This window comes from Vigna umbellata, chromosome 6 (assembly GCF_029865625.1).
Source record: "Vigna umbellata cultivar VRB3 chromosome 6, Vumbellata_1.0, whole genome shotgun sequence".
Lineage (NCBI taxonomy): Eukaryota > Viridiplantae > Streptophyta > Magnoliopsida > Fabales > Fabaceae > Vigna > Vigna umbellata.
Window position 1 is genome coordinate 10,604,014 of NC_142170.1, and position 71,870 is coordinate 10,675,883.

The 71,870-nt window shown below is 32.9% G+C and overlaps 7 protein-coding genes and 1 non-coding gene across 9 annotated transcripts; 4 read left to right on the plus strand and 4 right to left on the minus strand.

Annotated features, from left to right (window-relative positions):
* Positions 1–3,930: 3,930 nt before the first annotated feature.
* Positions 3,931–6,992, minus strand: LOC124831007 (Ribosomal protein L24e family protein). The gene is made up of 5 exons (XM_047304890.2): positions 6,843–6,992; positions 4,841–4,948; positions 4,583–4,696; positions 4,369–4,505; positions 3,931–4,278 (listed from the first exon to the last, which is right to left on the minus strand). The coding sequence occupies exons 2-5, from the start codon at positions 4,919–4,921 to the stop codon at positions 4,110–4,112; spliced, it is 501 nt and encodes a 166-aa protein (XP_047160846.1). The 5' UTR covers positions 4,922–4,948; positions 6,843–6,992; the 3' UTR covers positions 3,931–4,109.
* A 3,120-nt stretch (positions 6,993–10,112) lies between these two features.
* On the plus strand, positions 10,113–11,716 carry LOC124831016 (uncharacterized). Of its 2 annotated transcripts, none has more exons than XM_088093722.1 (5): positions 10,113–10,298; positions 10,536–10,630; positions 10,724–10,768; positions 11,134–11,266; positions 11,336–11,716. In XM_088093722.1, exons 1-5 carry the CDS (start codon positions 10,172–10,174, stop codon positions 11,515–11,517), a joined length of 582 nt encoding a protein of 193 aa, XP_087949848.1. In that variant the 5' UTR covers positions 10,113–10,171; the 3' UTR covers positions 11,518–11,716. The 2 variants fall into 2 exon arrangements, with proteins under 2 accessions (XP_087949848.1, XP_047160856.1); XM_047304900.2 differs by having other exon boundaries at positions 11,134–11,157; positions 11,362–11,716.
* Positions 11,717–12,792: 1,076 nt separating this feature from the next.
* Positions 12,793–14,565, plus strand: LOC124831014 (RNase P Rpr2/Rpp21 subunit domain protein). The gene is made up of 2 exons (XM_047304898.2): positions 12,793–13,209; positions 13,909–14,565. The coding sequence occupies exons 1-2, from the start codon at positions 12,941–12,943 to the stop codon at positions 14,435–14,437; spliced, it is 798 nt and encodes a 265-aa protein (XP_047160854.1). The 5' UTR covers positions 12,793–12,940; the 3' UTR covers positions 14,438–14,565.
* Positions 14,566–18,400: 3,835 nt separating this feature from the next.
* On the plus strand, positions 18,401–24,636 carry LOC124831005 (nucleobase-ascorbate transporter 12-like). Its single transcript, XM_047304889.2, has 10 exons — positions 18,401–19,096; positions 19,248–19,345; positions 19,657–19,827; positions 19,982–20,082; positions 21,162–21,297; positions 21,391–21,441; positions 21,533–21,820; positions 22,449–22,683; positions 23,094–23,380; positions 24,011–24,636. The coding sequence occupies exons 1-10, from the start codon at positions 18,604–18,606 to the stop codon at positions 24,230–24,232; spliced, it is 2,082 nt and encodes a 693-aa protein (XP_047160845.1). The 5' UTR covers positions 18,401–18,603; the 3' UTR covers positions 24,233–24,636.
* Positions 24,637–36,269: 11,633 nt separating this feature from the next.
* Positions 36,270–38,079, plus strand: LOC124831004 (arogenate dehydratase 3-like). Its single transcript, XM_047304888.2, has one exon. It carries the CDS (start codon positions 36,694–36,696, stop codon positions 37,969–37,971), a length of 1,278 nt encoding a protein of 425 aa, XP_047160844.1. The 5' UTR covers positions 36,270–36,693; the 3' UTR covers positions 37,972–38,079.
* A 13,507-nt stretch (positions 38,080–51,586) lies between these two features.
* LOC148196782 (uncharacterized) lies at positions 51,587–59,688 on the minus strand. Its single transcript, XM_088093512.1, has 5 exons — positions 54,832–59,688; positions 54,261–54,522; positions 52,441–53,819; positions 51,839–52,011; positions 51,587–51,731 (listed from the first exon to the last, which is right to left on the minus strand). The coding sequence occupies exons 1-5, from the start codon at positions 56,386–56,388 to the stop codon at positions 51,587–51,589; spliced, it is 3,516 nt and encodes a 1,171-aa protein (XP_087949638.1). The 5' UTR covers positions 56,389–59,688.
* LOC148196783 (uncharacterized) lies at positions 59,583–61,982 on the minus strand. Its single transcript, XM_088093513.1, has one exon. It carries the CDS (start codon positions 61,980–61,982, stop codon positions 59,583–59,585), a length of 2,400 nt encoding a protein of 799 aa, XP_087949639.1.
* A 5,159-nt stretch (positions 61,983–67,141) lies between these two features.
* Positions 67,142–67,222, minus strand: TRNAL-AAG (transfer RNA leucine (anticodon AAG)). Its single transcript has one exon. It is a non-coding gene; the product is annotated as a tRNA-Leu (tRNA).
* Positions 67,223–71,870: the final 4,648 nt, after the last annotated feature.

Genomic DNA, 71,870 nt, shown 5'->3' on the forward strand with positions numbered 1-71,870 from the left:
CAGCAGAAGAAAAACTCTTATTTTATTTGGGTTTTTTCCATAACACCCTCACAAGACGCTGAAATATAAATAAAATTTATTAACGAATGAAACAATAAACTAATATTAATATTAATATTAAATGGAACAAAATAAATAAATATAAAATTTTAAATAGGAAAATATAATTGGAATGAAACAAAAACAAAATAGAACAAAACTTCAAAGCTCTCGAAACAAAAATGGTTTATAGAATTATAAAAAAAACGAAAATAACAGATTTACATAAAATAAAAAATAAAATAAAATCAACTATTGAAGAATAACGACAAGAGTGTTTAGCAAAATTTCTCTCTTTTTTTTCACAAAAAACAAGCATGTAAGACTTTATTGGAAGAAATTTAATTCAATAAAATTAATTTTAATTTAATAAATAAAATTCAAGAATTTAAGACACATCAGAATCAAAGTAATATTAAAGCAAAAAAATTCTAAAATTGGAATTACGAAAAATCCAGAAAGATGAATGGAACCCATAAAACACAGAAAATAACAAGAATCTGGAAATTTGAATAGAAGAACAAAACAAAAATAAAATAAAATGTACATTGCATTAAAGTCTGAAATAAAATCCGCAGAAGTGTAACATTGCACTCTTTGAGCTTCTCTAATGGCTACCCCTCTAAGGTTAAAACCAGAGAAAAAGTATCTACGTTCCCCCCACAGTATACATATAATCTTATTATCCTACTAATCATCGTCCTAATCTCAATTATAACATTCCAAAATCTTTAAACATGATTATAGCATCAAAGCAAATCGACACAGCATCGTCCTATATATTTACCCTAACAATAATATCCACAAGATTGGAATTCAAACATCAAATTTGAAATCATGGCTCTGCACTTTAAAACACACACAAGGGGTGGAGGTTAATACAATTGGGAGGTTCGCAAAGTAAGATAAAAAACAAGTCCATAAACATAAGGGATGTGGGGTTAACATGGTGTAATTGGAAGATAGGGGTGCAGGAAAACTAAAATGAAAGGGCAGCAAGACAAATCAGGCCCAATGTCTCCATACCCATTAGCACCACCACATTGACTTTAGGTGAGTGTCACTCCCTCCACCAGCTCCCTACACTTCCTTATTTCTCTTTTGCCCCTCTAAATATTTAATTTGTGGTGGTTAAAATGTATTTACCTTCTCTGACATCTATCCACTATATAAATGCACCCCCACACCTAGCACTCCCACGGAAATCTGATTTCTCTTGCTTCTTCTCTCCTCTAACTGTGATATTGTGGATACAGAATTCAATACCCTTAAACGGATATCGGGTATCCATAGAACACTTAAATGGATCTCAGAATCCGTCGGCGGATATCGACATATATTTAAGTGTTCTACGGATATGCTGCCGCCTTTCACGTTTCTCTTCTTCATTTAACACAGAACAGAGACACATAACACCCAACACACAGACAACACGTGTTCACAAAGAATCTTGACAAAAATAGGAAATTGGAAAAAGATAAAGATGGAAAATTGGGAAAAGAGGAAGAGGAGAATAAGAGAAGAAAAAAGAAAGTAAGACTATAGTGGGTGGTGGTATGGTATGCAGAGTGAATAAGAATGAAAAATTAAAGTTTTAAATAAAAGTTAAAAAAGGTAAAGGGTAAAGGTAAAAATAGTATTTTTAGAATTAAAAAAAATTAAGAAACTATAAGGAACCATGTGCGGTGGTGGTGGGAGTAACTCTCACTTTAGGTTCATAAAGAAACTACTCGTGAAAAAAAAAAACAATTGCATAACAAATCACTTCTAAATAATATCAAATTTTAACTTTTATAGTGTTATAATTATAATAATTTTTATAAAAAAATATATAAACAGAATTTTCATATGGCCAAAAGCATACACAACAAATCATTATTATATATTTTTAAAACATAAATATTCTTGTATAATAATAACAAAAAAAAAAAAAGAAATCAACAACTTCTAAAATCATTTTAATTTGTTCAAATATAACATTTACATAAATAAAACATCATTCAACAAATATTAATACCATTTTAACTTTGTCCAAATAAAACAAAACATCATCCTATGTCCCCTTATTTCATTCTCTCTCTCCCTCTTTCTTCTCAATCCATATTTCTTAATTTTTGTTTGTTGCTATGGTCCTCTGTCTTATGAACCTGTGTTTTGGACTGTAGAGGAAGATAATTAAAATAATTAGAAGAACAATTAAAAGTTTACCTTCAAGCTCAGTGTATTGCTGTACTTTTTTGCACTGTCCTGGGTTTGATTCTTTGTGGCTAATTGTTGCCTAAAAATGTTGTATTTGTTAACAATTTTGGTTCATTTATATAAATATATATATAATAAATCATTAAATATGTTATGATTATTATATTTTATTAATCCATTATAAAATGATGTAATTAAATAAATATGGCTAAGCACATATATGTTAAGAAATGTTTACTGTGTTAAGAAACGTTTATTATTTTTATTTTTTCCTCTTTATCTCTGTTAGGAGAGAAAATCAAGAAGGAACCCCTAAGTGTATTAAGATTATAGATCAATCCAGATTGATTCATTAATTATTTTTAATGATTAATTCTTTATGTATGTTTTCGATTTTCTATTCAAATAAGGAATGGGGAAGTGCTCTATTTAAAATAGTTTATTGCTTATGATTGTCATTAATTTGTATTAATTTGTATGAATTATAAATCTAACCATATTCAAATTATGTCTATCTTCTCTCTAAATTTGATGAATTTATTTGAAAATGTTTTTAACACTAATTAACCATTGGTATTTGAGATGTTGAAGCATTGTATCAATTTCTATTTTTCTTTTATAAATCATGTTAGACATCTTTTATTTTCAATCCTTTACTAAATATGCATTATCTTTTACTTTTATAAATCATGTTGTTACATAAAAGAACTATGAAACTTTAATTTTAATATTAATAGTTTTGTAATAAAATTGTATGAACACTTTGTAGCTATATTATGAAATTTTTTAAAATTCAGTTATAATAAATAAATTTTTTTATTTAAATTATATTTCAAAGTAGTATCATAGTTGAGTTTTGAAAATTTTTTGTAAACATGTGATATCCCTTTTGAGGTATTACATTAAAAATATAATTAGAAAAAGAGGGCTATCTTAAACTTTTAAAATATCAAATTAAAAATAATATTTTTATTAAAAACCAACTAGTGAAAGACAGCAAAACTGTTTAGCAGAACTTCTCTCACTTTTTTTTTAACAAAAACACTTGGCAGTAATATTTTATTTGAAAAAATTTAATTCTATAGAATTAATTTAATTTATTAAATATAATTGACCCATATTAATTTAAAATTAGATATTTTGTATTTATTATTTTAACTCCATCTTCAAAACTAATATCAATATCTCTTTATATTTAAAATTTAAAAACGAAGTATGTCCTTGGCATCTAAAATTTCATATAAAATTAGATTTTCTTTTCTTCTTAAATTTTAAAAGTGAAAAGTAATATTCATCACCAAATTGCCTGATATTAAAAATGTGTATATATGTATATTCACGTTATCTCGTGATACATTTATTATAATAACAAAATTCAATTTCACAAATTTAAAAAATAAAAATATATTTAACTTTTTTAAAAAATTATAAACATTTTAATTTTTAAAATACATAAAAAATAACATGTCTTATCTTTTCAAAATAATTATAAAAAATTAATCCAATGAACTTAATTTAAATTTATGTATCTTAAATAATAGTTAAAACACAAATAAAATAATAAATAATACATATATTAATATGCAAAATAAAAATATATTACAAAATTTTTTTTAATAAAATTTGAAACGCAATTAACTAATTTTACATTAAAAAAAGTTTTTCAATGGACATATGTTGTGAGTAAGAAAATTGAGAAAAATACTTAATTTTCCAACTTAATAAAAAATGTTATCTCAGAATACCTTCGTCTAAGACCCACACCATAACTTTTTATAAAAATCATGTACCAAAATCACAAGGAAACTTATCAGGACCTTGTGGGGAACTAATCTAACAACACATTAAAACTAAATGAAACATTGATAAAACTACTCTTCCATGGCACGATTCTCCTCTGATTGCGGTTGAGAAACCTTGATCTTTGGCAAGGTAAGAGACGGATCCTGTTGAAGCACTGAAGGAGCTTTGACCAAACTGATGCCCTGCTCCAACTCTCTCACTGCCTCCTTCAGCAGCTTTTCCTTTTTGCCTTTCATCCTATTCAAGTTTTTACACAATATCAACAAAAGACCAAAGAAAATACTTTGTAAGCCTTTCCAATATAAATAAATAGGAATGAAAGAGGACCTATTCTTATGGTGTCTTTCCTCCCTGGTGACTCTGATCTTATCAATCTTTGGAATAGCCTTAAGGACATTCTCCGCAACATTCCTGTCATATCTTTCAGGCCTGTTTCGCTTTCTCTCAAACTCAAAGGTCGAGTCCTAAAACAAAACACAACAGCTGTTAAGTTTTTCTATAACAAAGCAATTAAATTAAAAGGTACCTATGCACAAATTACCTGTGTCATATCCTTTCCATGGACTCTACGGTATGCCTTGGTCCATTTTACCTTGCGGGGATTTCTCTTCATTTTAAAGTTTTTGTGGCATTTCGATCGACAAAACCGAAAAATCTGCAAAACAGAAACAGTTAATCTCATCTAATCAAACAAGACCAATCAATAAGATATAAAATACTGTTGCACAAGAGAATGAATAAACAATAGTAGAATACTCTTAAGAGTCAGATCCTAAATAAAGAGTGGTCTTCATTTTACCTTTGCATCATTCCGAACAAACTGGATTCCGTGTCCAGGATATACAGTCGAAGAGCAAAACCAGCATTTTTCCAATCTCATTGTGTTTCAGAATAAAGGCGCACTTCACTAGAAAAAAAAAAGTAAACCACCAAGATCAGAAACAATAAGAGTATATCAAATACTGTTGCACACAGCTAAAAATACTGTTGCATCTCTGTGCTGAAGTTTATTCTTTGGAGATTTGTCTTTTCATTTTTAAACACCTTAGCTCAATGTTGTTGTTGTAACCTTTTTTTTTAAGTCAAACAAATAACAAACGATTTATAAGCATTTATACCGTCATCTTATGGTTTCTTCTTTAATTTGAGTGTGAAAGGGAATGATCTTGTTGTTGAATCTGTGTGAGGTTTAATATGCCGACCCAGACCATCACCCCTGAGCTACAAAAAGATTTGAAATTGTTGAAGGTGATATTGACTTCTAACATCTTTAGCTTTTTATTACGTTTCGTCCTGTAGTGCTGTTTCGTATACGGTCATGTGTGATGCATTGTAAAATTAGCTTGGACTGAGCTAATAATGATATACACTAGTGATAATTAATATTTATGGTGATTTATGTGATATTATTCAAATTAATGAAGTTAATTATACATAATGATTTTCATAGTTATCATTCTAATTTCTTTCATAATTGAAAGCAGAAGCCATTAAAGTAGATGATTTTTCTTTTTCATGTGATTTGGTATTAGAGGTACAAGTCGGATTTAGCTTTCTTTATTACCATTGTGATATGGAATTTGGGTGAGATAGATGAAAGAAACAGAGAGGGGTAGCAAGAAATAGAAAGACAGAATGGGGAGGTTTAAGAGAAAGGGGAGACATGTGTGGTCAAAGAATATGTGCACTGAACTTCTGTAATAAGAATTCGATCTAGATTCAGCTGCCCAGAATACAACAACCTACCTTATTTATGGACAACTACCAAACAGTTATGAACTAACAATAGCTGAATAACTAACTTAGGACATCCTTGTTTTATTTATATTTACATAGGATATTGTGCAATGAAAATTTTGGACCTTTATCCATTTAAAACCATGAAATCATTGTGACTCTTATAGGTAAAAAATGGGCCTGTTGAGGGAGATGGCCTCAAAGGCATTGAAGGTTTATGTCAGAAAAAAAAAATAGAGTTGATCTATTTGTATTGCAGCATAGACATTAACAAAATTATAAATTATGTTTTATTAATAAGTTGTCTTTTACATGCAGCAGTTACTATCAATAGGTGGCAGTTATTGTTTGGCATTACATGGCATATGTTGTTTAGGAAGTTATCAGAGGGAAAGCTGCGTTTCGTTGAAAAAGGAGACTCCTGTTAGCGGAAACCCTGTGTGTACTCAGATTTTGTCTCAAACCAGATTAATTAGTCATAAAAATTCCAGTATCTGTGTAATCATTATTCAGTCTAAGAGAGTTCTGATCTGTAATTATTTCATGTTATGGTGTTAACTTCCCCAGATGGGATGTTGAGATATATATATATTGTTAGCTCTTATTAATATCATCACGGAAAACTCATCACTACTAATATCATCACAGAAAACTCACCAGTTAAATAGAGCCAATAAGATATGCAACAAAATCAACATATATTAAACCAATACAATAGAAACTATCAGTCGGTAAACAATCATCACCCAATAAAACCAATCCCAAAAACACTCTATTTTTTAGAATAACCGTAAAAACCCACAGATATTGCGGGCACCAGTAGCAAAGTATTGCTTTTCATATTACTCGGTAATAGAGAAAAAATATCTACGTTCCCACAGTATACATATAACCTTATTATCATCATCCTAATCTCAATTATAGCATTCGGAAATGTTTAAACATACAATGATTATAGCATCAAAGGAAATCGGCACAGCATCGTTCTAAATATTTACCCTAACAATAATATCGACACGAGTGGAATTGAAACATCAAAGTTGAAGTTATGGCTTTGCACTTACATGATTGCTGCTATGGTTGCTCCGATTCTGTCCAAGCCTCGCGGTGGCGCTGGCTGAGGCTGTGGATTCAGAAGATAAATCTAGTAAAGCCCTAATTCTAAAATCTTTTCATTCTTATTAACGAATTATTGCGGGTAACCCGAATGAATTTGAACCCGTTTCTGATAATGGCCCTTTTTAAGTCCAATACACATGACAAGGCCCAAACTAAATATGTTCAATTGTTCAGTCAGTCCATGGATACCCCCAATTACACATGAAACAATTTTTTCAGTCATTTGAGATCAATTATGTTAATTTCCATATATTAAAATTATATATTTTTGTCTGATATATTTTTAAATTTAAATATTAATCAAATATAAAAATTTATTGGTTTAAACTTTTAATAACTTTATAATAATTTAATTAAGAGTCAAATGTATTTTTACGCTCTTAATTTTCACTAAATGTTGAAATTAGTTAATTTTTGAAACTTTAATTTAACTTACTTTTTCAATTTTAAAAATGTGTGAATTTAATTTTTTAAAATAATTTTTGTTAATTTATTTAATGTTTTAAATATATTTTATGATATTAAATATAACGGACCCAAAAATATATTATGATTGATTGTAAACAACTTATCTGAAAAAAACAATATTATAACATGTAACTAAAAATCTGCTTTTAGCAAAGGTTGGACCTAAGTATAAAACAACGTATATGTATTATTTTTAGGTTTAATCCTTTTCGACATCCCTATTTATGTACGAATGTTTCAATTGGGTCCTCGTTTTTTAAAGTGTATCAAAATAGTCCTTAATTTTGAAAATTGATATCAATTAAGTCCTTTCCGTTAAGTTGGCTGGACGGCGTTAAAAAAATTGATGAGTGGATGCTGAGATGACGAACGAACGTTCGTCCACCAGCGGACGAACGCTCGTCGACCACCGAACGAACGGTATTCCAGTGTGGAACGAACGGTCGTCCAGCAGTAAGAGGTCGACGAGCGTTCGTTCTCTGGTGGACGAGCGTTCGTTCGCTGGTGGACGAGCGTTCGTCCGCTGGTGGACGAGCGTTCGTTCGTCATCTCAGCATCCACTCATCAATTTTTTTAACGCCGTCCAGCCAACTTAACGGAAAGGACTCAATTGATATCAATTTTCAAAATTAAGGACCATTTTGATACACTTTAGAAAACGAGGACCCAATTGAGACATTCGTACATAAATAGGGATGTCGAAAAGGATTAAACCTTATTTTTAACCTTAAAATGGTCTCATGCTGTATATTTTCTATTACCATTATTTCATCTGCATAACTTTTTGTAGGTGACAAAGTTTCTATAAACATGATTTACTTCAAACTTTTAATATAGTTTTTTAATTTCAACTACGCACAAGACAAGAATAAAGTAAAGAAAGTAATTAAATTTATTAAATATAAAGATTAATAATCAAATAAGTTAAAAATTATATTATAATTAAATTACAAATTACAAAATAGGAATGAAAGAAGATTAAATAAATTATAAATTACAAACTAAACTAACGAAAATAATTATAAATTACCATTATTTTTCTTATTGCTTATTTTAAATTGATGTGCAACTAGCATCCAAATTGAACTAATTTTTTTATCAATAATTATTTTGCAATATAAACTTATATAAATGTATTAATATTTCATAATTTTTTATTTTAAATTTGGTCATATTTCCAATAAAATTTCTTTTATTGATTTTTTATAATAAAAAAAAAAGATTTAACTTCTTAAGCATGTAGAACTGTCAAAATGGGTCACAACCCGTGGCCCACCACTGGTTCGAACTGGGTTGGGTTTGAAAAAATTGTATTTTTTTATGGGATCATATTTCAACCCCGCTCATTTAAACCCAATACATGTGAGTTGAACCGTGGTGGGTCAGGTTGGTCCACCAACCCACCCACATAATTTTATTTTATTAAAATTTAATTTTAATTTTTTAAAAAATATTTTTTTATTATTTTTTGCTTCAAAAAATTATTTAAATTCCTTATTTTCATAATTAATTAAACACACGAAAGTGAATTTTGTTTATATTTGAATTATAAAGTGAATTTTTTTATTTAAAAAAATTGTAATTAAGTGAGTTAGTGAGTCAACCCGTTTATCCAACAACCCGTGGTGGGTCGAGCCAAATTAAAATTTTTCGGGTGTTACTCCCTCCACCACCACAACTTGCTTCCTCCACCACCCCATTCCCCTTTTACCCTTTTTTTTTATTTTTTCATTCCTAGTTTACCCTTATTAAAATTTTAGGGTTAATATTATTTAAAATCTCACGTGGACATTCATTCTCTTTATCATTCTTCTCTCTTTCTCTTTAATATTTTTTCCAGGTTGTCTCTTACGTTCCACTACCCTTGGGTTGTCTCTCATGTTCCACTTCTTCTTCTCTTTTTATAGAATTGTGACGTGAGAGTGTGGTGGACTTTGTGTTTAGTAAGATTGAAAGTGGGGAAAGCAATTCATCTTCAGCCGTGAGTGTGGTGGTGCTTCAAGGTGCTGGTTCAGAGGCGTGAGAGGTTCAGAGGCGTGAAGGTGCGTAATAAAACCCTAAAATATAAACCGTATAATCTTTAAACGGATGTGAGCATCCGTCAACGGATGTCAACATCCGTTTAAGGGAAAACAGATGTCAACATCCGTTTAAGGGAAAACGGATGTCAACATCCATCGACGGATATCGACATCCGTTTCATATCCAAACGGATACCCGACATCCGTTTTTGCCCTGGTTATCTTCTTCCTTTCTCCCAACACACGCACACAGCAAAAAAACGCAGAGTAGAGCACAACACAGAACACAACACAAAGATATATGCATTGCATTTAAAAAATAAAAAAAAAAGATCATCACTAACCTTGTGAGGAAAAATGGAAGATGAGAAACGAATGTAATGGAGTTTGGGTGAAAATCTGGGAGGGTTGGGAGGTGGGTGAGAAGAGGTATAAAGAAATATTTTAGGATTAAAGTAAATAATTAGGATTAAAAACTAAAAAGGTTATTTATGTAATTATAAAAGGTTAGTTTTGTAATTCAAAAAATATGTAATAAAATTGGGGAGGTGGAGGGAGAAAATGTGGTGGTGGAGGGAGTAACACCCAAATTTTTCTGTCTCGCTAATAAATGAGCCAGATTAGATTAGCTCACTAAAACCCATAGTGGACGGACCGGATCGGGCCACGTGACACAACTTTATAAGCCCGTTTGAGGAATTATAACTGTTAGAAGCTATAGGAATTTGAAAAGTTCTGGAATTTAATTTGAACGGTTGCTCTATCACTGTCACTGAGTCCTTCAAATGAAGCCTTCAATGGTGAACTCAAAACTCTTCTTCTTCTTCACTCTACTCATCTTCTTGTTCATCATGTTTGCACTACACAAACAACGTCAGCTAGATCAACTCAAGTCAAGGGTTTCACTATTAGGTGAATGAGATTTTTATAAGATTATTTCATTTCAAATGTAATGTTGGTTTAGTTTTAGTTACATGATGACATTTTAGGTACCAACAATTAAGGATTCCATACAAAGCGATCGTGGTCCTTTGTTCCTTGAAAATGTTACTTTTGTTGATATTGAAACTCCAATGAAAAACTATGTGAAAAACTATGTTATTTTTGTCTGTGATTCTGATAACTAATCTTCCTTTTACAATAAGAAAGAATCCAGCATTGAGAACAGGGAGCATGAATTGCGAAATAAGGAGACTTTTGAAAAAGAAATTGCATCTTTGAAGGATAGGGTTGACTCTATTCAGGTAAGCCTTCTTTGTTTTTCCCTATAGCTATTCAATTATTATTTTTGGTAATCATCTATAATTACATTATCAAAGCCTTCTTCCATTATATAGTTGCAGGACAAGTCTGATATAGGCCAGTGTGGCACCAATGATCAGGTATAAATTCTGATATCTTTTGTTCATATGTTTCAATGATGGAAAACAAAAGAATGTGTATAATTTGAATAATGATTTTGACAAAACTTAGTTGCATTTCTTTATCTTTTAGTGTTGTTTTGCTATCAGATTTGGAGTTCCATCATAGTAATGTTGATTTTTAGAAGCAAACTTTAATGATGCCGATTACCTGTATGATGAAATTCTATTTTTTAGTGAAAAGAAAATTGGGCATCTAAGTTAACATTTTGTAACCAGGACTTGCTTGTGATTGTTTTGTATGTATAAACTTTTAGCTGAAGTTCATTGTTTTTAGCATCTAACCAGCATCTAAGTTCATTGTTTTTGTCTTCTGCTTCTTTTAGCTGAAGGAGGAAAGCATACCAAATGTAAAGCCTCTCTTTGATTTTCTAACTGCTAGAACTCTTGAGGCCTACCATGTGTTCAAGAAAACTTTATTATCACTTCTTCTCAAATTCCTAAAATCTGCAATACCATGCAGGCAAAGATGAACCTACATTACATCCTTTTAGTTCATTTTCATTATTACCTGTTGGTATTTCACAGATCTATCTTCACATCGTTTTTTACAGAAAATGTACCTTTCTGCCATGCCATCTTTTGATCAAACTGTATCAGTGATAAAGATTTTCCTTGCTTACTTAAGAAAAATAACTACCTTCTCACTCAACATACTCAAGGAGCGACTGAATGATTTACTTCAAGAAAACCTGGATGGAGCAGCTTAGCAAGGATTGTAAAGGACTCGGATGCAACATCATTAGTGTGTAATTTATGATAGTGTAGGATCTTGGTTGAACTGTTTGAACCATTAAGTTTTGATATATGTTGAAAGGTGCTTTATTATTCTCTTTCTTAGTGTCATAAACTCTGCTTAAAGTTAAGATTGAAAGTATAAAAATATTGGTTCAGCAAAACCAACATGCACTTGAGAATGGGCTGAAAACTGTCTTACCAATGTTTTGAAGTAATTTGAATGGGTTGAAAATAGTCTTACAATTTTTTAAATTGATTTCTGAGTTCACTTACAATAATTAATATTTTTTTACATAGAAGAAATCCATAAATCACTTCAAACCATGGTGGAGTTGTTTTCAACTCATTTTTAAGAGTCTATTGGGTTTCCTTGACCAATATTTTGATGTCTAAGATCACCAAAGAATAATATGTTCACTACAGCCAGAAAAGATACACTATTTCAGTTAATATATAAGCATAATTATTCAGAGATAATAAAGATTATTAGTAAGGGGCCAAATGTGCGAATTGAAATTAATTATTATTAAATTAAATTTTAATAGCTGTTTGAGAGGACTGAAATTGAATTAGTTTAAATTATATGATTTTTTAAAAATTTGTAGATGGTAAATTTCTTATTTTGAAGCGTATGTATTTTTATTTTATTATAGACCAGTTTATTCTAAATGATTATATCTAGAGTAGTCATTTTTTTAAAATAAATTAATATAACAACTGAGTGCAATTTCTGAAAAAAATAATCAGATTTTTTAATAGGATATTGTCTTAAATATATAACTTAATTAACTCTTAATTTAAATATGATATCTATTATTTCATAATAAAAACGAAATTCAATTATCGAATGTTATCTTCCTATCATGTGATGTGGATATTCTTAATAAAAATATTTAGTTTGTAACTAGAGAAGGGTATATCATCCTTCCATTCCAAAACAATTGTCTCAGTCTCTCCTCAAATATCGGTTTCTAAAAACTACTTTCTATATTTTAACACTCCAAAAGTAGTTTTGAGATACTTTTTGAAAGTGTTAAAATATTTACACATTTAAAAAATATTTTATAATATAAAATTAAAATATATCAATAAACTTAGAGGTTAAATAGAATTTGTGCAATAATTCCTGAATCCACCAAGATTGGGCTTGTAAAAGAGTAGAAAACAATTTTGGGCCTCAGTGGATCACTACTGTTAACCCAACTAAAAGATTCAAATTGGCGGAGGAAACTTTAAAAAGGAAAAAAAAAACTCTGCAACAGACGCTATTTAATTTCAGGTCAATGCAGTTTCTTTTAAATAGGTTGGAATCAGAGTACCATATTATATTCTGTGCGAGTTTGTTTGTGCATAGCAGGTGTTTGAAGAAATTCCCCATAACCACAAACGAAACCCATGGGCAAGAAAGGAGGGGCGAAAAAAGTGGAGTCTGTGTCTCATGCTCCAATATCATTGAGAGAAGAAGCCACTGGAAAAATACAAACCAAGGCAACCACTAACACCAAGTCCAAATTGAGATTTAATCACTTAAAGAACCTAGCCGTATGGGCCTCCACCAGCGACCCTCTCATACCGTCTTTGGGTGCCTTCTACGGACACCAATTCGCCACTTTTGGAGAAGCCAACGGGATACCTCCTGATTCTTCTCTAATAACTTGTCAAAGGTCTGGTTTGCTCAGTCCCTATTTCAATTTTGCTTACTTTTATCTTTGCCCTTCTATGTAGTTTCGGTTCAGAAGTTCTCTCTTCAATAAGTAAATTTAATGGGTTTAATCACTGGTGACGAACTGAATTTGCTGAATTAATCTTGCTGCGACACTTTGAATAATAATGCTGAACAATGTGGTCAATTTATTGTTTATCATCTGATCAAAAATAGCAAAAGTGTTATGTTTATTAGCCACTTTCATATGTTATATCAGCAATTCTAATTGGTGAATAGTAACAGAATTCCATAAATAACATGTTTCAACTTTCTTATTAACTATTTAATTTGTGAGAACTATGTAATGTTTGCAGAGGGTTTTTTCTGTACTTCTTCTCTATGCTGTTTTGTTCGTCAGAAGTTTTAATGCTTTTAGGTTACAGAGTGATCTGCTGCTTACTTACCTTATCTGTGTGGTATATTGTTGAAGAATTTAGTCATCTTTCATTAATAATAATTTAATTTGAGAAAATTAAAAAAGAATGAGATAGTTCCAAACTGTTCAAAGATTTTGAAGTTACATTTATTTGAGATTGTTTGAATATCTGATCAGATTCATGTTCTGAGGTATCTTTAAGTAGTTTATGCTTGGAAATTGCACAAGATTTTTGTGTGAACATGTGTTTATCAACCCCAACAATCGTTCACTGGTCTGCAGATGCGAAACTGTTCTTGAACCTGGCTTTAATTCAACTGTAAGAATTGAGAAGAATAAATCGAAGGTCAGGCATAAGAAGAAGAAGTCTGGTAGCATCACTCAAAACAATGTAGTGTACAAATGTCATTTCTGTTTGCATCAGAATCTGAGGAGAGGGACTCCCAAGGGACACATAAAAGGAATCTACCCATCAAAAGATAAATCAAGGTTAGAGACAATACCTCCATCAAAATTCCTCACAAGTGGAACTTCTGAATTAGAGAAAGACACTGTAAGTAATGGTGAAATCAATGAGATAAATGTGTTTCCTTCAAGTACAAATACAGTATCCTTGACAGAAGGAAGGAAGAGAAAGCAAGATAGTTTATTGTCCAAGAATGCCATTAAAACTACCAAAGAAGTAGCAAAATCTGCAGGTACGTCCAGCAAAAGAAGAAGAAAATCTTGGACTAGTTTAAAGGAAATTGCACAAAAGAATGAGCAGAACAGTCAAATTGCTAACTTCACAATCCCATTCATTTTAAAGTAGGGAGATTTTCTGTGTATGGTTAATTGAATTTTTTTTACAGTGTGGCAACAGACTCTTTGATTTCTCACTTGTTGCACTTTCAAGTAATTTTTAGATTCTGTAAACGAAGTTCTGTTCTGATGCGTGTATATCAATTTTTTTTATATAATTTTGACATAAAAAAGGTGCAGTGAAACATATTGTAGTATTGGGAAAAAAGGTTTGAAAATAGAATGGAAGTAAGAGAGAAATTGTAAATGAAAAGAGAATAAAATAAGAATATCTTGGTCCCAACAATCTTTCACAAGCTATTTTTATTTATTTATTTATTTAACTTTTTAATTTTGTCCTAAGTTGTGTGTGAATTTTTAAGTTTGAAAGCCACCAATTCCTTAATTACCATGAATTTAAGAATATATGAATTTGTAGGAAGATGAAACATTGAATACCAAAAATTTAAGCATTTGTAGAGAAATATCTGGAAGAATTATTGTAAATTTTTTGACAGTAAAAAAGAGACAACTGAGATGAGTCGTTATCATCCTCAAACGGCTAGGGCATTGCACAATTGCTTTCTTCTCTATGTACTTTCCACCTACTATTTTCCTTCTCTTTCCTCTCTTCTCTCTGTATTTTTATTTTTTTTCCTTTTCAAAGCATTAATCTTTCAACTCCACTCTTTACCATCATTGCTTCTTTTTCTTCTCACAATTCTCAACATTAAGAAATTTTTTTTCTTATTCTTCATTATTTAAAATTATTATAAAAATTTTAATTTATTTAATATTTTATTTTAAAAATTATTTGATCATAGTTTTATTTTTATTATTTATCGTTGAAGAGAATAACATGGCTCTCATAACTTTTGTCTAATGAAGTTTTCAACCATTTGTGATTCAAAATCTCAAAGTGAAGACTCATTTAGATAACCTTATATTGCTTATAAGAAATAACACTGTTATCAAGCTACTATTGTAAGAAAAAGGAAACTTTTTACCAATTTCATGTAGAAATTTCCTAAGCATCCAGAACAGGAGACTAAAGATTCATCCAAATATCACTTGAAATAATAAAAAAAAAATGCATAAAAGGTTTCTGTAAATAATATAATTATATATATTATTAGGTTAAATCATAAGTTTAAAATTTGGATTTTGCAAAAGCATCTCATTAAATTATACTACATAAGATTTAAGACTACTAGTCTTAAATAACAACATGGACTTTAAAAAAAATGGGTCTTAAAAATATTAGCAATTAAATAAACATTAATTAAAGTGTAAGTATTATATAAGTTTCTTATGCAATATCTCTTGGCAAATAAACTTTTTAGATCTATAATATAAAAGAGGTATTGCTCTAGACGAACTCTCAATATCTCAAAAAATAAATATCATTTTGTATCAACAAAATAATAAAAATTAAATTGAGAGACATACAAAAATTTACTTAAGAACTTAAAATGAGATATACCATTAGGACAAAAGTTAGATAATATTTTATATTATATATATCACAATGGAATTGACAAAAAAATATAACATAAGATTTCAAAATTAGTCCTTGGACCAGTGAAATTGTCATCATTTTGACTCTACAATATTAATTCTCATTTAACCGTAATCATATGATTAATTTTTACAAAATGACAATGGTTCAATATAAATTAATAGTTTTTAATGAATCTTAGTTGTTTCCAATAGTCAATTACACTATTTAGAGTGATGCTCTGATCGAAGTAAAAGTTAAAATACAATTTTAAAATGTCCTCACAATAGTAAAAAAAACTAAGAAATCATATAATATTTATAGTGAAATTTCAAATAAATTAAGACATGTATATGTAGTTATCAGTGAATAAAATTTATAATAGATAATTGATATCCAGAATATTTATTATGTCTATTTTATTTAGATGCTTAAAAAAACTTAAAATAAAAATTTAATTTATATTTAATTAAGTTAAATTTAATTAAAATTAAAATTAATTTATATTTTATTAAGTTAAATTTAATTAAAATTAAATTTTAATTTATATTATATTTTATATATTTTTTATAATTTTATTTAGAATTTATTTTAAAAATTTATAAAATATAATTTTTAGATATTTATAATATATATATATATATATATATATATATATATATGCGAATTTTAAAATACTTGTAAGTATTTTTTAAATAGATATTCGATAAATTATACAATAAATAATAAATATATCTTTTTTTTTAAGTGTCAAATAAACATTATTTATATCTAATACAACATTACTATTTTTTTGTTACCTAAAATTGTATAATGAAAACAAAACAAGATTTACCAAAACACAACTGTGTGTGTACGGCTAAAGAGAGCTGGTTTCTGTTGGAAAAAAAGACAGGATCCTTATTGAAATAACTGATATGTTTTGGAACAAATATTGTTAGAGATCAGGATGGAGTTAGATCCCAATGAACCTCACAAACAAACTACACACCTTTCCAATGAATGTGCCATGACTTATGCAATTTGGAAATCTCTTTTCCTCTGCCTTCTTACGTTATTTACAAAAAAAATTTGGCATCATACCAAACAATTTGTTCAACATTTTCTGTTTATTGCACTAAAAACAAATTCAACCCTCGTTTTACTCCTCTTCACGAGCCTTCTTTTCCCATCTTGTGTGAAATTTCATGTGATCAGTTACTCTCATTGGATAATTGCAATTCCAATGAAGGTATGCATGTTTTGATGAATTCAAATACATTATTCATCATTGAAGTCAAATTTTCATTCCTCTGAATTTGTTGTTCAATGCATAGCTGGCATTTTGTTTGAACTTTAAGTTATCACTGATTACTTCTCATCCTTTCATTTGAGAAACTAAAAATTTGATAGGGTCTTCACACTTTCAAAGTCAATCATAAAAGACCATTTAACCAAAAAGAAATAGTTAATGTCATTAATTTAGAAGAGCTATATTCATTTATTATTTTTATTTTGAAGATTAAAATATACCAAAATTTGAAATAAGTGAGTTTTAATTTTACATTTAAATTTATAAATTAAAAACATATTTAAGCTATAAAATTATAATATACTAATTTTGTCATATTAACAATTTTTAAATATATTTTAAAACATTAAATTCAATGTATTTTAATATACCAAAAAAATTCAAATTACAAAAGAATGTTAGATTGCACTATTTCACACAAAGAGTATTCAAAGCTTTTTCATTATTTTTGTGTGTTGAAAGCTTTAAAACAAACTTTTTGTCATGTATTGGCTTTATCGAACAGAAATCCAGGTTTCACTTTGGAATAACATTGTGGAAATTCTGAACACATAAAGTAGTCCAAGCTATCTTTTCATCATGGCATATTCTTTCAATGGAAAATTTAAAGATGGTATATGCAAATTAAACCAAATTCATGCACATATAAAACAAATTACAATGCGATCAAAGATGTCATTGTACAAAGTGCTACACACCACAAAATATGAAAACAAATGAAGATACTTAACATGGTTAAATTTATACAAATTTAGCTGAATTAGTTGGCAGTCCAATTGTTGAACTGCTGCTTATGTCAGAATGAAAATATTGACGAAGGAAAAGGACCAATCACAGACACAGTTTTAATAAAAAATTATATTTTATGCTAATTAAGTGTGAATATCTATCTCAAAATATTAGTTAATTAAGGAATAATAAACAGAGAGTTTAAGTTGAAAGTTGCATTTATATTCATAGATTTCCACCAAGAAAAAAATCTAAAGGAATTTTCCATTATGTAATGAGTGGGGTGGAGGCGTTAGAAAATCTTGGTGTTTTGTTTTGTTGGCATTGAATTTGAAAGCGCAATCCAAACGCGAGTGACGTAAGCAACACCGGTTATTTCGGGAGAGAAGAGAAGGGAGGGAAAGAAGCAAGACAAAATGAGAAACAAAACAAAACTACGAAAGTAAATAATAAAAAAGTGATTCTAAATAACGCGGTTTTAGTTCAGTTTTAGCTTCTTCTCTTCTCACTTCACTCACTCACTGCACGTTTTTTCTCACACTTTCTTTCTCTTTCATGCCGGAGTTTCATCTCTCTCATCCTCCGGACAAACTACAAAAACCCTAAACCTTCGCTTCACCACTCTGCTCTTCAGATCTACACTTCAACATATCACTGAAGCCATTATGTGCTGCTAGCGATGCCCGATTCCGATCCCAAAGCGCCACAGCGTCCGGGGCCGTGGCCACCGGCGCCGTTGCCGGACGCCAAGGCAATGCCGCCTTCTACCTGGGCCAAGAAAACGGGCTTCAGGCCCAAGTTTTCGGGCGAGGCCAATGCCAGCGACTCAGGTCAGATAAGCCTCCAGCCCAAGCCCAAGGAGCCCGACACTAGCGTGGATCTCGAAGCAGGTCGGGCTCCGGCCTCGACACCAGCCAACGGCGTGGCTCACCGTGACAAGGTCCCGCCGCTTCCTCCTCCCAAGGATCATGTCGTGAAGAAGCGCAGAGACTCTGACGGAGTCCCCAAGAGTTCCGTTTCCAGCATTAATGGCCAGGCGGCGGCGGCGGCACCGCCGCCACCTCCTCCGCCGGGGCGGCGGACTGTGAGTCATGAGAACATTGTGGACGACGATGGTCTAGTGTCGAGGAATTCGCATATGAAGTATGACCTCAGAGATTCACCTGGTTTAGGTGAGAGTAGGAATAATTAAAAGCAAAAATTAGTGTACATGTTTGTGCTGTTAGTTATATTATACTTACTTGGAGGTTGAAATTTTTGATACTATAAAGTTTAATTTATGTGCTAATGGTTCTTTTTTCTTTCCTGGATGTTTTTTTTTAGTTCCCATTGGGGTGTACGGCATTCAGCATTATGTTTCGATATTGGGTTCGATGATTCTCATTCCGCTTGTTATGGTTCCGGCAATGGGAGGCTCTCGCGTGAGTGATTTCCAGTTTCTAACCAAGTTTCTTTTGTGTAAATCATAAACTTAAAAAAACAAGAATTTAAAATGAATTAAGTTTCTTCCACAACTTTATATTAACTTGTATGTCTTTGCTTATGGAGAAGGTAGATGTTAGAACTTCGGTAAAAGCTAAGCTTATGCGTTTATTTTAAATTATGGGAGAACTCAATTTGTATTATTGTTTTCTTCTTCTATAAGTTTATCCAAACAGGACTAATTAACTGTATTGCCTTTTTACATGTATTTATTATAGGGTTGTGTTTTCTGATGTGTTTGTGGGTGTAGGAGGATACTTCTGCTGTGGTGTCGACGGTGCTCTTTGTGTCAGGAATGACTACACTGTTGCATACAAATTTTGGGTCGAGGTTGCCCTTGATACAGGGGCCTTCTTTTGTATATCTGGCTCCGGCCTTAGCGATCATCAACTCCTCCGAGTTTCAAGGATTAAATGAAAATGTGTGTTTTTCTTCACTTTTCTTTGTGTTTCAGATTATGTTTCTGCTGTTGGTTGTTTGTGAGATGTCATGGGCTTTTGTATGTGTGCATTGTGAGCCTTTTGGTAGAGTAACTGAAACTAAGACTGCTGAGGAATTATTGTGTCAATTTTCAGAAATTCAAACACATAATGAAGGAGCTGCAGGGGGCTATAATCATTGGATCGGCTTTTCAAACATTCCTTGGATATACCGGCCTTATGTCACTGTTAGTAAGGTATGATTGTGGAATTTTTTATGCCCCAATATTGTTTGTTTTTTAGTACGTAATTTATTGTTTTATAACTCGGTATTTATTCTTGTTGATAGAGGCTATTTAAAGTGTAGTGCCAACTGCTGAAGTTTGAGAAATACTGGTAGATTATCCGTGGGAGACAATGAAGGAAAGAATAATGAGAATAGAAACAATAGGGAAATTTAGTTCGCATAAATGCCAGTGCTTTAAAGTTTAAAATATCGTGTGTATGGGCATTCTTTGCATGACCATTTCAAAGTATTATATGTTTCTCTTTCACTATTTATTGAAGCTAATCCATAGTAATTAATACCCACAATAATTGGTCGTTTAATGCATTCATGGCTTTACGTTAGCAGTTTAATTAACAAATTGAGAATATTCTTACATGAAAATGTTTTGTTTTAAATTATTAAACACAGTGTTTTGAAGTATAATTTTTCCTCGCCATTTCTCATGGTTCCATCCTTCCTGTCATGTGTATAATTCCTCTTAATTTTTTTTTTGGAGAGCACATAGCCAGTTCTTAGGCTTCCATTCATTCTATTATGTGTTGTGGGCAACCATTTCTTTTTCTTTTGGTTGATGATGTAGTTATTGATTAATTAATTGATTAATGAGTTTTATTGAATTCTTTTGCAAAATTAATTGCTTGTAAATAACCCTCTATTTATGGGTGTTTAAGTCCTGTCCAAGCCACTCCTATAAGTTTCTTCCTAACACTGTTAGCAATCTTCCATTCCTCTCAATCAATTCTGCCTGCATTTGAAGCATCTCGTTGCCAATAGGATTTTGAAATGAAATAAGCTGTATTTGCCTCCTATTTTGTCCAGTTTCAGCTAGCCTGCTGTAATAAGTGTGTCTAATGGTAGCAGGTGAGAGATGAGAGATCATATTCTTTTTAACTTCACTGGGTATTTTTTCTCTTGTGGATTGCAGTATGATGATATTAACCTGTCAGTACCACAGACTTATTTCCTTTACCTTTCCTCATGATTAAATGACTATACTGTTAGAGTTGTCTGAAATGAAACTACTAAGGATCGTATCTGAATTTTCAGGTTAATCAATCCTGTGGTTGTATCCCCAACTATTGCCGCAGTTGGACTTTCATTTTACAGTTATGGTTTTCCGATAGTTGGTACGTGTCTGGAGATTGGTGCTGTGCAGATATTAGTGGTTATTGTGTTTTCTCTTGTAAGTGTGTTGAATTCACGTTCCTACTGTGTATGATTGGATCACTACAATTTGCTAACATTCTTGATCTATCCCTTTTCTTGCTTTCTGCAGTATCTTCGTAAAATATCTGTTTTTGGGCACCGCATATTTCTAATATATGCAGTAAGTTTAACACGACAATATCCTTCTGAGTTACTAGCTAACATAATCGATTTCTGTTAACTGTATTTTTTTTGCTTCACCTTACTGCCAGGTTCCTTTGGGTCTCGCAATCACATGGGCAGTTGCTTTCTTGCTGACTGAAGCTGGAGTTTACAACTATAATGGGTGTGACATAAATATACCTTCCTCAAATATGGTTTCTGAGCACTGCAGAAAGCATGTCTCAAAAATGAAGCATTGTCGAGTTGATACTTCTTATGCATTGGAATCATCCCCATGGTTTAGATTTCCGTATCCGTTACAATGGGGTACTCCTGTCTTCCATTGGAAAATGGCTCTTGTGATGTGCGTGGTTTCCTTGATCTCATCTGTTGATTCGGTTAGCTTCTCTTTATTATTTTTCCTTTTGTTTCCTGGACTATATTTATTTATCTAGGCTCTGAACGTGTTGATACTCTTGCCTTCTTAATGTGCTAGCAATATTATGTGAAAAGCTGTTCTCGTTCTTGCATGATATAAGCACTAATAGAAATAGTAATTTTTCCTAACAAAGCTATGTGTTCAATATATGACGGCTTGACTATGCTGATGTAGGAAACTTGAATATAATATTCAATTCATTACTTTTGTCATTTGATTTTTATTATAACCCTCGACATCAAAAGGTACTCAAGAGACTGCAGGTTGTCATAGTTTTATGATCTCTAAAGTTAAGATCAATGGTTTAACTTATTTTGTTGTTTTCACCTGGTGACATCTGTAATCCCCCCCCCCCCCAAGAAATGTTCACATTAAGTAGACACCATCTGTAAAATTTCAACACTGCAAATGCCATTATGGCATTTTATTTATTTTGAAGATGCTTTCAGGATAAGTAAAAATAGCATTTATCTGAGATTAACAATCTAATACATCAAAATTGGATTCATGATTTTTTTTTTCTATATGCAGGATTACATAATCACCTCGTGTTGTTGATGATAGTCATTTTATTTTAAATTTTGTAGGTTGGTTCATATCATGCATCTTCTTTATTGGTAGCGTCTCGTCCTCCGACTCCTGGAGTTCTTAGTCGAGGAATTGGTTTGGAGGGTCTTTCTAGTGTCTTGGCTGGTCTTTGGGGAACTGGAACAGGGTCTACCACCTTAACTGAAAATGTTCATACCATTGCGGTCACTAAAATGGGAAGCCGCAGAGCAGTTCAATTGGGTGCATGCTTCCTGATACTGTTGTCTCTTGTGGGTAAGTGTATAGCGTCTTTCTTTTCTTGCATCCTAATTTATCAGTCTACTTGTGATTAATAGCCACTGATCAAAAGTAGATTTACAACGACAACTTTTAGATGAAATGTCATTTGTAATATATCTTGGTTTTTCCCTTTTAGAAGTTCAGAACAGCTAGCAAAATGTATGATGCTTATAACATAATCTCTAGTACTGAGCCTTTCTGAAGAATAAGTAGTAGTCTAAATTGTTTTCATCAATTTCGTTCGTGGTGTGCTAGTGAATCATTGTATTGTGCATAGTGATTTAATTACAAGGTTTTAGTGGTATATTTGGGCGGGGATATAGAGGCTTTTCTTATATCTATTGCAATTTGTACTCAATTTTAGAATTTTTCTTTGCAAATATAACTTTACTTGCATTGAACAGGTAAGGTGGGAGGGTTCATTGCTTCAATTCCTGAAGTCATGGTCGCTGGTCTCTTATGCTTTATGTGGGCAATGCTTACAGCTTTGGGCTTGTCAAATCTACGCTATAGTGAGGCTGGAAGCTCTCGCAACATCATCATAATTGGGTTATCACTGTTTTTCTCTCTTTCCGTACCTGCCTACTTTCAACAATACGGCATCTCCCCACATTCCAACTCGTCAGTGCCCAGTTACTTTCAACCCTACATCGTGGCTTCTCATGGGCCTTTCCGCACCCAATATGGAGGGGTATGCGCTTGTGTCAGATCCTTTACTTTTGTGAATTATATACTTGTTTTTCATACAGTTATTTTCTGTGATCAAAATTTGTTGGTATAAGACTTAACTGAAAGATTGAAGCAAATAAAATGAAAAGACTATCTCCCTCTGTCGGGTGAATGAATAGAAACTACCTTCATTTTATTCCATGGTGACATATAAGTAGTTTGCCTGCACGAGTAATTTTTAAGAACCGTTTGTCTTACTACCCAGTTTTAATAAGATTTCTGCTCGTGTGCAGCATCTTTTTTAACTGAATCCTGCATGTTATTTCATGGTTGCAAACTGGTAAATGTAGCAGTGGTTGTTATTAATTTCTATAATACTATATGGCATAAATTCATGATGCAGTGAGCTAACTCACAATAAATACACTAGTATTGGAAAGTCATCATAACGTGGTTTCCATTTGGTTTCTTTTTAAACTTTAGCAATTCAATGCTGGTTAAAATATAACGTGATTTCCATTTGGTTTCTTTTTAAACTTTAGCAATTCAATGCTGGTTAAAGTATAATGTACTCTTTTAGGGCAAATTTAATAGCCGTTGGCTTACATGTCAGGTTTTCCTAGCACAATAATGAATCTGTTTTCTTTTGCAGTTAAACTATTTCCTGAACACAACCTTTTCTCTACACATGGTAGTAGCTTTTCTTGTTGCTGTCATCTTGGATAATACAGTGCCTGGCAGTAAGCAAGAACGTGGAGTATACGTCTGGTCGGAAACTGAAGTTGCTAGAAGGGAGCCTGCTGTTGCTAATGACTACGAGTTACCCTTGAGAGTTGGTCGGATCTTCAGATGGGTGAAGTGGGTTGGCCTGTAAATGATAAGTGTTTTCTTGGTTCAACATTTTCAGTTTATTGGATGTTATCAACCAACCAAGAAATTGCTCCAAATCTGCATTCACATCGTCTTAGATTTAATCATGGTTAGTATAGTTGGTGATGTTACAGAGTTAAATTGTGTAAATTGAAGTTCCGGAGCGATCTATTTGTGTCATAATTTTATCAGGGTCTATTTATTTCAAAATTTATTAGAGTAGCATGTATCTAGTTTTGATTCATTCAAAATCTCCACATGGAGTTTCTTCTTCCTTGCTTTAAGGCTGCTTTTGACAAATCATCTCGGTTATGTATATATTATATATCAGCACATTATACCTTCTCAATCGGGACTTTAAAGTTTTTGTTTAATATATTTATTCCGATCCACCTATTACCTTTGGCACGTAGCTGTTGTATCTTAGTTGCATTTTTGGAATCTTCTTTTTGTTTTGACATAAAAGAAAATTAAAACACTGTTCTATCAGTGCGTTGTTGTCGCAGCAATCCTTGTCAAGCAATTACTGTATCATATAGAACCCGCTTCTACACCAGTTTTCTGAGGGGATTTATTGCAATTAATTAATGTGTAGGGTTGCCCAAAGCTCAATTCATGTGGTAGAGTCGTCAACATTGAAGAAGCAATTTAGGCACTGAAAGGGATTTCGTACCAATTCCTTTGTATGCCTTTGGAGGACATGTTTTTACCACAAACCTGAAATTAGTTATTTTTTAATTGTTTAAAGTTTAATATCTTAACAAAATCGTAGATATTGGCTTCACCAGTATTTTTATGCATAGAAGTGGTGTCTGAACCTGTTTCGATTTTAAAGCAGAATTTCGTGTATGAGTAATCCAAATTTTTAAATTGGATATGTGAATTTATATATAAGTATGTATATATCCATTCCAATCCTTTATTTGTTTCAATCCATTATTATCAAAAACACCTTTAGTTTATTAAGTAATATAATGATTATTGATTATTTTTTTAAGACACATATTTAATTATTTTTACTTTATTTTTAGTACTTTTATTTAATATTTATATAATTATAATTTTGTTATATATTTCTCCTATGAATATGATAATATATATTTTTTTGTGATTTTTACTTGTAAAAAAGTTAATTAATATTTGCAATAGTAAAGGAGTTAATGATATAGTTGTTTTCCAATGAAAATGGAGATAAACAAAAAATTTATATGATACAAATGAAGATCAATTTTTATTTTAAAAATAAGAATGAGAGACAGTGAAACTCACTGACTCGCTCAAGTGTTGTCTCTAATGCCATGGTGATGATCATTTCATCCCATGTTAATTCTTAACTGTGTTTTACATATTTCGAGTGAAATTTGTGAACCAAATCTACATACATTTTTTTTACTGCAAGCCACATTAAGTGTTATTAGTGACGACATTTCACTTAGATCTTCATTCTCTCATTTTTAGTTTTAACATTATGCCTTTTTCACTATATCATTCTTCTGCCTTTCACCTCCTAGATATCCTGGCTTTCAACATCCCAAGACTCCATGGACAACCCACAAAACATCATAAGCAGACCCATTATAGCGAAGTTCAAAACCATCCATAAGGAATTACAATATTGATAAAATGATTACCAGTGTCAAATGTAAATTATTGATCATAAACACACCTAAAAATCTACCAATAGTGGTCTAGGATGGAATAAATTTTATTTTGACAATTGTTTCGGTTGAATTGGTCGAGTGTCGGTTGTCTTTCCTTGTTTTGTTCTATTTCAATTGTCCAATCCTCTCCAATAACACAATTCACTCCGATGAATTGTTGATCTGCAGAAAACACGCCCAAGTCAGATATGATTGATAAAGAGGTCATTATTTTGTTATGATAGATAAGAATTAGAAAAAGATATTTATACCTGGACATCAATTGTATATTTATAGGACTTGTGGCAGCCAAGTTCATTGATTAACCACTAGTGCAATATATTTTTAGATAATCAAACTTAATAATCAATAATTAATATTGTATATTTATAAAGCGTAAAGCAATCTGAGCCATTAATATATTCTAACTCCGATCGGTATTTCATATGGTACAACAATAGTTTAAAGGGAGGAGACTCCAAAATAAGAGACATGAAATTTACATGCTTTTTGTAATCATTGTGGAAATGTTTTTCTATTTACAACAATAAAATAAAAACACAATAAATCATAACTTGATCTTTTCAATTTATATAATTTTTAACGGTATTTATTTATTCAGTTAATTCACCCATTGATGCATTGATTGTGCTAGGACATTATCAAAATACTTATAAACTTATTAAAGTATGAAAAAAAATTTTATTATTCTAACTTATATTATTAATTGAGTGCATGTCAAGAATAATTATACATGTTTTTTTGAAAACGTATAGTATTAACATAAATTATAACATATCTCAATGCATTGCACGAGTACAAAAATTAGTTAACAAATATCTGTGAGTTAATATATAATGATTAAGGGAGTCCAAAGAATCTTAAACAGAGGCAAACCATGAGGAATTGAATAATTATATCCTATAAAAATAAAACTTATTTACTTGTTTTCTTTATAGAGAAACATCAAATTATATTGACTCAAATATTTCATTGAAAGGTCAACCTAAAATTGTAAGAAGACTTTTTTTTTCAGAACATTTTTATTCAATGAAAAAAAACAAAAAAAAATTATTGTTGCATATTAAATGTCATTTTAAACTTGTCCATAAGTTAATGTTTTGGACCTTTAAATATTTGGGCGTACAGTCAAAATCAGAGGATGCAACACTTCTGCTAATTCTACGTTTTCTTCTTGTACCTCCATGAAATGTTGGAAACATAAAAAAGAAAGTCATGTATTAGATTTTTGGATTGTGAAACTTAGAAACATATATATTTTGTATTATGGGTGCATGAAATATATTTTACATTATATAAACTAAAATATATTTAGAGATATGAAAATATATTTTAAACTTCTATATTATATAAATATAACATGATTTTTGGATTGTATAATAAAAGAATATAATCTAAATTACTCGATCCATATTTTAAATCTACAATATACTTTTAAATATAAAACATTATTCTAAATTCTGTAATTTAAAATTACATAATCTATACTTATATTATAAATTATACACTTTGAAATATATTTTAGATCACAATCTAAAAATATATTTTGTGTAATACAATGATAATACATTTTCGAATTATGTTTTTCAAAAATATAATTTTAGATTCTGCAAATCTGAATTACATTTTAAGACGGTTCAATCCAGAATATATTTTTAAATTATTAATATTGTGATTTAAAATAAATTTTTAGATCATAAAATTCATAATGTTTCCGAATTATAAATAATTGAAATTTTTTTCATGTTCATAAAAATGGAGGAAAAAAATATGGAGATATTAAAAGAAATTACCTTTAAGTTGTACCCAAAAGAAATCAAATTTATAAATAAAAAGACCAGTTACAAAAGACTCATTCTGAATGACAAATACTTGTATTAAATATTTACAAAAACATGTTCCTATCACGTTCAACTTAAAATTCTAATTTTATTCTTAAAAACACATTAAAAAATAAAAAATATTTAAATTATCTCAAATTCCAACTTTTAAATAATAAATTATACAAAACAACACAACTATTTATGTAGCCGTAATATAACTTTGAAATCGACAATTGAAGAGTTATTTTTTTCTTTTTAAAGACAGCTGGAAAAAGTGTAATTTGACTGGTATAAAAATAAAATTGGGAAACCCAATATAAAATTATGTAAACCCAAGATTACACGAATTTGATTATATCGACAAATGAAAAGAATAAAAAAATGTGGTCAAAACTGGTCAACTAATTGCAATTGGCGAAACTGCTAGCAGCAGCCACGCACGTGTTTCAACCCTTGACTTCAAATACATTATCATAAAAAGACATTTTTTCATCAATATTTGCACATGCAAATTTCAAAGTATAATCTGCACTTTACATCTATTATACAAATATTATATTTCTATATATAAGAGTTAGCTGATTTTATAACATCAGCATGTCTCTACATTCCTAGATGATGTATTCATGCATCTCACTAAAATATTTTCTTTATTGAACTTAGATATTTTCTTTTCGTAATATTTTCTCTAATAATCCAAAATAAACTTTTCTACAAAAGTAATCACGATTTTATTTTTAAAAAATATTTTAAATAGTGGAAAGAAAAAAACTATTTAACTTATCTCTCGACTTTTAAGGATATAAAATTATTGAATGTGGTAAAAATATAAATTCTTAATTGAGATTTAAGAAAAATAACTAAATATCTCAAATATAACATTAAAAAGATAGAGTATTTTATTATCGATTTTAAGACTGAAATTTGATTATCAACTTATATCACTGTGATCAATCACTTAATGTATCTGAAGTATTATTTGTTTTTGAATATTTTTTCACATGATTTTATTTTTAAAAGATGTTATGTTGTCTCGTATAGCAAGATCTTATAGAGGGTGCACTGTCTTGGTAATTCGCTGTGCGAATTAGTGCGATGTGCGAATTACCAGAGAGTGATGCTCACTGTTTTTGGACTCGTCATGGCGAATCCTGTCGCTATGCGACTGGTGGTGGTCTGGGATCACTGCCCATTTAATTCGAATAACGAATTAGGGACGCTATGTGAGGGTTTAAAGACTGGTAATGTGTATTAGAATTTTAGTTTAGCATAGCACACAAACTTAGTACGCTATGCGAATGAAAAATAAATATTTAAATCGTCTTAAATTCTGATTTTTACAATATATTAAATATAATAGAAACATAAATTAAATGCAAAAATTGCTTGAAAAAATTAAGTTATTAATGTTTAAATATGATATTACTTGTTATATATATATATATATATATATATATATACACACGCACACGTATTCCTTTTCTTTTTCGTATAAGACTTCTGAATGAGCAAAGAGAAGGTCACGTTTATTTAGCTTTTTAAATTATAAAGTAGTAAAAGAAAAACTGCTCATACCTATGACGTTGTAATTTTTGTTTGGTCATATAATTAAACACGAAATACACGTATAATATACACGTGGAACAAAGCAGAAACTGCCAGATGTCAATGAAGTGAGTTAGGAGTCTCGCTGTGTTTGCTGCATTTTCTTTTTTATCTTTTAAATAAAAATGACCACTTTAATGCAACTTATAGTTTAAATTAATCTATACTTGTATTGAACGGTTTACAAACACTTTTGCTCATTTTTTAGTCGAACTTAAAAACAATTTTCATTTTTTTCTTCATAATGTTTGCATGAGCACTATTATATGATAAATCAAATATATTTAATGAAGTATTAAATAGTTTACGAATCTTATAAATATTAGTAGACATCGTATATTTAGTATAAAACTTGATGTGATGAAAAATTATCTTCAAAAGTGTAATGCAATTAAGAGTTTTATTTTCTTCAGTTTCTTCTTTCCGTCTTTTTATTATATAGCCACTTATAATAAGATATTAAATTACAGTTCTACAAGTTATACTACTTGTTACACTAATATATCATTTGTGATGTAATTTAGTAAACATTGCTTTAAAATATATATTATATATATGGATACGTGTTTTTGTCTATTATCTATCATTAAGTTGGAAATACAATAACTTAATTTTACTTTGTAATGATTTACTTTTATCATTTTCCACACGTAAAAAGAAACAGAACTCAATCTTAAACTTACAAGTTAAGTTTGAGATGTTTGTCATAGGAAACCAGTCTTAGAAGAAAACCAGTTCGAATCTATCCAAGTCATAAGAATAATTTAAAATTCTTCTCTAATACCTTTTGAATAAATCATCTTGCATGTTACGTAAAAAAACTATTGGGTTTGTTTACATGTTGAAAACATTAATATTTTTTGTATTTATTTAAGGTTTTTGTTAAGACTTTCTACAACTTCCCTAAAACTCATATTATATATCTAAATAATTCATAATGCTTAAATTTATTCAAATAAAGCGTATTAGGTCTTGATAATTTCGTGAAAATTTAATAAGTTATTTCGATGATATAATGATATTAATATTATTTTAATATTTAATGAGAAATAAGAATTATAATTGATTGTTATTTAATATGCGTTAATTAATTAAATAAGCAAGAAAAAAATCATAATAACAGATAGCAAACTATTGTTGGGTTTATTTTAAAATTGTAAACTCTTAATTTATGTGACCAAGACAAATTTTATCCCACTCTTAATTTATGTGAGTAATTTCTGAAAATGGAATGTTTTTAAGAGAATTCCTCGTAAATTTAATATGTTCTTTTTATTTTTGTATAAATAAGTCTATGCATATGAATTATAATGAGAGTTGAAGACAGCATTAAATGAATATCTACTTATAAATTATGCCGTCATACTTAATTTAGTAAATAAATAAAAAAAACACATATTAATATTAAAGTGTTGAAATGTATCTACTCTTGTACACATTATTATGTGTTTATATGACTATTTTTCAATCAATTATATATTTTTCTATAATAAATTATTAAATACATTGACATCTTAAATTATAACAATTATATAATTAATAAATATATATTAGAGATAATAACATTATATGATTAATATAATACAGGGATAAAGACAAAAAATATTAAGAGGAAAAAGTGAAAGAAAAGTGAATAAGATGTGCAAAATACGCTGTCAAAGGCACGTGAGAGACTTTAACGAGGTCAATAACGGCGGTCTATTTTCAACTTTAAGACCCTGAAAATATATTTTTAATTTGAAATAAGTTTTCGTTTCTCAATTTAAAGAAGGTTTTTAATCAGTAAAAATAGAAAATAAATATTGTATAAATCTCATATATGAAATTCTAAGATTAAAGAAATTCTCAAATTTAATGCTTTGAAGCTAAAACTATACTCTCTTTTTTTTTCATTTTTGATAGAAGCAAAAATATAAAAAAAGAGAAAAGAATGACTGAAAGATGATATTGTTTGAATTGAATAAAAAACAATAAAATATGAAAAGATAGTTGTTAATTTGATTGATGTTATAAAATATATGAATGAAACCAAATCAACAAAAATTCATAAAAATTTAATAAATAAAGATATATATATTTAAAAATTAAAATATTTTTAAATAAATTAATTTATAACATATAAAAATTTAAATAAACCAAATTTATTTTGTAATTATTAATTATTTATTTTATTATACAAATTATTATAATTATTTAAAAAATAATAGATTATAAATATAATCTATAACATTAAAGAAAACATAAGCGATTATATATTTTTCCCTTCAAATATTTTTTGAGAAAAAGTTTCCAATATCACTTCTTATTTTAATATTTATTTTCTCGTTTTTTCTAATTCTAAGTACGGTATTCTCCGCCGAGGAAACAATTTACTACAAGGTTAAAAATGTAATTAAACTTTGAAAAATTATATTATAATTTTCTTTTTTTATTTTAGTCTCTGAAGTTAAAATTTAGTAATATTAATCCAATTTTTAAATTTACAATTTTTATAATAATTTAAATAAAAATATTATATTAAGTTACGTTGAAATTGCAGATTTTTAAAATAAAATTTAAGGCCTAAAATTTCAAAAAAAAAATTGGGAAGATCAAAAGTACGGACCAAACATTAAAATTACTTCAAATCACAATTTTGTTCTATTAAAAAATGACAATTTATTCTCAAACTTTTCATTATGTATGAAAAAGAAACTTTCATAATGTATGAAAGGTTGGTTTTTGATTATGACAAATAATATATTTTTCTTTAAATCTTTCACGTTTATTTTTAATTTTATGACTTTCCTCTCCACAAATAATGAAGATAGTTAAAAATTACTAAATAAAAAAATTGGCTTCATTAATGATAAAGAAATCAAATAATTTATTTAAAACAAACTTTACCAAAAATATAAGGGATTATAAAATCAATTTATTCTTCTTTAAAAGTGATTTTTCTAGTTTGAAGAAGCCGTAAATATTGTTTACCCTCATGAGATAAAGTGCTTCCCCTTCCTATGATGTAAATTTAAGCATCTATAATTCATTTGCATACAATTTGGACAACCTATTTTACTTGACATTTTCCATGTTTTCTGTTAAAGTTTTTTCACTTAGTTTAAAGGATTTTGTTACACTTAGTTTTAATTTTTTTAAGAAAATATTTTTCTTTTAATAATTTTTTTTTATAACTTTTTTACAATTGATTCGTTTCAAATATACAAACTAATAAAACAGTGACACATAATTTATTGTCAAAAAATTATTAAAAAAATTATCTTATTATCCTTCTTCTTTTTTTTTTTTAACGGGCTAGGTGTGAAACAAAAGGATGCTTTAGTTTACAAGGTTCTAGGTAGAAGACTTCAGTGGAAAAAAAGTTGTCTCTGTTCTGAAGAAATGGAGATGTTGTTGAAAAAAACTAACGTTAAGTTTGCGATACTTTTAATAAAACACTTATAGCTGCCTACAAGTATGAGTCCAAAAATTATTGATCTTAATAAGACTAGCTTTTAATATTTGTCTTCTTAATTAAAAAAATTATTTTAAAAAATAGCAGCTTAATTTATTTAATATTAGGTTTCGTTTGATTTAATTTTAACATGGATTAGGCCACGAGTCACTACCAAACTTTTCGGATATTTTTATCCCTACGTACCATTGGGATTTAATCAAGCACATTATAATCAGAAAATGAATGGAAAAGGAAATAATTAATTTTAATATAGCATTTTAGATGATGAATGTGACGTCAACTTGGGTATTTAAAACAATGATTAGGTTAATTTGAGTTAAAAAATCATGTTCGTCATTATTTCACGAAGCTAGTTACATTCATAAATGCGACAGAACTAATTGTTTGTTTAGTATCATATTTAGGTTTAAGTTCTCAAATCACATTCATCATTATTTCCTAAATCGATAACATGTTACTTAAAACTCATTTTATTTTCTTAATGAAAAATATTTTGTATAATTGTTAGTCCGAAAATTTACGGATTAATCTTCATAAACAAAAATTTTAAAACAACTATGTACAAATTTTGTAATAATAATTTTGGTTTGAAGTTTCACACCCTCTTAATTATATTATGTACAATAAAATTAAAATAAACTAAATATCTACATCAAATAAATATTGTAAAGTTTAACATTTTATAAAAAAATTACATAAAATAAATTATTATTTAAACTACTGAAAAATTATAACAATTAACCGATTTAAAATGTAAGTAAGAGAACTTGAATATGAAATGCAGAAATAACAAAATAAAAGAATTATAATTGGCTAAAAAATTAAAATATAAGGATTTTTCTTTTACAAATTATGTATACTAATTAGTCTGTGTGCTGTGCCAATTAACATGGCATGAATATAAATATATCAAAAAGTTAAAATATTAAATTCCCTGACATTTTATTAGTTTACATGTTTTAATTCGCATTACCATCCCTATAAAAGAAATAGTTTAGTTACCTGGTAGAGCTAATTTTATCACCAAGAAAATAAGTGCTTATTTTTCGAAATTCACCAATTTTTTTTTTTTTTGAATTCGAAGAATAAGTTCTAATTTTATTCAAAAACTTTAACAAATAGTTTAGTTTTTTTTCTGGTCCAAATTCACCATTTTTTTTTCATTTTCTGTTTTTACTTAGTTTCATAGAAAAAAATTCCAATGAGTTAAAGCTGTATAGTTGTTTCCTTTTAAACTACGTATATATTTCTCAGCACGCTGACGACTTAATAAAGAGTAATTTATATCCTACAAGTATTGAGTGTAATGTTATAATTTTTACATTATTTTTCAAATTCTCATCCTGTAATTATAACAAAATATTAAATAAAAACAAACTCCTTAAGTATTATAAAACTACTATACTGATTTGCCAATATAAAAAAAACGAGATAAAATTTGATTAAGAATCATTCTTTAAGAAGTATAGATTATTGTTCATTTATTGGATCTTAATGTTATAATATAAATGATTGAGTTATTTCTTAATTAATCTTAAATCATTCTTTAGGTCAATTTATGTTGATACATAAAAGAAATTCACACAAAATTCAAAATTACGGTAGTGAAAATGAATTTATTTTCTACTACATTTTTATTTTATTTTCTAGTACTTCAAGTTTTAAATTCGACAAGAAATATATATTTTGAATAGACTTTCAACTAAAATATTGATATGATAATTTTTTTAAAATAAATAAAATTTTTATTTATTTTGAGGTGTCAATCTAAATCATAGTTTTAAATATTTTTTTATTTTTGACCTAAAAAAGAATGTAATAGTAGAATTTTATAAAATTAAATTTAACATCGATCTTAATTCATCTAAAAATTAACTTTATTCTGACTATAACCAATATCGATTATGACTCAACTAAATATTGACCTTAGCATGATTAAAGTCAATATCAATTTAAACTCGATTAGAGTTTAGTCTTACAAAAGTCAACAACAAAATATTAATAAATAATCACCAATTTGTACATAATATATTTCTTAAGACATAACAATTTGAGAATTTTCCTCTTGACATGATGCAACACTTTAAAAAAAAATTGTTTCATAGTACTTAAAGTTTAAGTTTTAAATTTGATAACTTTTAAAGAAAATATATATATTTTTTAGTAGACTTCGAACTAAAACATTGGTATTTATAGTAGGATTCTATTAAGTATTTTTTTAACGTTATTCTTTTATTGTATGATCTTTTTAAATAAATAAGGTTTCTATTTATTTAGAGGTGTCGATCTATGATCATAATTTTAAGTGTTTTTCTATTTTTGACCTGAAGAAAAATTTAACAGTATAATTTTTCAAAATTAAGATCAACATTGATCTTAACTCATCTAAAAATTAACCTTAGTTAGCATGACTATTACCAGTATCGATAATGACTCGGTCAAATATTAACCTTATCATGATTAAAGTTATTATCGATTCAGATTGGATTAAAGTTTAGTCATACAAATGTCAAAAAAAATATTAATAAATAATCATCATTTTACGTCCAATATTCTTCGTAAGACATAACAATTTCATAATTTTCCTTTTTTGACACAATGCAACATTTGAAGTTCTAATAAAAATTTTCAAATGTCACTTTTAGTTAAACCCTTTTACCTTATTTGATTTAAAATTGGTAGAGTGTATACTGTCATGATAAAACATATTAGATAAAGTTTGATTAGGATCATAGTCCATAATTCGAAATATCAAATAATTTAATAATTATCATAAAAATAAATGATTAAATTATCCTTTAATCAAATTGTACTCTAAATTTACCTATATTAATCTATAAACAAATTTATGTCAATTTTGAGAAGATATTTATTAAAATATTTAGGATTAAAAAGAGAAAAAAAAAGTGTTTGCTTTATAGTATTCCAAGTTTTTTGCTTTACGAATTTGTTTTGTAGTATTTCAAGTTTTTAGTCTTACAAATTTACTTTCTAGTACTCTGAAATTTTAGTGTCACAAATTTATTTTCTTATACAATAAGATTTTGAGTTTTTGAGAAGAATCTCTATAAATACAACACAATTCAATCATAAAAGAAGAACAAAACTTAAATGCTCTTATTTGAGATTACTTAGACTTTCTGTCAAACAAATACAACAATACAGAATGAGGAAATTGATTTACAAACTAATTTATTATATGCATTTAGTTTTGGATTTTAATTTAATTCACTAAGAAACATTTTGTTTTTATTGTATTATAGAATAATAATTTTCATACCGAAACTTGATTCAGACTTATGCTTGATAAATGATAAGACAATTTAGACATTTCTTAGTTTTACCTACCCGTGATTTCACCAGCTTCATCACAGACCTAAACTCGTTCAAATAATTCTTGTATCTAACCGCCCTAACTATTTCATATATGGAGCCATTACATTGTCCATTGACTCTTCTCTTTGCTTTTGCAGAAAAAGAAATAGACAATTCATTTATATATTAATTTGGCAATTATATATTTAATTTTGTAAAAAATGTCCAGAGAGAAAGGAACACGTGGAGAAATGAGACGTGGAAACAGAAGAAAGAAAAAAAAAAGTAAAAGTGAGAATAGGATGGAAATGAGGGTAGGTGTGAGATTGACCGAACCACCACAAATACCATCCATCCATCCATGAACCCATCCTATCCATCCCATCATCAACATCATCATCATGACATGTTATGCAGCTTCACTACCCGTTTCCTCACCTTCCAAACACCCACTAACAAAATATATAAAGAGCATAACCACCCTTTTTCTCTCTCAGCTTGAGGTTCCCTTCTCCAAAGAGAACACCAAGCTTCACCTAATCCACTCCAATACTTCTCATTCTAGCTCTTTTCTATAGTCATTTTTCCTGCTACACACATCGATATGCAGACTCTTTCGCCCCCAACTTCCAACGCGCTTAACCTCAACCACGTTGTACGCACGCGCCGCCTCGTACCAACCCGACTCTCCGTCAAATGCGCTTACGCGTTCGAACCGGCGAGGTACGGGGTCGGCTCGAGCCGAGCCGATTGGCAGAGCTCTTGCGCCATCTTAGCCAGCAAGGTCGTTTCTCAGGAACAGGCCTCCTCAGCTGACAAGAACGGTGGCACTGCCGACCACGTCGCCGCCGTTAACGGTCACAAGGCAGCCGTGAGCGACTTCCAACTCGTTCCCATCGGTAACCTTGCCGAGGCTAACAACAAGCCGCTCCCGCCGAAGCCGCTTACAATCTCTGACCTCTCCCCGGCGCCGATGCACGGCTCGAAGCTCAGAGTCGCTTACCAGGGCGTTCCCGGCGCGTACTCTGAGGCCGCAGCAGGGAAAGCCTATCCGAACTGCGAGGCCATCCCGTGCGACCAGTTCGAGGTGGCGTTCCAGGCTGTGGAGCTTTGGATCGCCGATCGAGCGGTTTTACCGGTGGAAAACTCTCTCGGAGGCTCGATCCACCGCAACTACGACCTCCTACTTCGCCACCGCCTCCACATCGTCGGCGAGGTCCAGCTCCCGGTCCATCACTGCCTCCTCGCCCTCCCCGGCGTTCGCAAGGAATTCCTCACGCGCGTAATCTCGCATCCGCAGGCGCTCTCTCAGTGCGAGCACACGCTCACCAAACTCGGCCTCAACGTGGCGCGCGAGGCCGTCGACGATACCGCCGGCGCCGCCGAGTTCGTCGCCGCAAACAACCTCCGCGACACCGCCGCCATCGCTAGCGCGCGGGCGGCGGAGCTCTACGGCCTGAACGTGATGGCAGACGGCATCCAGGACGATCCAAGCAACGTGACGCGCTTCGTTATGCTGGCCAGAGAGCCCATCATCCCCCGCACTGACCGTCCTTTCAAGACGAGCATTGTTTTCGCGCACGACAAAGGCACCTCCGTGCTTTTCAAAGTGCTTTCCGCATTTGCGTTTCGCAACATCAGCTTGACGAAGATCGAGTCGCGGCCGCACCGTAACCGTCCCATTCGTCTTGTCGATGACGCTAACGTGGGAACCGCAAAGCACTTCGAGTACTTGTTCTACGTTGATTTTGAGGCTTCGATGGCTGAAGTTAGGGCTCAAAACGCGCTTGCAGAAGTTCAGGAATTCACCTCCTTCTTGCGAGTGCTCGGAAGTTACCCTATGGACATGACTCCCTGGACCCCTTCCTCCCCACGACATTGATCTCCATTGTTTCCTCTTTCTTTCTCTTCCATATTCTGAATTTTGTGAATAAAAAAACAAAACAAAAACCTCATTATTTTTATCACACACCATACATTTTCATTGCTATTCTCTTTCTTTACTCGCCTGCTTTTCCTTTTCTTTAACACTTAATAGAATACGTGGTGCTGGAGCTTCCAGCACCTTTTAAACACATGATTGTACCTACACCCCATTGCTCACTATACTTCGATGTGGGATTCGTCATCTTCTTTTTTCTTGTCGTTTTCGTTTTCTTCAAATGCCTCCACTTTTCCTTCTCTACCAACTACTATAGGAGAAGTGGCTCATTGAATGGATGAAAAGCTAACGTATCAGTAATTACGACTTCAAAATAATGATTTATAAAATATGTATATAAATATATCAAATTAAATTTAATAAGACAGACAACGTAACATCGAGTATAAAGCATGAAAATTGGATTTTTTTTTTCAAAGGATTGTCCTTCCTTAGATATTTCAATTAAGCCTGCAAATAATTTCGCCCTCTTTTTTTGGAGGTAGAAAGAGTGGGGAATGGCAGAATTTTCCGAAATTTGAAATAGAAAAAGTAAAAAAGAATAAATAAATTTGTATTTCTATAAGCAGTTTTTTCTTTCTTTTACTTTCTCTTCGTCAAGCAAAACAAAGTAAACTGTTATCAGTGTTTATTGTCTTTAAAACTTTCTTACCTGAAAAATGCAAAAGGCAACAACTATTATTATTGAACCCTTTTGAGTAGAAGTAACTTTATAAAATATACAAGCTAAAAGTTACGGCATTTATCAGTTTTTGTTTTATATAAAGCTAGGCACGTGCATGATGATTCTCATGATATTTTCTTTGTGTATTTTCTTCCTATCTTTTCCCTCCTATTTATATTTGTAAAGTTTACATGCGTTTTTTACTTTTAAGACAGCAAATACATCTTAAATGTGTTATTTTATAAAACAAACAACAAAATTTGTAAGAAGGTTAATTTATTTCTTTATACTAAAAAATTGAAATGGGAATTTAAACAAATAAGCATGCGTAGATGATTTTACAAGAACACATAAAAAATTCCCATATAGACACCGTAGCCTTTGATATAATTAGGATTCAAAAGTAAAAGTAACAAGTGGAAAGACGATTGTTGTCGTGGGTCATGTTGGGTATATACTTAATACAAAACAATTTCCTGAGATTGGGTATATACTTAATACAATAAACCTTCAAATTTTAAAATTATTTCCCTAATTTATGTCGTTCTTATTTAAATTTAATATAAAATATTTAATATGATACTATTTATTGTTCTGATTTTAAGTATTTGGAGTGATATTGTGATGATTTTGTTCTAAACAGATTCCGAGTTAGGTATTGTTCTTTTTTAAAATTGAAACTCCTTTCAATTTTGTCTTTATGAAAGAAAAAAATATATTTAAATTTTTTTAGACTTCCATCTTAAACAATATAAAATTTTTAAATAAGAATACTTATAATTTTTTTATTTATATATTATTTATTTACTAAAGATGAAATTTTTACCTGGTTTGAATTCATTCATATTATACACTCTCCTTATGTTAATTTGAATTCTCTAATCACTCTTTATTTTTTTTAAAACATCCAAATATTTAAGTTAGTGGTAGAACTTCATCAAATCAAATGGATGATGAATTTGTTAGGGTATAAACAAAGTCTCACATCGAATAAAAGAAGAGTTGAACATAAGTTTATATACACATAGATACCTCGATTGGTAAGAGACATTTTTTAGAATGATACCAAAAACAAATTATAATATTTTACTAGTGTGGAGATATGTATGTATATCAAACCTCCCGAACAGAATTATCACAAAAATCACATGTATAAACTTCAAATAAAAATAAATTATATGTCATATTTTGATATTTTCTACAAAAACTAAAACTACCCATTTCCATTCAATCTCACAACCAACCTTTTTCTAGTGACTACAAAAAAAAAAGAGGACATTACAATTATTTTCGGGTGGCCCACGGTGATTTGTGACCATAATTTGCAAATATTTTTCCTTTTAAACATGTTTGGGCATCAAAAGCAGTGGGGCACACGCACACACACAACTTGCAAGCATGAAAAGGAAGTGTTGAATATTACTCCCAAATAACTACACAGTAGCAGTACCCCATCGTGGTAGGTTTTTGTTATTATAATACATAAATTAATGCATAATTAAGCTTCAAAATAAAGGCTAAGCAAGATTACTTGGTGTGTAAAATAGAGAGCAATATATGTCATATGTGTAAACTTATTTTTCTTTTTTATTACTTTATTATAGATTTTGTTTCATCTTCAAGTTTTCATGTTTTTTATTTAAAACTAAATATATTTTTAGTGTCTAAACTTATAAAATTAAAATTTATTCATATCATAAATTTTAATATAATTTAGTTTTTACACTTAAAAAGTGAATATGTGTATTTTTTTTTAGTTTAATTGCAGTAAATTTTTTTAACTCAAACATAAATTTGAAACACAAGAATTATATTTTTCGTTTTTAAAATTCAAAGATAAGATATATTAAAATTTAAAATATTAACTAATTTTAATTTTACATATAAGTTTAAGTTTAAAAATTAAAAATAGTATAAATTTAAAAATTAAAAACTTATCTAATAATTTTATTTTTAAATAAGATGACCTAATAACGTAAGTAAGGTAATGAGAATGGTCACCAACCGCTGGTGTAAGATGTCAACAGAAATTCACTGTTCAAGATTGATTGCTAAAGCAAAGAAGTCAAAAGCTGAAGTGCAGAATGAGTTGTTTTTTCGTGGCTTGGTCGTTGTTTCTTTCTTTCCTTTGCACCAACCAATTCCAATTTTTATAATCGACTCCTTCTAACTTGTACTATTTTTTAAAAGCCTCCTTTTATGAACTCATCAACCCCTGACTTATAATAATTAATTATTTCTTATCACATCATCCTTCACTACATTCTTTTATTCTTCACACATATGGCCTTTGCTTCTTTGGATTAAATGGAACTCAAAAGGAAAAAAATTATTGTTTGAATTGAGAAAAGAAAGTAAAAGGTTTGTAACAGAATATATTTTACTATACACTCGTAAACTATAAATTATAGTTGAAATAATTTTTAAATTAAAATTAAAAAAAGAGATATAAAACTTGGATTGAAAATTAAATATGTGATTTGATTAAGGAGAAAATAAGAAAAACAACTATCATTGGAATAACGAATAAATTCACATTTTTTGCACGTTTATCAATGTAAACGTTGAGTAAAGAAACGTGAAAGAAAAAACAAAGTTTTATATGGATGATATAGTGCGTGTGATAAATTTATTTTGAAAATAATTATATATATATATTGAAAAAAGGTATAAAAATTCTTTAAAGCATTGTAAACATATTATTATTATTATTATTATTGTGTGAATATGAATTTAAATCATATTTATTAAATGTTGTAAAATACAAAAATTATAAATTATCATCATAAATATTCATAAAATATCGGATATGATATGTGTCGAATATAAACATGTGACCTACACATCAAATATGTTTAGATAAATTTCTATAGCTAAACTTATAAAATGAAAATATATAATCTTTTATAATATTTTTATTTGATGATTAATATATTAGTGAAATATTTTTAATAAGTTTAAGATGTTTTGTTAGTATTTATTGAAAATATTCATTAGTTTTTATTTTTATTTTAGTTTAAACAATTTAATAGAGTCTTTTTCGTCATATTATCATTAATGATAGATAAAGATTTAATGATTTCACTTAAAAAAGATAATAAATAATCTAAAACACTAATACATGTATCTTTTCTTTTTACTTTAAACTTTTATTTACAAATTTTGAGGATTTTTAAGATTTAATAGTGAACTTTACTTTTCATTAGTTTTGATGTTAATATATTATAGTATTGTTCATCCCATTAGTTAAATTAAAGGTAAAATTTTTTCAATCTAAGCTTTCTAATTCATTTTCTGAATTTATGCTTAATTTATCCAAACTGGTGTATGGTCGGCGACCAAACTTTTTCACTAAGTTGGTGTTAGACTATCCAGACTAGTATGTGATCGACCAACCTATTTGATGATTGGTCAACTTCAATGACATACACTCTAGATTGATACGTAACTAGTCAGACAGTTTGGTGTTCGATCGATTTCGTTGATTTATTCTTTAAACTACGACTTAACTATTACAACTAGTTAATAACTTGATGATTGCCCGAACTTGTTAATTGACTATACCAAAATTATACTTAACTATTCGAACTATACGATAATATGGTCCAACTTTTATTGTAATTCTTGGTGCTGTAATATACTGTGAAACTTTTAATAGTGGCATCACTCATTTGATAGTTTTTTTTTTATCAATATAGCATTTTTATCAACCAACATGTCCTTAAGTTTAATTTTGATAATTAAATTTATCACTACTAGGGAAATCTCTTTAAAAATTATCTTCTGAACTAAAAGAAATGTAAGGATCAAAGCTAAAAATCCAAATAATAAACTTGTTTCAGTATAATAGTTGAGGCCGAGATGCAAATCTGATGAATGACGTCCTCTCCTTCCAGCAATGTAGTTATCCTTACGTCTTCTTCCTGCACAGGACTCTTTAGGAAGAATGGAGTGGGTACTGCGAAGGTACTCCGACGCTCAAGTCAGAAAAAAGGAATGATAAAACTTTTTAGTTCAATAACGGAAGAAATAATATTTTCTCCTTTCTCCTCTATATTCAGCAAAACATCCCTTTTTTCCTTCTGATTTTTCATATTTAACCTAACAGTAAGATAAATCGTTTACCTAAAAATCCAGTTGGTTGGAAAACTCAACTGCTTGCAAAACACAACCGCTTGGTCGTACTTGATATTGGGTTAGTTGGTTTCGTGATTTGCGACATCATGGCCAGATATTTCTAACCACTTATTCTTTAGTTTATCTGGATTAATTGATCCAGTTTGACTAAAGTTGACCGAACGTCTGTTGACTCTTACCTTTGATTGGGTTGACGTGACCCTGTGAACTAATGTTGACCGTTTGGTTTAAGCAACAGACGATCGCTAAAAGACGATCGCTGGACGATTAATGTTAGGAGCGACAATGACGAGCATATGATATGACGATCGTTCTGTCTAGCAGGTTGGCGATCGTTCGGGAATGATCATATGATAACTCATTAATATGTGACATGTTTATTCTTCGTGGTCGTCTGAATTGCCAGTCGATCGACTCAGATATCCTACCACACAAAACTTAATCAAGAAATATAATTCATGTAAATTATTGCGTTGTAGTCTTTTATTTTTCATGTGGTTGTTTCTTACGCAGTGAGTGAGTGGAGCATAAATCAAATGATTAGGTGAATGACAGTGTTTAATCAATGGATTTGTAACCACCGTGTTCCATTCAACTCAACTTTTCCTGTTTAAGTTCAATGTCTGAGTGTTTATTTCTGAAACTTTATGATTAAAAAATAAAAGTTTATTTCTAAAATATTATTATAGAAAAACATTGATGATGTATGACTGAGGAAAGTGCCACAAATTTTCTGATTAAACTATAAAGGATCGATCTCTAAAATGTTTAACACCACCATTTACTTTACATAATCAAAATTTCAAATTATTAATTACATTAAAACAATTTTAAGTAATATTATATATATATATATATGTGTGTGTTTTTGTTTTTGTTTTTGTTTTTGTCGGTGAGAGAGAGAGAAATATCTTGTATGTTTAATTAATTTAAAATATAAAAATAAAATAATTATGATCATTGTTTTTTCGTGTATGATCAAGTATAATCTAATTTATTTATTTAATTTAATTAGTTGAATTGTGTTTGTTTTTTTTATTTAATTTTGTAATAAAATAATTTTATAAATAATATTATATCTAGTATGATTTTGATCAAGTTCATGAAATTTGAAGTTCACTAACTTATTAATCAACCTAATTCTAATTACACATATTAAGTAAAATTCAATTCTATCCAAGTCTACAAAAATATAATTAAGTTGAGTCGAGTTTACTGAATTTATAAATTAGATATAATTCACTTATAATTATGAATGTCAAAACGGATCAATTTATTATATTTTTTGTTTTGGTTTGCTTGATTCACCATTATAAAAACGTGTTGAAAGTTTCTGCCATTTTTTTTAATTTGTTTACCGTATACAATTAAAACATGGTTAGTCTTATAAATATTTTATAACTTTAATTAATTAATATGTTTAATTAGATAAAGTAAGATGTTTGCTAGTTTTACGTATTAAAACATTTTTTATTATCAATAATTAGAATTTCATTAATAAAAGATTTTGGTATAAATTATAATATTACAATGTATTTTTATTTACATCTTTCAAATAAAACATATTACGAAGTTTTAGTGTTTTTCATTTTAATTTTGATATATCAATTTTAATAAAATAGAGAAAAAAAGACCTTGTGCTCTATCCATCATGAGAAATTTTGATTAAAATAATATCACTAGAACACAAATTTCTCCACTAACATATTATGTCAAGTACTTAATAACACTTCTTTCAACTTTTCAATATATCATAAATATGATCAATTAAAGTATTTTGTTTCAGTAGGGATGTAGAGACCAAAATACGAACCTAACAACCTTGCTCCCTTTCTCTCTGGTGCTGGTTTCACTGTGTTATATTTCTCTTTCTCTTCTCGGATCTTCGTAAGCAAAGTGGGCTGGGTACCTGCAAAGGCACTCCGACGCTCAAGTCAACAGGGGTGTTGTTCGAAATATGAGAAATCTCAATCAATTTTCTCTTAGGGGAAAAACGTACCTTTTTTCTGGTGTGCTTCGTATATTTAAATTAACATAATAAACCGTTTACCTGAAAATCCGGTCAGTTACTGAAGTGGAAGTTGTAACCGTCGAATTGTGCGCTGTCACTGAGTCAATTATTTCCACGATATATGGTCGTGATTCGCGGCGTTATTCAGTCAAGGTGTGTAACTGCTTAACTGCTAGATCACGGTGTCACATTCTGTATGTCGATCATCATTCGTGTCGACCTAAGTGGATGACGCGTCGGACGTATGTCTCATGTCGCGACATCGCTTATGCGGTTGTCTGTCGAGCCTCTGTATGTCGATCATCATTCGTGTCGACCTAGGTGGATGACGTGTCGGACGTATGTCTCATGTCGCGACATCGCTTATGCGGCTGTCGAGCCTCAAATGGTCGAGAGCGTCACGTGGTCGTAAGCTATTACGGTTGGTTATCAAGTGATCGACCAAGCTGTGTGGTCGAACGTCATTACAGTAACCTTCAGTGGTTGTTACTGGTTGACCGTTGGGTATCCTATGGTACATGCCCCCCAAGTCCGAGTATATGGGTGACAAAGTTACGAAGGACTTTGAATATTGTTTGGAGAGTCGAGGGGAGGTGGAGAAAACGAGGAGACGTGGAGTAGACGAGGAGTCGTTGAGAAAATGAGGAGACGTGGATAAAACGTGGATGACAGCTGGGTACGGCGTTACGAATTTTAGGGTTTTCCCGCTCCTTTAGGGAAGTGAAGAGACGCGAATTAGTAGCCGTTAGATCAAAAGAATCCTACGGCGCTTGACGAATAAACCGTTTTGGCTTCTTCAGCACGATTCAGAAGGGGTTTAGGGTCACTTTTGCAGAAAATCAGACATTGAGAGCGTGTACGGCTAGCGAGAGTGCTTCTTCTTCCGTCAGTCTCATTGCCTGCGTTACTACGAGAATCAACCAGGTAACCTTAAAATCTCTTTCGTCTTAGTGTACTTACTATTGATCATGGAAGGGAGGGGGCAGGATACTGGGGGTGAAACGCCGGGGCCGTCATCTACGGTGGAATGTGCCGCAATTACTACAGTACCGTATGGGGAGAGAGCCTTTGTATATGGAAACGTATGTGGTGAGGGTCCAGGGGGACGCATGATATCTCTGATTAGCGGAGATGAATACGCCTGGGCGGCGCGTGAGGTAAAGGAACTGAGGAGTCAATTTAGGAGTAGGGCCATCCTTATGGATTGGATTGAGAATAGTTGTGTGTTGAGGACCCTAGGGTATCAGACTTGTGTGAAATTGGTAGCGTGTCGGGAGGATGAGAGGGTTTGTCATGGGAGGGAGAATGCTGCTGATGAATTTTTTTACTGTTATGCTGCGTTATTCTACGATTTGTATGTAAGATTGCCGTTCACCACTTTCCAAATAGATGTTTTGCGAACCTTGAATGTTGCACCTAGCCAACTGCATCCCAATAGTTGGGGATATGTACAGGCCTTCGGAGTGTTGTGTGGGGTGTTAGGAATTAGGCCTACTGTAGGCTTGTTTTTATACTTCTTTAGATGTCGCCCGCTTGCGACGAAGGGGTGGGTGTCACTGATTTCAGAACCAGGTAACGCAATTTTAGAGCTTTACCTGCAATCGTATAGGGGTTTTAAGGAAAAATTTTTTAAGGTGTCGATCACCGATGCTGGTCGACGGTTCTTTTTTGATGGTGAGGGGAATCCCAGATTTCCCTTATATTGGACACAGGAGCCTCTGAAATTTACCTCGTGGCCGGAGGATAAGATGACGATTGAAGAGTTTGAGGCTTTGAGTGTGTTGACCTCGTTGCCCCGCCCCTTCTCTTCACGTCAGATTATAGATTGCCTCGAGTTCGATGACGCGGGGGCGAGGGTGTTTGGTATGTGTCTTTACCTACTACTTTTGTAAATTGTTATGTTGTTGCTGACCAGTGTGGGTGGATGTTTGTGTTTGCAGAGATAATGGGAAGGAAAGGTAGGGGTATCAGTTGGTTTCAGAGCATTGATAGCGAGAGGGATGAAGGTAATCGGCCAGGGTCGTCTGTTGAGCAACAACGCTCCCAGGTGCCACCATCTGGTCCACCTCCAGTCGCAATGGCGTCGGTTGGGGAGACAACACAAGTTGAGGTGCCCCTTGTGCGCAAAAGGAAAGCCAAGACAGTCGACCCTAACCGCGAGGCGTCAAAGAAAAGTAAGGAGGTGGTTGAAGACACTGAACGTCCCCTTCCGCTGGGCATATGGGATCGCGCCTTCATGCCGGGTCATAGAGTGGACCTCAACCTGGATGCTTCAGAGAAGAAGGTGATCGAGAACATGAGCGAGCAACAAATTGCTGACAGCTTGCTGGAGATGAATACACGAGCCCAAGCGCTGGCTTGGCATCTGGCGTATGCTTCGGATAGGGGTCAGATGCGGTCTGAGTTAGAAAAGGTGCGTGCCCAACTGAAAGAGCTTGCCGAGGTCCATGCTGGCTGTGAGGTCAGGCAGAAGCGTGCTGAAGAAATGTTGAAGGAGGGTGAGGCACGGTGGAATAAGACTCGGGAAGCTGGGGTGGTCCTCCAACAAGAACGCGATCAGATGGCGAGGGATCTGGACCAAGCGAAGAACTCGATGCTGATAGTGGCCCGAGAGAGAAATGCGCTGAAGGTAGAAATCTTTGAGCACAAGGAGTTGATCGAGGAGCTGAAGGATGCGGTCATGGATGAACATAAGAAAGGCTTCAGGAAGGCGTTGAGGCAAGTCGGGCACTTGCTTCAGGTATCGACCAAGGGAGCTGAATTTGACGTCCGTAAGGATGTGCATGAAGGTCAGTTGAAGCCCTTGAAAGAAATTCCGGAGGACGCTGTCCTCGAGGGGGAAGAGGATGAGGAGGTGGTCGCCAACAACGAGCCCGAACGAGCAACGGAGGTCAATGAGCCCGCCAAGGAGAGTGCTGAAACGGTTGAAGGCGATACATCTAAAATTGTAATAGATTAGGATGTAGTAAGGATTTGTACATACATACTTGGGTATTTTGTTGATGACTATTATCTTGAAATTTGATAATACATGAATGCTTGACGTTGAAACAGAAGGCGTTTTGCATGTGTGGCGATATTGCAGTTTGTTTTATTCTGCCACTTATTTGTAGTGATCGTTAAGTGTGAGTGTCGAGTACACTGGTAACGTGTCGTGGGACAGTCGAGTGCGATAGTCGAGTGAGGAGAATATGGGGTGTTCGAGGGTGAACATCTACCCGAGGGAGTGTATCCCAAGCATATTGGGTGTTCATGGGTGAACATCGACCAATGGGAGTGTATCCCGAGCGTACTGGGTGTTCAAGGGTGAACATCTACCAGTGAGTGTGCTCTTAAGCCCTTTGTGTGTAGAAGGGTCCGGTACGACAAGCCTGGGACTCGACATTAGCACAGTGATAAATGAATCTAAACAATAACATGATGAAATGTAATCTTTATTCGATAACTGAATTCGATAGTGTTGTAAAAAGAATGAACAAGACATTAACTAAAGTAATGTTTGAGGTGGGTGGCGTTCCAGGTATTGGGGACTGGTCGTCCATCAAGAAGCTGGAGGCGATATGCGCCGTTCAACATGTTCTCTGCGACCCGAAAGGGTCCTTCCCAGTTAGCTGCAAGCTTGCCATGGGCTCGATTCTTCCGAGCCTCTCCCCGCTTTCGCCACACCAAATCGCCACTTTTGAAGGCTCGGGGCTTGACCTTGGTATTGTATCGTCGAGAGAGCATGCGCTTCTGGGCCTCAGCGCGGACGGTGGCAACCTCTCGACGTTCAGGAAGGGCGTCGAGATTCGTCCGTAACTGCTCTTCATTAAGCGACATATCAGTGATTTGGCGTCTCAATGAGGGCTCGCCTACCTCGACTGGGAGCATGGCATCAGTGCCGTAGGTTAAGTTGAAGGGCGTCTCCCCGGTAGATCCATGGGGAGTGCATCTGTATGCCCAAAGGACTTCTGGTAGCTCCTCCACCCATAAACTCTTGGCGTCACCGAGTCGCTTTTTTAGCTCTGTCAGAACTGCTTTGTTTGCGGCTTCGGCTTGGCCGTTTGTTTGAGGATGTTCGACTGATGAGGTGACATGCTTAATGCCTAAATTGCTAAGGAAATCTTCCAACTTGCGTTCGATGAATTGGCGACCATTGTCGGTGATGATCTTCTGAGGGAGACCGAACCGACAGATGAGACGCCAAATGAATTTCTGCACTCGTTGGGCGCTGATGACAGATAGTGGTTCAGCTTCTATCCATTTTGTGAAATAATCGACCGCCACTAAGAGGAACTTGTTTTGGGCTTTGGCGATCGGCAGAGGTCCCACTATGTCGAGACCCCATTGGGCGAATGGCCAAGGAGAAACGATATTATGCAAATCTTCGGGAGGTGCACGTATGTCGTGACCATGTGCTTGACAGGAGAAACACTTCTTGACGAAAGCCTCACAATCGCGGTCGAGCGTAGGCCAGTAGTACCCTGCACGGAGTACACGTGCTCTCAGGGTGCGTTTGCCAGAGTGGAAACCACATATTCCGGTGTGCAATTCACGCAGTACATAGTCCGCCTCCTCTTCTGAGATGCATTTTAGCAGAGGAGTGCTGTGGCCGCGACGATAGAGGTCGTCACCTATACACAAAAAACGCGCAATGCGTTTGGAATCAGCCACGGTGATGTTATCTCCTTGCTCCTGCCGTTCCATGAGATGTTTGATGTTATGTCGCCAGTCTGTCATAGGTGGTGACACATTGGTGACGAAAGCTTCCACCACAGGACGGTCGAGTGTCGTCCGAATGACTGAGGATAACTGTGCTCGCTCTTTACAATGAGCTAATTTAGACAAAAGGTCTGCTCTTGCGTTTTGCTCCCGGGGTATATGGAGGATATTAATTTCGACAAAATGTCGGAGTAAGGTCTGAACCGTGTGGAAGTAACGTAACAGCTGATTGTCCTTGACTTGATAGACTCCATTCACATGGCTGACGACCAACTTCGAGTCCATTCGACATTCTAAATGCTCGACCGAGAACTCTCTAGCCAGGGATAATCCGGCGATCAGGGCTTCGTACTCGGCCTGGTTGTTGCTAACTGGAAAGTTGAATATGATGGCTTGTTCTATAACTGAACCATCAGGCCCTTCTAGGACGATGCCGGCTCCTCCCCCCTTTTTGTCGGAAGAGCCGTCGACGCTGAGTAGCCACGTTGTCGTGGAGTTTCCTTGGGCAGGTATGAGCTCAGATGCGAAATCTGCCAAATGTTGGCCCTTGATAGACCCACGTGGCTCGTAACGGAGTCCGAACTCAGATAGTTCGACGGACCAGGCGACCATTCTTCCTGCCAAGTCTGGTTTGCGGAGGATCTTGGCTATGGGGTGATCTGTGCGGACTACCACCTGATGGCTCTGGAAGTATGGGCGAAGTCGTCTAGAGGCGGTGAGAAGGGCCAATGCGAACTTCTCAATTCGAGAATATCGCTCCTCTGCCCCTTGCAACGTACGACTGGTAAAATATATTAACTTGAGGGAGGGTGCTTCCTGTACCAGGGCTGCACTAACGGCATGCTGGGAAGCTGAGATATACAGCTGCAAGTCGGATCCCTCGTCCGGCCGAGCCATAACGGGAGGACTGGTTAAGATGTGTTTGACGGTGTTGAATGCAGTCTCACAATCATCGTTCCAGTGTTGCGGGGAACCCTTTTTCAAATTCCTAAGGATGGGTTTGATGTGTTCAGCCAGCTTTGGAATAAATCTGGATAGGGCGGTGAGGCGACCCACTAGACGTTGTACCTCCCTCAGGGTCTTTGGAGAAGACATGTCTAGTACCGCCCTGCACTTGTCGGGGTTGGCTTCGATGCCTCGACGTGTGAGCATGAATCCTAAGAACTTGCCGGTGGGGACGCCGAAAGTACATTTGGAAGGATTGAGGCGCATGCTATACCGTCGGAGTTGGCCGAAGACCTCCTTCAAATCCTGCAGGTGCTGTTCCACAGAATTGCTGCGAATGACCATGTCGTCAACATACACGTCCATACAACGTCCTATCTGATGATGGAAGACTTTATCCATGAGGCGTTGATAAGTGGCCCCGACATTTTTCAATCCAAACGGCATTACTTCGTAGCAGTAATTGGCGCGTTCGGTGATGAAGGCTGTTTTGCTTTGATCGGGGTGATACATAGGGATCTGGTTGTACCCCGAGTACGCGTCTAGAAAACTTAATACGACATGACCCGAAGCTCCATCTACGAGGCGATCGATGCTGGGCAGGGGATACGAGTCTTTAGGGCATGCCTTGTTGAGGTCAGTGAAATCGACACACATCCGCCATTGACCGTTCGACTTCTTGACCATAACTACGTTTGAGAGCCACGTTGATGGAAGCATCCTTGCAATTCAATCACGAACACTTCCAAAACCAGAGAAGGCAGCGGTTAGTTGGATGACGATGAGGCACGGTAAGTGTTTGATGAATGTTTCAATGAAGGTGTATGAGTAGATCAAGGAATCTCAAGCTCCGAAAGCCTTCCAAGAGGGAAGGAAGCTAGAGGAGAATGTGCAGAATAGGCACAAAGTGTTTGAACTCTGAAAGAATGTCTGGAGAAATCTCAACAGCATATCATTATCAATTCAAAGTTGAATTTACAAAGGATGAAGCCCCCTATTTATAGATGAAGGAGAACTTCTAAGACGTGTGATGCAAGCTATTCTAAAGGCACGTGATGCAATGAAAAGAAGCTTGGGAAGCAAGCTAAGTTTGCCAGCTAAGCAGAACTGCAGAGGAAGATGGAGTTGCTGTCTGCAGTGTTCATGCATCTGAGCGTAACAGCAACATCTTCAATTTTATCTCCTTTGCTTTTCCTTGCTTGGTTACTCCTCCAAGTGTTTTGCCAAGCTTTATTTAATGACCTACAAAACAATGTAAAGTTATTTAAAGAGGAGGAAGAGTTTAGTAATTAATACTCCATAAGAGCAAAGTAGTTAGTGCTCCCTCTTCCTCTTGGATTCTCTTAGACATGGCTCTTGTTAAAGGTCCTATGTTGAGCTTGGATGGTCCTCCATCAGTCCCTCCCTCTTGAAAAAGATCTGTCCCCAGATCTTGGGAACCCTGTTGGGCATCTCCTATGAAAGGAATTAGATCACAAATGTTAAAAGTAGGACTGACGCCATAACTTTCAGGAAGATCTAACTGATATGCATTATCATTTATCTTCTTGATCACTTTGAAAGGACCATCACCTCTAGGGCTTAATTTGGATTTGCGTTGAGAAGGAAATCTATCCTTTCTCAAGTGAAGCCAAACTAAGTCTCCTTCTTTTAAGAGTACTTGTTTTCTCCCTTTGTTGTTGTATTCAGAATACTTTTGAGTTTGTTTTTCAATATGTGTTTTAACCTTTTCATGCAACTTTTTGATGAACTCCGCTTTAGAAAGACCTTCTTTATGAAGAAAAGAAGATGTTTCTGGAAGAGGAAGTAGATCAAGAGGTGTGAGAGGGTTAAAACCATAAACAACCTCAAAAGGAGAAAGTTTAGTAGTTTTGTGAACTACTCTATTATAAGCAAACTCTATATGAGGTAGATGATCATCCCAATTTTTAATATTGCCCTTCAACATTACCCGTAATAGAGTAGATAGAGACCTATTTACTACTTCTGTTTGCCCATCAGTTTGTGGGTGACATGTAGTAGAAAATAGTAGTTTAGTTCCTAGCTTAGCCCAAAGTGTTTTCCAAAAGTAGCTAAGAAACTTAACATCTCTATCAGAAACTATAGTTTTGGGTAAACCATGCAATTTAACAACTTCTTTAAAGAAGAGTTTTGCTATATAGCTAGCATCATCTACTTTGTGGCAAGGTATAAAATGAGCCATTTTACTAAATCGATCAACCACCACAAAGATAGAATCAAAGCCCTTTTGAGTTCTGGGTAGACCTAAGACAAAATCCATACTAATGTCTTCCCAAGGGGTACTAGCTATGGGAAGAGGAAGATAGAGTCCATGAGGCATTACTTTAGACTTAGCTTGTAAACAAACTATGCAACTAGAACAATGCTTTTGGACATCTATTCTCATGTGTGGCCAATAAAATTTGCTTTTCAAAGTATGAAGAGTTTTATCAACTCCATGATGGCCCATGAGTCCTCCACCATGACTTTCTTTGATAAGAAGCTTTCGAATAGATCCTTGGGGTATGCATAGTTTTCCTTTATTAAAAAGATACCCCTCAGAAATATAAAATCCATCGAATGGCTTCTTAAGACAAGATGCATAAGTAGATGCAAAGGTAGGATCAGATTCATAAAGTTGTTTAATGTCATCAAAACCTAGTATTTGGGATCCTAGAGTAACTAACAATGCATGTCGTCTAGATAAAGCATCCGCAACAACATTAGTACTCCCCTTTTTATGTTTGATGACGTATTGAAACTGCTCAAGGTACTCAATCCACTTTGCATGTCGCTTGTTCAACTTCCCTTGCCCTTTAAGATACTTGAGAGATTCATGGTCAGTGTTTATTATAAACTCTTGAGACACTAAGTAATGCTCCCAAGTTTTCAATGCTCGAATGAGGGCATAAAGTTCTTTGTCATAGGTAGGATAATTCAAAGTAGGTCCCCTAAGTTTTTCACTAAAATAAGCTATTGGGTGACCTTCTTGTATAAGAACAGCGCCTATTCCTACCCCAGAAGCATCACATTCTACTTGAAAAGCTTTGGAAAAATTAGGTAAATGTAGAATGGGTGCATGTGTTAACTTATGCTTTAAGGTCTCAAAAGCTAGACTTTGTTTCTCATCCCATTTGAATGGCACATCCTTCTTCAAAAGTTCATTAAGGGGAGCAGCAAGAGTAGAAAAATTTTGTACAAAACGTCTATAGAAACCTGCTAGACCTAGAAAACTTCTTACTTCTCCCACTGTTTTGAGGATAGGCCATTCTTGGATAGCTTTGATTTTGCTAGGATCAACATGTACTCCTTCTTTCCCAACTTTGAAGCCTAGAAAAATAACACTCTCTTGACAAAAGGTACATTTGTCAAAGTTGGCAAATAAATGGTGTTGTCTAAGCAAAATCAATACTTTCCTCACATGATGAAGATGTTCTTTAAGACCTTTGCTATAAATTAAAATATCATCAAAGTAGACTACAACAAAACTGCCTATGTATTCCTGAAGGACATGATTCATTAATCGCATGAAGGTACTAGGAGCATTGGTTAAGCCAAAAGGCATGACTAACCATTCATAAAGGCCAAATTTGGTCTTAAAAGCGGTTTTCCATTCATCTCCTTCTTTAATTCTGATTTGATGATACCCACTTTTAAGATCAATCTTGGTGAACATGTTTGCTCCATGTAATTCATCTAGCATATCGTCCAATCTAGGAATAGGGTGTCGATACTTGACTGTAATGTTGTTAATAGCCCTGCAATCTGTACACATTCTCCAAGATCCATCTTTCTTAGGTACTAACAACACTGGCACCGCACAAGGGCTAAGGCTTTTCTGTATCCACCCTTTTCCCAATAAATCATTAACCTGCTTCTCTATCTCTTTGGTTTCTGTGGGGTTAGTCCTATAGGCTGGCCTATTAGGAAGACTGGCTCCTGGAATTAAATCAATTTGATGTTCAATTCCCCGAAGAGGTGGTAAACCACTTGGAACCTCTTTAGGAAATAAATCATTAAACTCTTTCAAAAGCTTTTGTAACCCCTTTGGATGAGAATCAAGTGGATGATTTATGGAAAGAAGTGCCTCCTTACAATAGAGAAGAAAGTGAGGTTGTCCAAGGAAAAGATTTTTGGAAGTGTGTGGTGGGACAACTTCATTGGTTGAGGCACTTTCAACCAAACTCAACTTCGTCTCTTTGGAAACTTTATTAGAGTAAAGTTTCTTCTCACCATCCAACTTCTTCTTAAGTATTATCTGATCCTCTCGCACTTGTGATGGTGTAAGAGGACTCAAGATAATCTTTTTGCCTTTATGTTGAATGGTGATCTTGTTGGTGACTCCATCATGCAAAGCCTGTTTGTCAAATTGCCAAGGCCGTCCAAGTAAAATGTGACCCGCTTCCATTGGAACAATATCACAAATGATTTGGTCTTCATACTTGCCTATGGAAATGGGAACACTTACTTGTTCCGTAACAACTATTCCTTCATCCTCTTTTATCCATTGAAGTTTGTAAGGTTTAGGATGAGGAGTAGGAGTTAAGCCTAGCTTTTCAACCATTCTAGTGCTACAACAATTACAACAAGAACCACTATCCACAATCATAGAACATGTTTTATCAAGAACTTTGCAGCGAGTGTGGAATAGGTTTTCTCGTTGAGTTTGTTCTAAGTCAACATGCTTTGCCTCAAGGAGTCTCCTAACTATGAGAAGATCTCCATCGCAAGGTGGAGCTTCATGTTCCTCTTCAGATGAGGACAACTCAGACACACTAGAGGATGACTCCTCACTATTACTTTTATGTTCAAGGATATAGGTTGACTTTTTAAAGTGACACTCAGTTGAATAGTGTCCTCTGGCCCCACATTTGAAACATCTAGTCTCCCTACCCCTGGTATCTCTGGGTGGCTCTCTTGGAATTCTTTGTTCTTTTCCTTTATAGCTTTCTTTTTCCCTTTTTAGCTCTCTATCTTTGCTTTTGAACTTATCTTGTGTCCTTTCTTGCTCTCTCTCCTTGGTTTCCTCATATCTTGGAAAGCTACCCTCCCTCCTAAGATCTCTCCTATATGATGATGTGGTAGGGTAGGTTCTTTTTGCGGAAGCTTTTCTCCTGTTTTGTTCTTCCACTCTCACACATAGCTGGACAAAATCATTTAGATCTAAGTAAGGTAAGAGTTCTACCTTATCTCTAATCTCATAGTTTAATCCACTCTGGAATCTAGCTATGGTGAATCTCTCCTCCTCTTTGATTCCCGCTCTCAACATGAGTAACTCTAATTTTTGCCTATATTCTTCAACACTCATGTTTCTTTGTTGAAGTCTATGGAGCTTGTCCATGACTTCTCTAGCATAATAGGCTGGGACATGTCGCCTGTGTAAGGCTGCTTTCAACTCATTCCAATATTGGATTTTGTAGTCGCCATTCATCCTTTGGTCCCTTATGATGGATGTCCACCAATAAAGGGCTGCACCTTGAAAGGTTAAGGTGGCTAGGGTCACTCTCCTCCTATCATCTATGTTGTAGCATTCAAAAATTTGTTCAACCTTCATCTCCCACTCAAAGTATTCTTCAACATTATCTCTCCCATAGAAAGGAGGAAGGTCAAGCTTAGGTTCTACATGATGTTCTCTATGGTTGTGATGTCGCCTAGGAGGGTGTTGATAGTGATCATAAGGTTGGTAAGTATGGTGATCACTATGGTGGGAATGATCATCTTGATCATAATTTTGCCTATGAGAGTGATTTCCCTGTGTGTGCCTGCTTTGATTGATAGTAAGAGTGGCGACTATTTGCCTTAGCTCATTCAACTCAGTCTTGGTTCTATTGAGCTCTTCTCGCAACTCTATGTTCTCTTGATCTTGAGTGACATTACCTTGAACACTAGAGTGACTCATGCTTGTGAAGTAGAGAAATTATTTTCACAATGATTTGAAAACCTTGCACAAGTATGAATCAAAACTTTTGAAAAGAGAATTTGAGGTGTTTTTGGTAAATGACTTCGATAGAGATTCTAAAGGTGATGAAACCGAATAGCTCCCAGGAAGGAGAGGTGAGTCACAATGGACAAGCTTAGAAACCTTGTCCTTCCTTAGCCAGAGTGTCTCCTGACGCTTCTCACCCAAGTTTCTAGATAGAAGTCATTCAAAACCTTTTTGAAATGCAAAGATGGTATGCTCCTAGAAACCAAACGAAGGTTTAACTATGTGAAACGCGCTCCTAAGTATCACGGAGACTTAAAACATAAAAGACAATCAAGCAAGAAAATAAATGAATGGAAATGGAAGACAATGATAACCGGCCCTATGTGAAAGTGCAAGTGACACTTGGAGCCCCTTGACACACTTTCACTCTAATAAGTGGGAACTAACTATTACAATGTTGCTTAGTAGACTTGGAATTGCTTGGATAGCATTTTTCCAAGTTACTTTAAGTTTGAAAAATGTAAAGCAATTAAACTTCAAAGGTTCCGTGATACAAAGCTGAAAAAATGGAGAAAAAAGAGCTATTCTATGTATACAAGGGAGGCTACCAAATCTGAATGTAGTTTAGCTCCAAAAGTATGTGAAATTTTTGGTGTGAAGGGTGGGGAAATGCTGCTGAAAACTGCACAAGAATGGAGCTTGGAGAACAACCTTTGTAGCCAATTCTACAAACTCTCCACTTCCTAGTATGCTACCCTCTTGGAGGAAGCTTGTTGGAACTTGGATCACCTCAAAATGAAGTCACACTCCACTGTCAAACACTGAAACCGTGAGGTGATGGAAAATCTGCTGCACTAGAAATTAGTTAACCAAAAACCAGTTTTTAAACATAGTTTGGAAGCCAAAAATGATGAATGCAAGTGATATACGGCTAGAACAAAAGGTAGCACTCAAAAGGAACCTAGGATAGGGTCTAGAACAGATTATAAAAGCAAGAAAAGACTCAAAACAGTGAGGAAAAATCTGTGCTGTAAAACTGTTTGATGTAATTTCCAAACTGTTTGTCAAAATGCCACAAAGAACTGTAGAACTTGTGTTTTCTGGTTTTTTGATGTGTAAACTGGATTGCAGGGATTTAATTGCCTTTTTCAGATTGGTTTACACCTGTGTATGGATTTAATTGTGTTTGGGACAAGATCCCCAGCTTTTGCCAAACCAGTTTACAATTTGAATCTAAGATGGTGGCTAAAAATATGACAACAGCAGTAAAAGTGGCTGAAAAATAAGAAACAACAGTATGGAATTTGAATGGCAGTGAAGTCAACTGCTCAATGACACTTCAAGCAGCTTTATAGCATCATAATAGGTGTGTCCAAGCACTCAATCAGCAAAGAAATTGACTGCTGTAAAAGATGACAAGTGCACTACTTAAAAATGAGGAAAATTTGGTGATGCAGCAAGTCAATACTAAGTTGGCTCAAAATTTACCATATGAACAGTAACCAACCAATTTCAATTCACCAAAAATGACTCGAAACTCAATGAAACTGATCTAAAACAGACAAGATCTCAATATGAGTTGTGCACTTGCATATTTCAAGTAAAATGATGGTTCAAGATTTGAAATGATACCTTGGCTATGAAAAGAGCAATTGGACAGTGCAAACAGGTTTTAAATGATCAAATGAATGTGTTCAAACAGTTGCAATGCACAGAAACATACACATGCTCGAAATCATAGTCAGAGTTGCTAATTATGCAGCAAAAAAACTAGAAATCTGCATTAGAATTGAAAAAATTACATAGAATCAAGGCTGGCTGGATCAAACAAGATAGAAGAATGGTCCTATGCACTAGATCTAGCTTAGAAAAGATGAGCTAGAAGATTAAAATGACCTAAGACACAAGCAATGATATCAAGTACGGTGCAAAACTTGAAAATATTGTGACATTACCGAAACAGAGTTTTAAACAACTCAACTACTCTTTTTGTGATTCTGTGAGGATTGTGTGTTGTTATACTTCTAGCAATGCTTAAGAACATCACAAAAACTCGTACAAAGCTTAACAATCACTAAATCTGAATCAAAACAGATTACAAAATATAAACCCAGAACTTGACTTTTTTCTGCAGAATTTGGAACCAAAAACAGTGTGCACTGCTGTTAACTCAAATGATCAAGCTGATTTGATGTCATTGCTTTATAGGATCAACATAGAGCTTAGTAGATGCACACGACTCAAAGAAAACGAAAAAAAAAAAAAAAAAAAAAAACGAAGCTGAAAACAGTAGCAATTACTTGACGGAATTAAAACTGCAGTGATTTTCTGCACATGACCGTGATACAAAACGGAAATGATGAATTTAGATGAATTGGATTCAATTAAAAGAATTGCACCGATTAAAATGAAGAACAAACACTAACGAACAGTGAATAGAATCAAACATTCACTCAAACAAAGAATCAAACCAGAAAACAAAATGGAACTGTGACATATATGAACAGCACAAGACGGAAAAAAAAACAGAGGAATGGATACGAGACACTTAGCTCTTGAAGCGTGACTGAAACGACTGGCTCTTGATGCCAAATGATGGAAGCATCCTTGCAATTCAATCACGAACACTTCCAAAACCAGAGAAGGCAGCGGTTAGTTGGATGACGATGAGGCACGGTAAGTGTTTGATGAATGTTTCAATGAAGGTGTATGAGTAGATCAAGGAATCTCAAGCTCCGAAAGCCTTCCAAGAGGGAAGGAAGCTAGAGGAGAATGTGCAGAATAGGCACAAAGTGTTTGAACTCTGAAAGAATGTCTGGAGAAATCTCAACAGCATATCATTATCAATTCAAAGTTGAATTTACAAAGGATGAAGCCCCCTATTTATAGATGAAGGAGAACTTCTAAGACGTGTGATGCAAGCTATTCTAAAGGCACGTGATGCAATGAAAAGAAGCTTGGGAAGCAAGCTAAGTTTGCCAGCTAAGCAGAACTGCAGAGGAAGATGGAGTTGCTGTCTGCAGTGTTCATGCATCTGAGCGTAACAGCAACATCTTCAATTTTATCTCCTTTGCTTTTCCTTGCTTGGTTACTCCTCCAAGTGTTTTGCCAAGCTTTATTTAATGACCTACAAAACAATGTAAAGTTATTTAAAGAGGAGGAAGAGTTTAGTAATTAATACTCCATAAGAGCAAAGTAGTTAGTGCTCCCTCTTCCTCTTGGATTCTCTTAGACATGGCTCTTGTTAAAGGTCCTATGTTGAGCTTGGATGGTCCTCCATCACACGTAGTGTACGTTAACCCCCTGATGAATCGGGCGTTCATCAACTTGTCGACTTCAACCTGGATGGCTTGACGCTTTTCCTCTCCGAACCTTCGCTTCTTCTGGGCGACTGGTCGTGCCTCCCGGAAGATTGACAACCTGTGAGCCATAACCCCTGGATGGATTCCTGGCATGTCAGCGGCTGTCCATGCGAATAAGTCTGCATTGGTTCGCAGTATATGACCTAGGGCGTGTTCCTCGCCCAAGGGAAGGTCTCCGCCAATGCTGGTGGTTTTAGACGCTTCATTCGTCAGGGATAGGAGTTTGACTTCGCCTTGCGGATGAAGACGTTCGTCTACATTGGTCCGGGGGTCTAAGTCAACTGCTGCTGCCTCGACTCTTCTTGCCCTTTTGGATGGAACAAAAGGGGTGACTTTTAACCCGGCGACATAACATTGTCGGGCAATTTGCTGATCGGCTCTGACGGTACAAACAGTACCGTGATCTGTCGGGAACTTCATGGCGAGGTGAGGAGTAGATACTATTGCCCCGAACGCATTCAGGCAAGGTCGTCCTAGCAGAGCATTGTACGACGTGTTTGCCTCGACCAAAATAAATCGGACCCGAAGCTCAGGAGCTTCTCGACTTGTTCCGAGCCGAGTCCGTAAGTCAAGGTATCCCCTGGTGTCTACTCTTTCCCCTGAGAATCCGACAATCTGCTCGTTAAACGGGGCGATGAGATCCTCGGATAGGTCCATTTTCTGAAAGGTGGACCAGTACAAGATATTGACTGAACTTCCTTGATCGACGAGGACTTTGCTGACATCATAGCGAGCTATGTTAGCCGTGATGACCATAGGATCGTCATGGTCGGGGTCGGGTGCATGGAAGTCAGCGTTGGTGAACGTAATGTCGGGGATCGACCGAGCCTGCCGCTCGATCATATGGACCGACTTCAATTGTCTCAAATGTCGCTTCCTCGCCGAAGCCGACACACCTCCTCCAGCGAAGCCACAAGATATGGTGTCGATGCGGCCTCGGACTGAGCGTTCTCTCTCTATGCGTCGAGGCGGACTGCGCGACCGCCTGCGGTGTCGATCATCCCTGGGGGGTGATCGTTGGGGACTTCGCCTAGGAGGGTCTCTTCGGCGAGGAGTTGTTGCTCTAGTGGAAACTCTCTCCTTGACATAGTTCTGGAGATAACCTGCCCGAATGAGTCGTTCTAACTCGTCTTTTACCATGTTGCACTCTTCCGTGTCGTGCCCATGGTTCATGTGGAACCGGCAGGTTTTGCTGTTATCCGCATTCTTGGGAGTGACTTTTCGCCGCACGGTGAGAAGTTCGGCGTGTAAGGCCTCTTCCAGGACCCTCGTCCTTGGTGCGTTGAGGGCCGTGTAACGATCGTATTTAGATGTCCACCCCGACTCCTTCCGAGGTACTCGGTCTGGCCTGTAGTCGTTGGGGGGTCGTTTCGCTGGTTTTCTTGTCTCCTGATTGGGGGCATCTTGGTGGTGCTTCTTTCTGGCATTACGGTGGTCTTCAATGCGGATGAATTTTGCCACAGTAGATTGTAATTCTTCCATGGATGCTGGAGGGTCAGCATATAATTGTTCCGAAAATTGCCCCGGCTTTAAGCAGGACGACAGATTGCTGATGATGAAAGTAGGAGTTATGTCCGGCACTCGCCGGGCTGTCTCGATGTACCGCTGCATGAAAGCTTTCAAGGTCTCATCCTTTTCCTGTCTGGTATGGACAAGCTCAGTAGCAGTCATCGCCGGTTTTTTATTTGCCGCGTACTGTTTCCGGAATAAAGATTCGACGGTTGCGAAGCAATCTATGGAATATCGGGGAAGTTTATGGAACCATTCCAGAGCTTCCCCCTTGAGGGATAAGGAGAAAGCTCTGCATATCACCGGATCGCTATCGGTATAGAATGCCATGGCATCTATAAAATTGCGTAGATGGTCATCAGGATCTTCAGAGCCATTGTAGCGTTCCAGAGTTGGAGGAGGCTTGTCCGGCATGTTTGCTTGCATGATGGCTTCTGTGAATGGAAGCAGGTTAGTGAGGCGCATAGGAGTAGGCCCCCTCCTTCCTCCACCGGCCCGTTGGGAGGCTTCCCCATGATGGCTGGCCTCGTTATCTTCCTGTCTGTTGGAAGCAGATAACTCTGGCGTTGGGATCTGTGCTCGCAGTGCCGCCATCTCCTCTGCGTGTTTACGCTGAATCTCCTGCATGGTTTGTGCCTGTGCCTCAAGTTGCGCTTGCAATTGCCTGATCAAATCGTGCGTATCGGAATTTTCCATTGTTCCGGTGGTCGTTGTTGGGATAGTAATCTCGGGCCCCACGGTGGGCGCCAAAATGTTTCAGTAGGGATGTAGAGACCAAGATACGAACCTAACAACCTTGCTCCCTTTCTCTCTGGTGCTGGTTTCACTGTGTTATATTTCTCTTTCTCTTCTCGGATCTTCGTAAGCAAAGTGGGCTGGGTACCTGCAAAGGCACTCCGACGCTCAAGTCAACAGGGGTGTTGTTCGAAATATGAGAAATCTCAATCAATTTTCTCTTAGGGGAAAAACGTACCTTTTTTCTGGTGTGCTTCGTATATTTAAATTAACATAATAAACCGTTTACCTGAAAATCCGGTCAGTTACTGAAGTGGAAGTTGTAACCGTCGAATTGTGCGCTGTCACTGAGTCAATTATTTCCACGATATATGGTCGTGATTCGCGGCGTTATTCAGTCAAGGTGTGTAACTGCTTAACTGCTAGATCACGGTGTCACATTCTGTATGTCGATCATCATTCGTGTCGACCTAAGTGGATGACGCGTCGGACGTATGTCTCATGTCGCAACATCGCTTATGCGGTTGTCTGTCGAGCCTCTGTATGTCGATCATCATTCGTGTCGACCTAGGTGGATGACGTGTCGGACGTATGTCTCATGTCGCGACATCGCTTATGCGGCTGTCGAGCCTCAAATGGTCGAGAGCGTCACGTGGTCGTAAGCTATTACGGTTGGTTATCAAGTGATCGACCAAGCTGTGTGGTCGAACGTCATTACAGTAACCTTCAGTGGTTGTTACTGGTTGACCGTTGGGTATCCTATGGTACATATTTCAATTTAAACAAATTGAATTCATCATTTTGTGCATCAAAATATATTAAGAACATTTTTTATAATTTCTTTATTTGTTTTTTTTTCTTTTATCAACAATAAAGGAAAAACTGAAAAATATTTAGGGTGTTCTAACCCATACACACACATATATATATATATATATATATATATATATATATATATATATATATATATATATATATATATATATATATATATATATATATATATTCACTTGAGTATAAGAATATATTTAAGTAATTAGATTGAATGTTATGACATGATATTGATATTTTATTTCCTACGTATTTATGCAAAATACTTGATCTTGTTTGAGTTTAAATTGAAATAAAAGCGTCAAAATTTTACAAGTTTGGTTTAAATTTTTCAATTTTTTGACTAAACACAATCTAATAAACTTTTTTTCTTCAGGAGTATGAATTAAAATATATAATTATTTACTAAAAAACATCTTTTTAAAGTATTAAACAAATATTACCTATCTTATATTTTCAATAATACAAATTTAAAATTAGAGTTGTGAAAATGGATCATCTAATCTCCATTTTGTTTTGTTTATTATAGGTTAATCTCTTAGTAAGTCAATTAAACTCGATTAATTTATTATTTAATTTCAAAAGTTGGAATTTCAATCGGTCTATCATGGGTTAAATGTGAGTTAGTTCACTTAATTAAACTGTCGTTGTTATGGAAATAACAATAAAAAAAGAAGAGCACGGATGGAGGAGCTTGTGAAGGAGCACACTCTCTATTCGAAGAGCACGATTTGCTAGCAAATGAGTACGGTCTACTTCCGAAATTTGTTAGTGAAGGAACACGATCAAAGAAGCATGCAAAGAAGCACACTCTATATTGCATCAAATCAAACTAGCGAGAATATTTAAGTTTAAGGTTTTTTTTAATATAATTTAATATTTAAAATTTATATTTAAGTCCGTAGACAAACCTGATTTACTGCGAATTGAATGTAGGTGAATAATTTTTTAGTAAATTAAATTTATTTTTACACTATACCAAAATTTTCAACTTTTTTAAACTCAGCACTGACTTACCAATTTTAACTCATTTTATCATTCCTATCTAAAACTCCCAAAACAAGTTTAGACTTAGTAACATTGTAGTCCAAATCTACTGGATAAAAAGGTAAGAGTTCTATATCCCAGCCTTCGTTACGGAAATAGGAAAACCTAACAAAATTTTCCACAAATATTTCAAAGATCAGTGTGAGAAAAGAAAAAGAAAACTTGTTGCTTTGAGGAAGATATTTTCTCCACACTTTTGAAAAAAAGAGAATACGAGGCTTTAAATTACATTAAAATCCACCATTTTTTTCTTCAAAAGGCAATAAAGGAAGGGTAAAAGTGGCAAAAGTGCACACATATATTATAGTAGCAAATTGCACGTTCCACAACCATAACAATTGACATTGACTTGAAATAAGAAACGAAGTGTGTGTATTTGTCAAAGATGATTGGTTGTGAGTTAAAGATTTTTATTTTCCTCTTGAAAATAGATTAGTATTATTGATACAAATGAAAAAAGAAAAAATACTTTTATATTTTTGTTAGTATTTTCTTTTTTGTTATACACATTTAATTTTAAAACACAGTTTCTTGAATTAATTATGCATCAAATAAAACGAAATTGTGGTGGTTGAAAAGAAATTTCAAAGAAGATAGAAAAGTAGTATTCAAGAGACAATAACTAGTCTATTTGGAAGTTACACGTAATTTATTGGAAACTTCTAGTTTTTGGAAGAAAGCTTTTTGCATAGCCAATTAGATTCATTGGTGAGAATTTATTTTTATTGTACTTAAACTTTATTTTATCAAGATGTCTTTGATGATTGTTTAGGTAACATTTTTGTTTTATCTTAGCTTATTTAACTAACATTTGCAGTAATCTTTTCATCAAAATAAAAATATTAAACAAAAATAATCTCACCTACAGAACAATTTCACGAATGTTCATCCAAACAACAATTTCATGGTTGATGTTTTCTTTTATGTATACTTATAATAATAATGGAGAAAACTTGAAAAAAAATTAAATAGATTGTCTCATATACTTTAGGATTTAAGTTTGAAATTTTATTTATTTTTTAGATGAGATAAATATAAATACTCTTTTGATAATAAAAAATTATCTATTTGGGACTCAAAATTCTATCGTCCATGCAAAATACATTTATTAATATAAAAAATAAAAATTGTTATGGTGGCCGAAAAGTTTCAGAAAGAAAAATGTCAATTACCATTTATAAGTGTATATTCTTATTTTTGTATGAGAAAATAATTTAGAACCCTTTTTTATAGTTTGGTTCTAAAAGTGAGTAATTTAGATTAAAAACAACTGAAATAAGAGTGATATAGAAATTTATATATAATAATACGAGTAATGAAAATAAACACACCGGGATTGACAATATTCAGATCTCAGACCAAACTTATGCTGAAGCATTCTCTTTGGGCCGATTTCAAATGATAGTCCAGAACAGGCCCATAATATTTTATGACCCAAACCGCGACAAAAACAAATGTAGCCCATAATGATGGACAAAAAATATTATACATAATCTGGCGCCTTAGACCAACTCGGCCATCTCAACAGATGATAAATAAAATTTAAAATTATTTAAATTTCAAAACTTCCTGATATAAAAGAACAGTAAAAATGTATATATTATAAGATTTCAGATGAAGCCTGACTCATTCTCTTTGGGCTGCTAATCAAAATGGTACTGAGTGTTTCGTCTACAAACTCCTAGTGTTTCATCCTACATCTCCAAAATTCTTCAAAATGTCTAAGTTATCCATAATTAAGAAGGTTTAAGTGATCAAAGATTTTCACGCTGTTAGTGCATAGATGTTATTCCCAAACTTATATTTCTCTCTCATTTCTCTTCTCTGCCTTCCTCTCGCATTTCATTTCTCCCAAAACACAGACCACCCTCTCCATCTGCCTTTCATTTGAATCTGTCCAGCAGCACACAGAAACACACAACCTCGTACTTCTGTTTGTGTTTATTGTCCTTCATTTAGATCAGAATCCGAATTCTGGGTTTGTTGTTCTCTCTCAACCACTGAATCATAAATACTTTATTTAATATCATCTTCTTTCCTCACTAGTCCTAAAAATCCTGATCCTCCTCTTCTAAACCCAAAATATGTGGCACAGTAATGTTAGTATTGTGATCATTTATTCAATTCTTTACATTATTTATTTCCTCAGCATCGCATCCTGCACTTCCTTCTCTGGTTGAATACTATGACCATATACATATTTTTGTAAACCCTCCTTGTTATAAAATAATAAAAGATATATATAATGAATGATATTTGATATTTAAAATGTTTCACTAGAATAGTTGAGGCCTAGATACGAGCGTAATGAATCGTCTCCGCTCCGTCCAGTGGTACTGTTACTGTCGCGTCTCCTTTCTTTGTAAAGCTTTTTGGGAGAAAATGAGTTGGGTACCTGCAAAGACACTCCGACGCTCAAGTCAGAAAAAGGATGGATCCAACCTTTATCAGTTCAAAACGAAGAAGAAAATCAATATTCTCTTTCTTAATTTCTCTCTCTAGAGGAAAAACGTACCTTTCTTCCTCTTTCTTTTCATATTTATCCTAGTAATGAAAATAAACCATTCACCTTAAAATCCGGTTGGTTGAGAATCTGACTTTCTGGAAAATACAACCGTTAAGTCGTACTTGATAATGGGTCAGTTGACTCCGTGAACCGGATACATCCAACCGCTTGCTTCTTAACTTCTTAGGATTAAGATGTCAATTTTGACTAAAATTGACCGATCGCCCTTTAGTTCAATCATTAGATGATCGTTAGACAATGATCGCTTATGATGGTTGATGTCAAGGGCGGTGACGAGCCACATAGGATATCTCTAAACGATCGTTCCTCTTAATAAATAGACGATCGTTTAGAGACGTCCGTAAACTGCTTATCTTCAATAGTCGTTTGGGTTATTAGTCGATCGGCTCAGATAATCTACCATACACTATGACCATATACATATTTTGTAAACCCTCCTTGTTATAAAATAATAAAAGATATATATAATGAATGACATTTGATATTTAAAATTTCAGACATCCGATAAATATATAATCGGATATGCATGTCCGATGAGCACGGTAAGCTTTTTTTTTTTTAATCTAAATTACGTTATAAAACTAAATTATATTATTGTTATAAACTCATAAAAAATTATACTAAATTTTAAAAATAATTATAAACTAATAAAATAAGTAATATAATTTAACTTTTATATAATATATTGAGGTGCACAAAAAAGGAAATAATTTAATGTTGAGAGTGGGATTTGAACCCACGCCCTTTCGGACCAGAACCTTAATCTGGTGCCTTAGACCAACTCGGCCATCTCAACAGATGATGTTGAAAGTTTAAATAAAATATTTAATATCGAAATAACAAAACAACTTAATATAAGAGAACAGTAGAAATTTATATATTATAAGATTTCAGACCAAGCCAAGGCTGACCATTCTCTTTGGGCTGCTAATCAAATGGTATGTTTCATCCTCCACCTCTAATCCTTTTATCTCTAACTCAACTTTTAAGAAAATATCAATTTTGTCCCTCATTAAAAATATATTTAATTTGTAGAAATTTAAAAAGAATTTGGTCAAAAAATTTTAAACAGTTTAAGGAATTTCATCTTACAACTCTAACTTTTTTGAAAAAAACAACTTTTAATTAGAAAACATATTTTTTTAATTTTTTCTCATTCTTATTAAAGTACTATTTAACACTGCACTTCTTTAACAAATTTTAAAATATATGGATTTAATTGATTTAATATATTTAAATATATTAAATGATATCAAAATATTAAATTAAATTAAATAATTATTAAAATTTAAATAAAAACAATTTTTTTTAAAAAATAGTCAATCAAATATCCAAATATATTTTTCTAATTTTTTATATTTAAATATTTATAATTATTTAATTTAATTAAAAGTTTAATATTATTTAATATACTTTAATATTTTAATAATAATTTGATTTTTTATAATTTAATATTTAATATACAAAATATTAATATAACATTTGATTTAATATATTTCAATATATTAAATTATATCAAAATATTAAATTAAATTAAAAAATTATTAAATTTTAAATAAAATACAATATTTTAAAAAATAAATTTCTCGAATATTTTAAAAAATAAAAATATTAATAATAAAAGTAGAAAAAACAAAAATAATAATTTTGAATCAAATTTGGTATAATTAAATATATTAAAAAGCAAAAGAAACCCACGAGTGGAATTTGAACCTTAATCTAGCGCACCAATAAAGATAATGTACTTTTAGTAAGTTGAATATTTATATTTAAATTAGGAATTCCAATGACCCTTTTGCATAATTTGTTGGAATAACAAATTTACTCTTACAAGAAATACTACATTAACTTGGATTAGTGGTGTTTTCAATTTTAAACCTTCTTTCAACAAATTTTAATTATGGTCTCCAACTTTTTAAGTTAGTAACAGGTTTTTTCTTCTTTGTTTTCTAAAAACATAAAAAGTATAGTCCTTTTAGAGCTCATTTTTTTTTTCTTTATTATAATTATAAAAAAAATCCAGGGATTAAAATTGGTTTTTGAATTAATGCAACCAAGTACGTAGATGCTTGAAATACTACAATTCTTATCTATAAATAATATAAATAGAAAGAACACAAAACACAATTTTTAACACGTATTATAATTTACAATCAGATTTTTTTTATTTAATTAGAGCAAAGAGTAAAGAAAAATTAACTCAAAAAGGAAAAATGAAGCGCATTTGTTTTCTCTTCAAATGCACAAGCATGGTTGCATACTTTTTAAATGCAAGACTTTAAACCTTATACTCACTCTTTACTTTCTCTTCCCTCTATATATACTTTCTCTTTTCTTTATGCATGTAGGATACTTTTCGCTCTCTACCCTATTTTTGTGACTTTTTTTTCATTTTTTTTTCGCAAAGTTCTCCTTCTATGTGTTTATGGATTTTGAATACTTATTTATCACTCAAAAACTATTCAAAAATGGAGAAAATCTATAACAATGAACATTTGTGGTTTGTTATGATGTTATTTAGGTGTTTATCTTTAGCTTTTATGATATTGAGACAAAATTTGTGTTTTTGTGGATCTTTTTCTTATTATCCTCTTCAGTAAATATAAAAATTCTGGCATCCATGCATAATGTCATTTTTTGACAAGTTATTCACAATAAAATTTTAATTTGGATTTCTTTTATTTAGTTTAAAGATTTAAACAATAATATTTTAGAAGTAATATTCATTTAAAAATAGTAAGATTAAATTATTTTAAAATTTAAAAACTTTTAATATAAATAGTTTTGTTAGGAAAGAGTGTCATTATTTTAAAACACATAATTTATCTAGAAATATCCTTTTTAGAGTTTTTTTATTGTAAGTAATATAAAATGAAAATTGTTAATATTATATATAATTATAAAAATTATTATACTGAGAGAAAAAATAAAAAATAATTTTTAACATGAAAAGAAAAAATATTATTATTATTATTATTATTATTAATTCTTTTGGTTATTTGATAGCATGAATTATATTTTTTAGGTGAACATAGAACCGAATACACACATTCTTGGAACAAATATGGATTTTGAAATAGAATAAACCATTATATGCAAAAACTTTGTTAGAATCGAATATGCAGGTAGTGGAATCAAATACACTCACATTATGTTTTGTACAGTGGAGTTAGAATCGAATACTTTGTCTCCAATTCCACCTGCCACTTCCATGCCTTAGAACTTAAATTTTGTGAAATAAATATGAGGGTTATTTAGACATTTCATCCTAAATTAGTGTAAATCCAAGCAAAGTAGGAGGATCAAATCTCACTCTTCCCTCAAATCTTTGCTTTCATTCACCTTCAAATCATGCCAAACGAACGCGCAAAATCTTGCAATTCTTCCTTCGTGTATTAGCGTGAACAATGTCATCTACACAAACGAACACACCGTAAGAGTTATTTCCTTGATCGTCTGATTGAAGAACTGAGATTGTAATAGTGATTATTGCGACGAACTCTTCAATTTGAACCCTTAACTTTATCCATTTAAGTAAATTGAGTTTCTATTTTTTTTATATGTTACATGTGAGTCTTTTTTCACCTTCATGCGTCTTTTTAGTCTTCTATATAAGTCTTCGTATTTGTGTTGTTCATAGGTATAAATAGAACATCATGTAAGCTTAAAGGGTTTTGAGGTTTCTTAGAGTAAGTTCTTTTATTTCTCTAGTAAGAAAAACTAATTACATTTATAGATATATTGAAGTGTTGTTTTGTATGATTGAGTATATGATGTATTTGATTTACTGAATTTGATTGTGTTGGTTCTTTATTATGTTAAATTGTCTAGGTGAATCTTGTGTTATATATATATATATATATATATATATATATATATATATATATATATATATATATATATATATAAACGAGATAAATAATTTAATGTGAGGGGTTGCATCCCTACCCATTTTCATAATTTAGTGGCAGGGTGTTGGGGACAAGTTGTGTGAAAAGGGAGAGTAGAAGTCATGAAAAAATGCACACAAAGTTTGAAGGATAAAGGGAAAAGAGTGTTATGGGCACTACTCAAGTGACTTTGGTATTGCTTTTATGATGCATCCTTATAGAGTCCTGAAGATACCTTTTAAGCCCTAAAAAGGCAAAAACAAACTCATGTTCTTCTCTTGTCAACAATTAAAAATCAAAGCTAACATTATCAACTTGCAAAAGCACATAGTGTCTCAGGGGCTTTTCTAAAAGCTATCAAATTGATTTGATATGAAATGTTGGGTCTTATTGTAAACTAAAATGACTACTTTATCATGATGCCCCCACATACTTTAAGTTGACCCACCCTTCATTTTTCACACCTCACACTGTTGCCTACCTAATTATTCTCTTCCATTTTTTTTCCGTTTAGATTTTCACTGAAGCCATGATTTACGAGATTCCTTGGGGTTGGTTATCAGGTTTCGACCACTTAAGAGTTTTTTTTAAACATGGATGATGATACTTAGATAACATTTTTTTATAATATTTTAATATTATCTACGTGTCATTCTGTAATTGGTTCAAAATTACTTTATCATCAATAATAATAATCTAAATATCAAGAATGAACCATCACAAAATAACACGTAAATAATGTTAAAATGTTATTAAAAAAATATTGTGAAAGTATAGTTATCATTTAATATATAATATCCACTTTCTTTCTCTTTCATACATTATTATTTTTATCCACAATATAATTGGCCTCTATACTTTATATCATGGATTATCAATTTGATCTACGCCAAAAAGGCTTATATATCCTATACGTGTAAACACTATCACTACCACCATTGCCAAAACTATTCTTTCCATACCAAGCTTTCTTTTTACATACTTTTAGCATATATATAATGATAATTGATATTCATGGTTTTTATGAGAATATGTACGAGAGATACACTATTAAAGAAATATAAAAATTTATTATACCTTTAACTCAAAACTTTTTATATTAATATATCTTCAGTTAAATATGAACATCTCGCTTGCCACTCTCACTTGTATTGTAGTTTATCTCAGGATACGAGCCTTCGATTCTAATGTTATTGATAGGTCTTTCAAAATATAACCATTCGAAAATTAAAATATTTTACTTTTTACCTTTATTTATTAAAATTATATTGTATTTGTCCGAATTGGTTACCAAGAAAAACCTTCTACTTTAATATCTAAGAGTCTTTTTAAGAGATTTACGCATACTATATAGTACCAATATCAATAAAATATAAATCTAATCCAAATTAAGAATTTACATTATTTTTAAACAAAAAATTTAAAATAATAAATTTATAAATATGTTTCTACACAGTATTTTACTTTCTTTATTTAATGGAAAACTTTATTCATATAAGATATTATATATAGTTTTATAAGAATAAGTACCAAAATCAAACAAGAACATTTTAC

Excerpts from the sequence above, each read along its gene's own strand:
- LOC124831014 (XM_047304898.2), top strand. The coding sequence starts at position 12,941 with ATGGGCAAGAAAGGAGGGGCGAAAAAAGTGGAGTCTGTGTCTCATGCT. Across the intron at positions 13,210-13,908 it reads TCTCTAATAACTTGTCAAAG|ATGCGAAACTGTTCTTGAAC; the intron begins GTCTGGTTTGCT and ends ACTGGTCTGCAG.
- LOC124831016 (XM_088093722.1), top strand. The coding sequence starts at position 10,172 with ATGAAGCCTTCAATGGTGAACTCAAAACTCTTCTTCTTCTTCACTCTA. Across the intron at positions 10,631-10,723 it reads ATAGGGTTGACTCTATTCAG|TTGCAGGACAAGTCTGATAT; the intron begins GTAAGCCTTCTT and ends TCCATTATATAG. Across the intron at positions 11,267-11,335 it reads CCTAAAATCTGCAATACCAT|ATCTATCTTCACATCGTTTT; the intron begins GCAGGCAAAGAT and ends GGTATTTCACAG.
- LOC148196782 (XM_088093512.1), bottom strand. The coding sequence starts at position 56,388 with ATGAGTCACTCTAGTGTTCAAGGTAATGTCACTCAAGATCAAGAGAAC. Across the intron at positions 52,012-52,440 it reads CTCTATCTACTCTATTACGG|TTAGATCTTCCTGAAAGTTA; the intron begins GTAATGTTGAAG and ends AATGCATATCAG. Across the intron at positions 51,732-51,838 it reads GGACCTTTAACAAGAGCCAT|GTCATTAAATAAAGCTTGGC; the intron begins GTCTAAGAGAAT and ends ATTGTTTTGTAG.
- LOC124831004 (XM_047304888.2), top strand. The coding sequence starts at position 36,694 with ATGCAGACTCTTTCGCCCCCAACTTCCAACGCGCTTAACCTCAACCAC.
- LOC124831005 (XM_047304889.2), top strand. The coding sequence starts at position 18,604 with ATGCCCGATTCCGATCCCAAAGCGCCACAGCGTCCGGGGCCGTGGCCA. Across the intron at positions 19,097-19,247 it reads CAGAGATTCACCTGGTTTAG|TTCCCATTGGGGTGTACGGC; the intron begins GTGAGAGTAGGA and ends GTTTTTTTTTAG. Across the intron at positions 21,298-21,390 it reads TGGTTATTGTGTTTTCTCTT|TATCTTCGTAAAATATCTGT; the intron begins GTAAGTGTGTTG and ends TGCTTTCTGCAG.
- LOC148196783 (XM_088093513.1), bottom strand. The coding sequence starts at position 61,982 with ATGGAAAATTCCGATACGCACGATTTGATCAGGCAATTGCAAGCGCAA.
- LOC124831007 (XM_047304890.2), bottom strand. The coding sequence starts at position 4,921 with ATGAGATTGGAAAAATGCTGGTTTTGCTCTTCGACTGTATATCCTGGA. Across the intron at positions 4,697-4,840 it reads TTGTTCGGAATGATGCAAAG|ATTTTTCGGTTTTGTCGATC; the intron begins GTAAAATGAAGA and ends TCTGTTTTGCAG. Across the intron at positions 4,279-4,368 it reads GAAAGACACCATAAGAATAG|GATGAAAGGCAAAAAGGAAA; the intron begins GTCCTCTTTCAT and ends AAACTTGAATAG.